Raw genomic sequence first — 54,178 nt, forward strand, 5'->3', positions numbered from 1 at the left:
AATTAGAACTGTTTCAATTTTTAAGCCCCCCTGGAGGAGTGCTGGGGGGAGGCGGGGGGAGCGGGGTTCCTGCGGCGGGGGGACCACCAGCCCCCCACCGAGGGGGCAGCTCTAATTGGAGTTGCTGTGAGGAGCCGCAGAGCGATACAAGCTCGCCGTGGGGCTGGGGACAGCGATGCCGTAGTGCCACGGGGCTGCCAAAATGCTTTGTGCCAGGAGGGGTCATCGCTATTGCAGCTTTTAGGGGATTCTCCCCCCAACCCCCACCCCAATTTAAATTAACGCGTTGGCAGAGGCAGCAGGGGTGTGATACAGGGGCGGGGGAGAATTGCACATCCTATTGTGGCCTTGTATTGGGAGCTTGGATCCTGAGGCTGAAGCCTGGGACATCTAGCCCCTGCTTTGGGAGGCAGGTCTGGTAGCCCAGGGAAGTTGGGGCTGTTAATGCTGGAGTCACGAGCCAGAGCAAATGCTGGAACCCCATCCTCATATTCTCTGGCTTTCCATGCTTTTCCTGCACGCTGTCTGTGTTCTCCAAGTTTGGTGACTGGTAACTGAGGTCCCTGTCATTTCACCCAGTAGCATGTCCTACCCAAGCATCCCTTTGATGTCCCGAGTTACCATTGCAGTAGGTGCCTGGACTGCAGGCGCTTGAGGTGTAGGAGCTTCCAAGAGCTGCTGGTTTACTCGGATCAGGGTGACTCGTAAGCCTCCTTTCATCCATGGACCAAATCCTGGCCCTGCAGAAGTCAATGAAAACCTTTACACTGCCTTTTCAGGCATGGTATTCATAGTCCTCCTAATTTAGATGCATTAAAGCTTCCATGGAACAGCTTGTGGGTTCTCTCTAAAACACCGTCTGGCAGGAACAAGAGGAGCCTGGTAATAGCCCAGGCTTATTTTCTGAATGACTGCAGCGGCATTAAAACCTAATGCCATTAAAACATGCCTGCAATGACGTGTACCATTAAAACCTAAGAAGACACCCTGAGCTGAATGCCCCCCAGCCTGCCTATTGCTCTTGCAGACCCCATGGGCTGGGGATGGAGGAAGCTTGTTCTTCTGGTTGCACTTCAGAGAGCACCAGGCTCAACCTTCCTTAGCTCCTAAGATGGAGCCCAGCTATGTACCCCTGTATGCGAATGCCCTTTCAAAGTCTGTGCAACTTAGATGCTGGAAAGATGCTGGCCATCTCGGTCCAAGTACAGCTTCCCAAGGCCTCTGCCCTAATGCCTGGCCTGTTTATCAAAGGCAGGAGTGAAGGTCAGCTCGACTTCTTGGCTTCCCAGAGAGGTCATCTCTTGACTCGCCAGGAGGCAAGCTGGCACGATACCCGTGAGCAGGCTCTGATAACAAGGCAGGTGAAATCCAGTGTGAAGTGATGGATGCAGACGAGCAAACCTGATTTGGTGGTGTGTCTGATGGGTCCCAAACTGGCTATTACCATGCAGCAGCAAAACTTGAGAGCTGAGCTAAGCCGCTTCTGTGAAACCATTAGCTCTGTGCTCGGCAGAGGTCAGGAAAAGCAAATGGATTGTGAGGAGCTCTTGCGCTGGGAACAGGGAGAGGAGGAGACATCTTGCCCTGTGCAGATCCCTGGTGTGCCTGCCTCTCAAACACGGCACGTCGGGACTGGCCAGCGTGGCAAAAGGCATCTGTGCAACAGGCAGCTCTGTAGATGCTCTGACCTGAAAGGCTCCTAAACGAGGTCTAAATGCGGGGAGAACTGTGGGGAAGGTGATTAGGGAACGGACCTGCGTGGCCTTGTCCAGTGCAAGTACTAAGGGTTGCCCAGAGGAGCCATTGGCTAGCAGATTTGGAGCAAACCAGGGGAAGGACTTCTTCAGCATAGCTGGCAAACCGTTCTACTCCCTGCCACCGGCCACTGTGCCTGTTAAAAACTGACATGGCTTCAAAGAGCAATTAGACAAATTCATGGAAGAAAGCTCTGCTGAGGGCTATTAAATACAAAGAGAAAACCTCTGGTTTGGGCAGCTCTGGAGCCAGGCTGGGAGAACGTACCTAGAAAGTGTGGCTTGTTGCACTCATGCTCTTCTGAAGGCCAAGCCCTTGGGGACTTGGCCCAACATGAGTGTCGCGTCCTGCCCAGCTGACCGGTCATCTTCTCCTTTCCTCTCTTTCCAGGTTCAGCACAATGAGTTGGCATCCTGGGTGCTAGCAGTGTGAGGAGACCAAGACGGGTGCTGCCCTGCTCACCCCTTACCCCCTCGCTCGTTCCCCTTGGGGAGACGGGTGCTGGTGTCCCTGCCCTGCCCTTCCACCCCTTGCCTCCAACTCGCCATAGAGGGGACGGGCCCGTTATGGCTGGAGATAGGCTTCCACGCAAGGTGATGGACCCGAAGAAGCTGGCCAGCCTCCTGAGGAACGGAGCGGAGGGCACCCTGGTCATTGACAGCCGCTCCTTCGTGGAGTACAACTCCTGGCACGTTCTCAGCTCTGTCAACATCTGCTGCTCCAAGCTCGTCAAGAGGAGACTCCAGCAGGACAAGGTCTCAATCACGGAGCTCATCCAGCCCGCCTCCAAGATGAAGGTAGGGGATCTGGCTCTTACCTTTCTTGGACACGCACACCCTCTTCCCCAGTAGAAAGGAGCAGGGTGGGGGTGGGATGCAGGCTGGCCTAAGAGTCGGTCTATGCCTGGTATGTGCATCCTCCTCTTCCATCCCTTGACCCCAGTATCTCCTCGCATCTCTCTGGCACCCTTTGGAGAGCTGGAGCCCTTTGGAGAGCTGGAGCGTGAATTCATGCAGCCAGAGGGCTGTCCTCGAGGACCTGCTCGTTGCCTCCACCTGAGTGATGTGGCTTCCTGCTCCAGGAGCCATCCCCAGGCAAGTCTAACAGGTATATCAGCCTTCAGACTTGTCCTACGCCAGCAAACAACCCCCCAAAGCCTTCCTGGAGCTGTAAGCTTAATCCCCTGCTAAAAACTCTTCCCCTCCCCTCTGTCATCTCTAACTCCATTCAGGGACATGTAATCCTCCTCCCCTGTGACGCCAGAAGCTCTTATCCGGTGTCATGGCATATTATCTCTCCCAGGCTCCTCTCTCTATCGCTCCCGGTTAAATAATAGAGGTGGCTCTGAGCCACGGAGCTGGGCTGGAGCCCCGGCCAGAACAGCGCCGAGTGTCCCCTTGGTGCCACCGGGAGGGGGGGGGGGGGGGAGGGGCCGCGCCGGTGGGTGGCGGGCGGGGGGACGAGCCGGGGGGGTGCTTTGCCGTCGCAGCCCGCCCTCCCGCCGGCTCGCTTTTACCGTTTTTCCCCCTCTCGCCTTGTAATTTTATGGCAAAGCGAGGGTAATTCAGGCGATTAATCAAATGCTGGGCCCAGCTGGAGCCATCTGCGGCGTGTCCCCGTGTCGTCCCCCCCCCCTTCGAAGCCACCGCCGTCCGCATTGGCTGCCGGTGACATCACCCCGCCGGGATCAAGGGGGCTGGCAGCGGGGGGGGGGGGCTTCGCGCCAATCTGCGGCGGGGATGCTGCGGGCTGGGCGATTTGGAAGGGGATTGCAGGGACTGAGCGACTGATTCCTGAACGGCTTTAGCTGCTCTTAAATCCCCGGGAGAATAAAGCAGAATAATCAGTTTTTCGCAGGCAGGGGAGGGGAGGGGAGGGAGAGCGGTGCGGCCGCCCTCCTCCTCCTCCTCCTCCTCCTCCTCCTCCTCCCCCGGCGAGGGTCACCTCTGCAGTGGCCGCCGTCACGTGGAGCGGCAGCAGCGGCGAAAGCGATGCGCAATGGCGGGGGGGGGGGGGGAGGAAGAAGAGGAGGATGACGGGGAAGGGGGGGGGGGGGGAAGCATGGAAGAGTTAACGTCAGCTGATGCCGTCCGCCTCCGAACCTGCAGCTCGGCAGCCGCAGAGGAGCGGTGGCTACCAGAGGGGTGGGCTGGCTCGCCCCGGCGGTGCCTGCTCTGTCCCCGTACGAGGAGCAGCCGCCTCCTCCCCACTCCTGGATCATTGCGTAATGGTCCAGGTACCGGCTGGGGACGTGATTATCACCAAGGGATGCTCGGGGGGGTGGTGGTGGAGGAGAGGCGTTACCACCGTCTTTAATTCACGGATTTTTCCTTTCCTTTTCTTTTTTTTTTTTTTTTTTCTTTTCGGTATGGCTGAAATCTCTCCCGGCGCATCCGCAGGCAGGAGGCTGCGTGTCCCCGCTGCCGCTCTGCGCTGGCCACTTGCACGCTGGCTCTTCTCAGCGCACGCAACTGGGGAATTAATTAAGCTTCAGGGCACCCTTGTGAGGTTAAGCCACTTGCCCCGGGAAGCTGGAGGAAGGGACCGGGGGGGGGTGGTGTGTGTCACAGCCGTATCCTCATCTGGCATAAAGCAGGGGTGGCAGACGTGGTTTCGGGATGTCCAAGCCTTTTCGTGCATGCACCTGCGAGTTGGAATTTTAGAGTGATGAACTCTCCTCTCCCTCCTTCCCCCACGCCTCTTATTTCAGCCGCTGGGATCATAGATGTATTTTGGGACCTCCAGAAATCAACATGGAGCACAGACCCTCGGAGGGGGATGCTGAAAGCTGGTTTAGACCTCTGTTACTGTATGGTTTCCCTGCCTCCACCTGCCATCCCTGGGCAGCCCTCCCCTCCTCCCCCCAGCCCTGCTCTGCCCCTGTCTCCCCACACCGGGGCTGGGGGAGGCGGTGGGGTGAAGCAGGGGAGGGGGGGACGGGGGGCACTGCTGGCGTTGGGAGCAGATGGCAGGAAGGGTGACATCAGTGGTGCGATTGTCCGGCCCCATTATTCCTCCTGACGGGCCTCCCGCCCTCCTCCCGCCCTCCTCCTGTTTCCTGCTCCCGGCCGGCCAGGGCTACCGAGACAAAGGCAGCCGGCAGGGATGCGGGGCTGCCCGGGCAGGGAAAGGGTAGTCCTGGGCCCCCACCTCGTCCCGCTCCTCCTCGCCTGTCCAGTGCAAAGAGACCTCAACCTGCGCATCCTGGCTCGGTCATGGCCCGGGTGGCGATTGCCTTTTGGGGAAGGATGCAGGGGCTGATATAGAGCAAAGCTTTTGGGCAACCCTTCTTTTGGGGTTTTTGGAGAGCTTTTGGGCTCTCCCCTCCACTCCTGCATGCGCGCAGGCAGCAGGGATGAGAGCATTTGTCTAACTTGCTTTTCCCAGTGCTCACACCCCTCTTTTCCATACCACTGTTAAGGAAGGGTACCATTAATGGTCCTTCTGGACGCTGCAGTTTGAAGCAACGGCGTGGGATAACAGCAGTTCCTGGCTTTTTTGGTGCAAGGAAAGGAAAGGACCATTTGGTGGGAAAAAAGAAATGGGGAAAATAAAAATCCCTTTGTTTTTTTTCAATGAAATATGTCTACAATTGTGGGCATAGCTAAGCCACTGCTCCCTGAGCCCCATTGTGCACTGCATCCCGCTGGGCGTGTGCATCTTCCCATGGTGCCCGCCTGGGAAACTGCAGCAGCAATTCATTTCCCAGTTAGCAATAGTATCCCTCTGCACAAAAATGGTACCAATGTAGTGCTCTGGTTTTGGTTTTGAACCCTTCTCCCAATACTAACAATAATAAATTCTCCCCATAATAAATTCCAATAACAACTGGAATAATTCAGCTCCTTGGTGTAGTTTCGGGGGCAGAGGTTATGGGAAATTCCTGCTTGGGTTTTTACTAGCATTTCTTGAGGGAACTGTTGAAAATTTCACTTCTTCAAGATCCCCCTGGAAAGTCGTTCCACCTCTCCACCTCTTCTCACTTCCTGAAATCTAGCTATCTCTGGAGCGGCTATAGCCGCAGTTTGAGGCATGACAAGGGTCTCTTCGGGCAATGGGAATATTTATTTATTTGCGTTAGGAGCATGGCCCTGCAAGCAGCTGTTTTGCTTGAGGGAAAGCCGGGGCTTAGTTTTGAGCCATGTGCCTGGCTGCTCTTTATGTTGATGGAAGCCCTGTTATTTCAGTGGGGTGATTCACAGTGTTTTGAAACAATATGTGACTGAGATGTCGGTAGTAATTGGGATAATAAGAATAGCTCGCTCTTATCTGAGCCCGGATCACCTGTAGAGCATCATCATCCGTGCTTGGCAGCTGGGAAGAGGCGGAGCAGGGACCCAGACTGCGTTGAACCACCCAGTGCCCAGGACCAAATGTCCATAAGGGAGTTACCTTCAACCACAGTAGGGGAGGGTGGTGGGCAGCACCGGGCTTGGCGCAAAGGCGATAGATGGTCTCAGCTGAGGGTTGGTTGGAGCTGTTGGCCGGGTGGTCCCTGCTCCTGGCTGACCATCCTCCCTAGCTGAGATGCTGGCAAGGGGGAAATTTGTCCATGGGGAGGTGCCCTGGGGCCAACAGCATTTCAAGGGCATGCACGGGTTTGCAAACCCCACTCAACATCTCCTTGGAGCCAAAAGACTTGCTGTGCCTTGGCCCCACTGTCCCTTGCTGGCTAGATTTGGGGACCCTTTCTGGAGGGTGATGCCTGGGGATTTGGTTACTTCTTGGGGTGATGGGCAACCCCCATGGGAAAGCTCTCACCGTGGAGGTGCTGCGCCTCAGAGGAACTCCTCTGTTAGCCGTGCCCCTGCCCTATGCCAGCCCCTGGCAGAGGCAGGAATCTCTCCCTGAGCATCTCTTCAGCTTTACCCTCCTCCTCTGTCCTGGTTAGCTTTTAACCTCCATATGTTTAAGGCCAGAGATGGGGCAGTGCCTTCCCCTACGTATGAGGAGTGTGTGAGGTTAATGGGAGACCCACAGACCTGATTAAACATCTCCCTCTCATTTCCCTTTGTGGCGAGGAGCCGGGGTGCCGGTGCCGGCTCCTTGTGTGCTCCACAAGGGCTCCTCGGGGCCATCCTGCAGGCACCCTCGCCCCAGCAAGCACGGTATTTATTTTCTGCAGCCGGGCCATGCGAGGCCAGCGCTTGTTTGGCATTTACATTGAGTGAAACATTATAACTTTAATAAGATGTAAACCGTGTCGCACATCTCTGCCGTCGCTCAGCAACCCTGCAGTAGTGGCCCAAACAAAGCCTTCCCGTGCGGAGGGAACACTAAATCCTATTGTGGGATAATTCTGCTCAGCCAGAGCTGGTATCTCCCCTGCAGCCACCCTGGCCAGGACTGCACAGCCAGGACAAGCCCCTGCCCCACTGCAGCTCAGTCCCTGCCTCACCGTGCTTTTAGGGGAGAGGTTTTTCGGGTTGTGCTAAGGGCGTGCTAGGGGAGCTTGAAGGGACAGTGGCCCTGCTAAGGACTGGTGGGCTCCTGGCTCTGGGCTGGCTCGGCAGCCACCCTGTTTCCCTCCAACTGCACTTGGGATGGCTGAGGAAGAGATGCTGGGGTATGTCCTCAGCTGTCGTATCCGCAGCTGGCTTTGGTCATTTTTCAGTGTCTTATTTTAAAATTCCCGCAGCCTTTTCTCTTCCCTCTCATCCTGCCACTGCCTTTTCATCCCTCCTATCATCCTGCAGACCTGCAGGGCTAGTTTTGCTCTCCGGTGCCGGGCTGGGGACAGTCGGCTTCTTTGAGCTCCCCCATTCCTATTGCAGAGCCATGAGTTGTGGCCGGGCAGGGATTTCTGGGGCTGTCCTTCCACTGCGGCGAGGAATCGTGATGAGCTCAGCTAAATTGGTGCGCCCTGCAGTTTTATTTGGATGGCGCTCACGTTGCCGAGCAGGGAAGCACCTGCAGCAGGGTGTGAAAGCAGCATTAATATCGACAGCAACCCCGAGCGAATCTGCTCTGGTGATAAGATAGCGCATGGCAGTGAGACAGCAAAAGGAGGCGGGTGTCCATGAGTGGTTCCTAGTTCAAGTGGTCTCCTAAAGGGTTTTCGGAGAGGGATGGACAGGGGATGGGAAATGGGCAACTCCAACATAAACTGGAGGAGAGAGCAGCTCAGGGGTGCAGACTCCCTCCCTGCCTGCTGCTGCCTCCTCCTCCTCCTCCCGCAGCGTGATGGATGTGCCTTACCGCGCCGGCTGGGAAGGCAGGCGCTCACAAGGCAAGCGTATGCCATCCATCAGGCTATTCAGTGAACGCGCTGAGCCATGCTTCTGTAAGGATCTTTATCTTCTTTTCATGCACGGACCTTCAGGTAGACGTAGGAACGGCCGGCCAGCTGTGCCTTGAATGGTCTCGCTGCAATCCAGGCACGGGGGGGACTCCTGCCTGCAGACAGCTGCCTGGCTGCAGGGTACCCCACCATTTCACCTGCCCAGAGACCCAGCAGTGGCAGCAGGGCTGGGTGCTCTTTGTGGCATGAAAAGTCACGTGAGAGCAGCCTGGGAGCTGCTTTCCCTCTATCCCAGCACATCTCAGCCGTGTGCAGGCCCCACCATGCATTACAAACAGAAGAAAGAGCACCCCCCTGAACATCCACAGAGCTAAAGAAGAGATTTTCCCTCTCCTTCAGTCTTCAGGGGCGATCTGCAGGTTTGGGTTGAGCTTCCTGAGGGGTAGTGCCTACAAAGGTGTTACTGTGCTGGGCACAGTGTCTCCTGGCTGAGCCCTGAGGAGCTGTCGCTCCAGCCCCACTCGCTCCAGCTGCAGCACAGGGGCTGTGCTGGGAGCACCCCTGCCTGCAGAGCCACCCCCAAATCCCCATGACACAAGCCAGGCTGAAGGCAAAGGTTGGGTGGGGACGAGGTGGTGGAAGAAGTCATGGCGACTTCTGGGATGGGGTTAAGTAATGGCAAGCTGAGGGTGGGCAATGGGGAGGATTCACCCTATTTTGGGTAGGAAGCTCAAAAGCACTCACAGTTGGTGGGGCTGCTCCAATGAGCATCTGTACTGACACACTCGCATGTAACCATGGAGCAGAGTGCCAGCCTTGCTGGACCCTTCATTTGGTGAGTGCAGCCAGCTCATGGGAACAACATGGAGCTGGGGTCTCCCACTTGTGTCACTGCTAAATTCAGCATTGCTTCCCATGGTGGTGTGGGCAGCAGCATCCTCAGTACTCAGCCTATTTCTCTGACACCTGGTTTTCACCGTTCCCCTGCAGGTGGAGGCGGAGGAGCACCAGGACGTGGTCGTCTATGACCAGAGCACGCGGGACGTGACCGGCTTGGCTGCAGACAGCTTCCTCTCCATCCTCCTGGGCAAGCTGGATAGCTGTTTCCACAGTGTTTCCATCCTCACAGGTAGGAGCCCTGGGTTACCACTTCACCTGGCGCTCGTGCCCTTAGTCTGGAGTTATGGAGCTGTGGCCACACGCGTCCATCTGCACCGGCTTTCTCAGCCACTGGTGGCTGTGGTGGCAGCGGAGAGCCCCACATGCGGACCAAGGAGGCTCGACCCACACTGGCATCGCAGGGTCATCCCCATGCATTCATTTCTTGCACCGTCCAGCTTCCCGCTGCTGCACCCACCAGCCAGGGTGAATGAGAGAGGAGGGTATGGAGGGGTCGCAGTGGCATGGATCCAGCTACCCAAAAGGTGCCCTTCGTTCTCCCATCCCTGCGCTGCTTCATCCTCGGTGAACGTGCCAAGAGCCGGACCCAGTTCGGGCGCTCTGCTCCTTCTCGCTGCTGTTAAAGGGAGGGCAGAAGAGGAAATCCATGGATGTGCTGGGAAGGAGAAGGGGAAGGAGGGCAGGGGCAGAGGGTCATCACTGGGTGAGTCAGGGTCTGCTGGAGATGATGTTCTCTGCACACAGGCGTGCAGGCAGGAGGAGGCACACGCTGCCCTAATGACAGGTCTTCTGCAGAGCAAAATGGGAGACAGTCAACCGATGAATAAAAGGCTCCAACCCAGCAGAGAGGAGGAGAAGGAGGCAGCGAGCTGCTGAAGGGAGAGTTTAAGCTGCCTTTAATTCCTTATGGCTGAGACGGCCGGGCATCTTCCTGCCTGGCCACCCACCTCTGAGTTTTCTGCCCGTGGAGGGGTGGGCAGGCGCTGCCCCACGCAGCCCCTCGGTCCTGTTTAGCTCAGCCAGGCTCCTAGATAGTGTCGAAAGCACAGAGATTGGGTTCATCTCTGTTCCCCAAGCCTGTCCTCATCCTGTGGCGATTGCGTACTGCTTTGGGGCTGAGGCGTAGGGTACCGACCTCTGTATCCCAGAGGCATCGCAGGAATGGAGGGAGCAGCCATCCCCCTGCAAACCCAGCAGCGTGACAGACCCTAAGAAGGGTTAGTTGTGAAGGGGAAGGTGGCGCGAGCAAGTGGCATTCAGGGAGCCTTGCCCGTGCCAAGGCATGGGTGAGTGCTGTTGAATTAGAGCATCTGCATCGTGATGGGGAGAACGGAGCAGAGAAATAGCGGGAATAAACTCCCCGGTTCGAGGGCTTCAAAAGCAAGCAGTGACTACACGAAATCACATTAAAGCTGATTAACGTGGCCCAGGTTGCAGGAGCTCTGCTGAGTCCAGAGCTGGAGGATGCAGCCATGAGCTTGCTACAGCCACCGCCGGCCTGCCCCAGCAGCCGTGCCTGCGGCTCCAAGGTCATCGCGGCATAAACAAGGGCACAGCTTGGCGCATGGTGCAGGAGAAGGCGGATTCAGTCGCATCTGGGAAGGAACCTGCTTAGTCACCGGGAAGGGTCAGGAAACAGCCTTCGCAGCATGACCTTGGCACCCCCCAACCCGCCCCGTTGCTTTCCCAGGGCTGTGCGCTGGCTGCAAACCGCCACACTCCCCCCAGGTCCTCCTGGAGCAGGGATGGGGCTGGGTGAGGTGATCCCTAAAGCCTCAGAGTCTTCTTCTCCCTGGGAAAGTGAGGGAAGGCTTGGGGGGACCCCCATAGTGCTGGTGCACCCCAGCCACATGCCCAGCACACCCCACGCTGGGTGAGCGATGGCATCATGCCACCCCCCCAGCCGTCAGCATCGCCACTGCCGAGCCCGCCACGAGCAAACCTGCACCTCACTTGGGCGCACGCATCTGCCATCTTCAGGGCGGCCATTTCCGTCTCCCTGGGCTGCAGGGAGCCCAGACCCCCAAGCAGGGGTGCGGCAGTGCTAGGCGCCAAGCAAAGCTTAAATCTCCCCAATTAAAAGCTGTGCGGGGCCGCAGCCTGATGGGGAACATGGGCTGCCAGTGGGTGGAAAAAACGGGAACTGAAATGTAGAACACTGGGTCATGGCGGCGGCATTTTACATGGAAATCGTGACTGGAAGCGGCTGCGGAGAGCATCCGGGGGAGGCTGGGCACACTCGCCAACACGCGCAGCTTCCTCCTGCCTGCGGTGTCGGCAGCGGCCGGGTTGTTTTAGAGGCAGTTCTTAGGAGGTCTGAGAGGGGATGTGCGTGCTGGGCCTGATTCTGACCCCTCGCCCTGGTTGGGTTTAACCCCTCAGACTGTCTTCTCCAGGCTTAGGCACCTCGTCCTGCCCCAGCCCATTCTGTGTCCCAGAAGAGGTGCCAGGGTCCTCGCTGGAGATGACTTGTGACCCCAGTGGGGAGTTAGGCTGGCAAGGGCTGCCAAAATCACAGGGTCCTGCCCTGAAATCTCAGCCTGTCCCTAAGTGGATGCCAGCGCCCCAGGGAACCCCGTCCAGAGGGTCCCCAAACCCATATGCCAGCCTTACACAGCCCCAAAACCTCCTGAGCCCCCCTGTGCACCCCAGCTCTCCTCAGCCCCAACAGATGTTTCTCCAGGGTTGATAAACATCCGTGCCTCAATGTCCCCATCTTGTCCAAGGGCCATGCTTGGCCATTCTTGCTCACCTCCAACCCATTGTCCTTCAGACCCTTGAAGCAGCTGGTGGAGGCTGATGAGCTGGGGGTGGCAAGAGCAGCGGCAAGGACCTTTCAAGGGTTAACAGCCCAGAAGCAGCGATTCCAGTGGGGCTGGGAAGGAGGAATCTGAGTCAATTATTCCCAGTCTTGGAAATCATCAGCTTGTCTTCTTTTTTCCCTTTTTTTTTTTTTTTTTTTTTTTTAATTGTGTAAGTATAAATAGTGCTGCTTGCTGCCCTCCATCCGTGGGAGCAGAAAGCCTGTTGATTTATATGGTTTTCCTGACATCACATGAAGTGGTGGAAAACTGAATGGAGCCAACATTTTTCCTGCATTACGTAATGCCCCCTCCCTCCCTCCCGGCCCAGCTCTGCTATTCCTGCAGGAGCCTGACTGTTCTTTAACCTTTGTTTACTCCAGCACAAACCCTTGCTTTTTTGCTCCCCCCCCCCAGCTTTTTTTTTTTTTTTTCCCTTTTTTTTCACTTTGGGTTTTTTCTTCCCCCCTTCTTCTTCCCTTTTGCAAACTCCCACTTAGTTTTTATTAACAGCCATTATCTGTTTATGAAACAGCAGCAGTGGTCTGGCTCCATCGTTCCCTGATGGTTCCTGCATGCCAGCTCTTGTATTGTAGCCTGGCCAGAGCTGTAGCGTGGTGCTGAGCTGCTGGGTGCTGAGCTTCACCAGCTCCTCTTCATTTGTCCAGCTGAAGCAAAGGGTGGGGATATCTTCCTTTCCTCCCGTTCAGCAGCTAAAAGCGACAGCCGAGGGCTTGGGATGCTCGTCCGAATGATGCTCAGGCATCCATCCCATCCCTACTCCTGGTCCTTGAGCTGAGCGCTGGGCTCCTCTCTCCTGTGGCTGAAGCCGTACTCCAGCCAAAGATGAAACTGGGGTGGCAGTGTGGCCAGCAGGAGTGGTCTCCGCAGCCCTGACCGCTGGGGTTGGGACCCCCGCCCCGTGCATGGCAGAGGCTCTTTTCATCACGGTTTCATGCTCTGGGGGAGCTTTATTGTTGCGATATCGTGCTCCGACCTGAAACAGGCCCCTCGCTTGCTTTCTGAACTCAAGTCATGAGCTTTTCATCTGGCTCGGGAGCGCGTGTGAGATCATCTTCAGCCTCCCCCCCCCCCCGCTTTTGTACCAATTCTTCAAGGAATGTTTAAATTTTCCAGTCCTGTTCTTTCTAAATTTGGAGCGTCTGTTTACTCCCAGGATTCGGAAAGAATGTAACAATATCATCAGTGAGAAATCCCTCCCAGCCCTCCCCTCTTCATCCTCCTCCTTGGCGAGCGGGCTGGACTCAGCAGCGCTGGCCGTGACCCAGGTCCTCTCCAGCCCGGTGGTGCCACGACCAACCAGTGCGGCCGGGGAGAGTTGTAATTGCGTGTCGGCAGTGATCTGGAGAAGGCTTAGATTTGGGGGATTTTGGAGGAATCTACCAAAGGCAGGTGACTTCAGAGCAGACAAAATGAAGTACTGGAAAAGGAGAGGGGACTTCCGTTGCAGGAGCTGACTTGAGCTGCCCAGGCGGGAGTGGGTTCAGCACTGGCTGGAATTATTTCTGAAACAAGGATTCAGGGACAGGTTATTTTAATAAAAAAGAAAAAGGACTTACTTTTTTTTTTTTTTTTTTTTGCTGCATAGAGACCTAAAAGGAGGTTAACCATCATGGCAACTGAATGTGACTTTGTGCATCCTTTGCTGAAAATAGTGATGCTTTTGCGTGTTGTGTCGATCTGAAGGCACAAGCCCGCATCATATCTCCCTTGCTGCCTGCTCCTCTTGAAACACATCGGGCTGGGGCTGTTTCAGAGGAAAAGACAAGATAAATGAAAAAAGCCAAGCTAGGCAGGTGCAAAAGCAGTGCATAAGCAGGGCAGAGCAGAGGAGGCTTGCTTTTAGTCAGAGTCCCAGGTGCTGGAGACAGTGTATGCGTCTGAAAGGCAGTAGAAATACAAATGAATCTGCAAAACTTGTCACAGTTGATGCTGAAGCTGAAAGCTTAGCAGGATCCAGAACCAGGTTCTTACAAACCCAATGTAAGAAAAAAAATCATCTAAAACCTAAGAAAGAAAATATCCTGAATGTCCACACTTTGGTCATCAGTCAGAAGCTGTCTGATGGTAGTGGGGAAGCAGGACCCCCCTGCAGCTGGTTATTTATTGGTCACCTTCCTCATTGCCCACTGTGGACAGGATCATGATTTCATCTGATGACTTTGGCATGTGAGTGCGTCTCCTGGGGATGCAGCATGTGCAGGATGCACTAGGTGGTGAGCTTTGTCCTCTGGCTCCAGCAGAGCCTCTGCTTGGTGCAGGTGCCTGAAGATGCATGTGTAGGTCAAACATTAGGGCTATTTCAGGTACCCCCAGACTACGAGGTCTCAGAGCACTTGTGGACTTACTGGCATGAATCCATAAGATACACCCACAACCTTTTCTTCTAAAGTCTAATTATTGCCTCTGAACTTCCCAGAAGCACCTCTGCCCACCCATGGACGTCTCCATCCCATAGCATACTGTGATGAACCAAAAAGCAGATCCTCAGCTGGCAGGAATATGGGTATGAATAAGGAGGGTGCAGGGGTGGGATGAGATGGGAAAGCATGCTCTCGTGGGACTCTCAATGTCTTGCTTCTCCCTGATTTGGGAGTTTTGAAGATCAGCACGGCAAATAATGTGAATGGGGATCCTGGTTGTTCTTCATCTACAGGCTGCCTGCGTGATGGTTGGGAAGGGAAGAAGGGTAAAAAGTGCCATGGAGGGGGTTACACCTGGCTTTTCTCAGGGCGTTGGTGGTGGGGTGCAGAGGGATTATCTGCGGTGATGCTTTTCTTTTGACTGTCCAGAGGGATGGAGTTAGGGAGCTATTGCCAGCCTAGTGGGAGAGGCGCTTTTTTAAAATTCATAGCTTTGGCTTTAGTCACTTGAAGTTGGACTTCAAATGGTAACACCAAGGTTTGAGATTTTTACAGTCCTGGAGATTTAAGTAACTCTCCAAACCTCCCTCCCCTGCGCCCACTTCCCACCCTGGGTCTGTGGCACTGAATGAGTTGCTTTCCTTCCTGCAGCAAGGCCATCTGGGACCACTTTGGCCAGGGCAGGACCGTGTTTTCTTGCCCTCCAGCCCCCATCCAGTGGGTGCTGGCATCCAGCCCTGCCACCCAGCCCAGCGGTGGCCCTAGGGACTGCTACCAGTTTCTGCAGCCCGAGGCATGGTGGCAGGGTAAGGTACCCTCTTCCCATCCTCCACCAAGACCGGGAGATGCCTGGGAGGGTTTCAGCCCCAGAGGGACTGGCGGCTGCATCCCTGGGAGAGGTTAAGCCAGGTCATGTATGTGCGAGCTGATTGTATTCCAGACCTATGCTCTAAACCTCCCTGTTTAGCAATGCTGTCGTCAGACAACTTGTTTTCCCGATTCTATAATTACCTCGAGGAGCTTCCCCTCCCCCTCTGGCCACGTTTTTAACCATCGGACCCAGAAAAGGCGAGTGAAAGGGCCAAAGGCAGAGAGGGACGGAGGAGAAGGGACTTACAGAAGAGCAACCCTCCGGTTGCCAAGACTTACAAAAACGCCATGTAATTTCATTTCTCTTTTCTGGAAAGCCGATGGGAGGAAGGCAACTTCCTCAGTAAGAGATCGCGATGGGCAGGAGCCGCTGCCCAGTTATGGTTTCCTTCCTTTTGAGAAACCTGCCTCCCCTTGTCTGCCACCCCCTTTTCCCGGGCCAATGCCGCACGCTTGTGAAAGGTCAGCGCTGGCAATTATTATAAGGTCCTGGTGCTGGGTGGAGAGAGGAACCGCTGGCCGTTGCCCAGCTGGGCTTGCGCCAGGCTATAGGTACCGTTGCGATGTAGGTGCTCAACAGGGGCTTTCTGCTCCCTGCTCTTGCAGGCGGGTTGCGTGACTCCCTCCAACCCTTTGCAGTAGGTTTTTTGCTGCTGAGCACTGTGGCGATGAGAGTGAAGCAGGGCCAGCAAGGCTGGGCATCTCTCCCCAGATGATGTACCTCGGTCTCCTAGAGTGGGTGACATCCTGGCCAGGAGGAGCACCTGAGAAAAGAGACTGAGGGGCAGCAGGTGATACACAGGATGTGTCTCCATGCTATGGATGTTGCCTTTCATCTCTCTACTTGCTAGCACTCCCCTGCCCCAGCACCAGCTCCTGACCCCTACCCTGGTCCTGGCAAAGGGATGAAGAGGATGGGGAAGAGGACGCTGCTTGGGGAATGGTGGCTGCGGGTAGCATCTCCATGTGGCTGGACCTCACACTGATGGAGGAAGGGGGTTGCTCGCTTGTCTTTTGCTGAGGGTCAGAGGGACACAGGACACCAGTGAGCCTTCTGCATCAGGGACTACTTGGTGGTGCCGTGCCCAGCTTCCTAGCTGCAGCCCTGAGTGAAAAACTAGGTCCGAATGCATCCTGAAGGAACCTGCCAGTATCAAAATAACTTGTGCCGAGGGCTCTCACAAGCCTGAGGGAGTCAGGCAACGAAAGGGCAGCGAGGGGAGGCAAATTCATGTTTGTGAACTGCTGGGTGAGAGACAGGTCAATGATCGCACCCCCTAATTCACCACATGATTCCTGCAGCATCCCCTTTGGCTGGCACAGAGCAGCCAGCCGGCCACTGCCCCTGCATGACCTGGTGATGGTTTCCACCCCAGTGGAGCCCCAAGCACAGCTGACAGAGCGAGTCGCAGCAGAATTGCCCGCCAGCATGGGTAGAGCACCACTGGCCCAGCAGCAGCGGGAGACAGAGGCATCTCCCTTGCTGGGAGCCATTGTCGCTGGCTGCCAGCATTATGCACCCTCCCTTATAGGGACGGAGGTGGCAAAAGTGGGGGACCACGGACCTCCTGGGGAGCTGCTGCAGGAGCCGCTTCCCAAGAGTGGCTCTTAGTGGAAGGCTGCTTCTCTCTCTTCCAGCCTAGTTGGAGCACGCTTTGAATTTTATCCAACCTCTGACCCACATCTGATAATAATCAAACCATATTTGTTACAACAACAAGGCTTGTTAGGAGACTGGCTCCGCTCAGGGAAGGGGGGGGAGGGGAGAACACTTAGTTAATGCCAGTGACCTCATCTCATGTGATGTCATTCAAAGGAAAAACACTGAAGTCACTCACATATGGCTCAGCCTGGGGTTTTTCAGCCTGTAAAGCTTCAGATTTTCAAAGGCACAATACATGCCCCCCCCCCCGCCTCCCCGCCTCACTCCTCCGCTTGCTATAATCCTGAATGATTTTCTGGAGGCCTGGGCTCAGACCAATAAACTCGTAAGGAGCTGTGTGGAGACGTATTAAGGAGTCCCGCGGGTGGGAAGGGGGGGGGACAAGTAATTCTCTCCCCAGGACAAATACAAGGAAGAAAACGTATCAACCCCCAACCTGCTTCAGAAGCCACCGCTGATGGATAGACCCCAGCGGGGCTGGGAAAGCCCATTCCTGCATATTCCCTCTTGCTGGACTTTTGCACGTGAAAAGGCTTTGGCGGAGGATGCATCTCCTCCAGACCACTGTCCTTCTCCACCGGGACTGGGCAGATAACTCCATCGACGTGGCTGCGCACAGGTGTGAGCAGCCCAGCGCCAGCCCCTTTCCCCGCCAGCTGTTGGGGCCCATTTGCCTCCAGCTGTTTGAAACCACTCCAGGATGAGCATCCCTTCTGGGTGATGCTCTCGGTGGAGACATCAAGAGGAAAGATGAGCTGGTGGTTAGGGACCTGCTGTCTGGTCCCCAGCTTTTCCTGCAGCAGAGAACCCCAGAGAAGTTGTTTAATCTTTTGTGCCTCAGTTTCCCCCTTGGGAAATGGAGATCATGGCATTCCCCTTCCTGGTGCTGGGGTTCAGAGTTAGACATCCCCCAGGGGATGCACGTTTGTCCGGCCAGGAGCAGCTGTGGGGAGGGGGCAGGATAGGGTGCAACCGTGGGGTGCCCATCGCCGGGTGGGGGGCAGCAGGGAGCAGGGATGGAGAACGGTGCCGCATATCCCCCCTTGGGAGCGGGGGTTTGATTGCACACCGTCCTGGCTGGTGCTGAAATGAGGTGTGGCCATTAGCTTCCTCCAAGTCCCTGTCCCCAAATTAACTCTGCGGGGCCAAATCCAGCGTGGTGCAGCCATCCATCTCTCACCGCGGCCACTGGCTTGCGAGGGGCTTTGGGCGGGCGAGAAAATCGCAGTTGCGCCTTTAAGCGGGGAGCGAAGCATATGTCAGGCCCGGCGTTCTCCTGCGTGTCTGTGTGCTGAGTAAGGAATGCGGTCGCATGCCTGACCCGTTAGCTATGAGCGCGCTATGAGCGCGCTATGAGCGCGGCGGTGGATGGATCAGCAGAGCTGTTGCTCATGGGCTGAGCTCATTCAGGCTGGAGCGGGAGCCGCGCACGCAGGGAGCGAGAGGGAGGACGGGGAAAGGGGGCTACGCCGGGCCCCCCGACCTCGCTCAATTTTTTTAATGCCTTTGATTTTTTCAGCCTGAAGGCTGGAGCCAGGGGCAGCTGGCGGTGCCCTGCCGCGGGGGGGCTTTTTTTGGTTTTTTTAGCGTTTTGTTTGCCCGCCAGCTGTTGTTTTGCTAAGGCGAGAGGTGCCCCGGCGAGCCGCAGCCCAGCTGCCTGGATGCCCGTGGATGTAATGATTGCTCCCTCCGAGGACCAGTTCTGGACAGACATGCGCGAGGGGCAGATGAAGCTGAAAATAAGGGTGCGGAGGATGAAGGAGAGCAGGGACATGAGAGGTTTGTCAGCCGGCCGGCTCCTTTCCTTCCGATGGGGACGGAGGGGGAAGAGGGGGTTGCTCAGAGCCCTGCTTTGCCTGGGGGACGGAGATCGCCTTTTCCGAGCGGCCGACGGGGAGCGGAGGGCGATGGCTGGCGATACAAAGAGCGCAGGCAGCTGGCGAGCGGGGAGATGGAGGCGAGCGGAGAGCGTGCGGAGGGGGAGCGATCACCAGTTCCCAGCCACGGGCAATGTGCGGAAGCGCTTGCGGAGGCAGCTAGCCCGGTCCTGCAGGCAGCAGCAGGCAAGGAGCTGCACAGAGGGGGCAGCTCCTTCAGGCAGGTGAGAGGCTGCCTGCAGTGGGCAGGGGCATCTGCAGCGGTCCCGGCATTGGGCAGCTTTCCAACCTGGTGTGGGGTCCAGCGAGGCTGCCTGGCCACGGGGGACCACTCCGGGGTCTCCTGAACCCTTCTTCGTTCAGGCAAGCTTGGTGAGTGCATGGACGGAGCAGAGGAGGAGGAGGGATGGAGAAAGGCTGCGGGAACCAGGGCAGGCTCTGCCGCTGGCATCTCTGCTCCCTCTGGAACTGGTTTGGAGGGGTCACCACGGCTGCGGGTGTCCGTGCCCCGGGGAAAGGGGGGTGTGCAGTGGGAAAAGGACGAGCAAGTGTGGCGAGGTGTGCAAGGAGGAATCGGCTGAAAGAGCCCTGCGCTGCTGCCCGCACCCGGGCAGCTGCCCGACGGAGCCATTTCGCTTCGCTAGCATGGTTGCTGCCTGCCCGTTTTCAGGGATACTTCTTTCAGAAGGGGGGTTTGCAGTGTTGCCACCCCCCGGGCCAGGGTGAAGGGCAAGCAGAGGAAGGGGATATTAACTGGAGCAGCTTAAAAATATGCCGAGCCTGGAATGACCTAGATTACCGAAGGGTTGAATCAAGAAACTTCCCCTCCATCACCACTTAAAATGGGAGCCTGCTAAAAGTGCTTGACAGGTTTTTGTGGCATGAAATACATAACCCAGTGGTGGTGTCATCAGTAATAAGTCACTCCTGGAAATGACACATTTTTCTTTACTTAGAATGAGTAAGGCTGGTCCAAAGCAGGCACAGTCACCAGAGGAAAATCAAGCCCAGCAGCTCCGAGAGCGTGTCTGTGGTTGTGTGGGTGGAGGGCTTCCTTTCTGACCCTTTTCCATTTTTTAAGGATGTTTTCTGCCTGTTCAGGAGAACGGGAGGGGAGGTCTGTGACCAGCCTGCGAGGCCAGGGGGGGCTGGTGTGGGTTGGGAGGCAGCAGGGCGATGGAGCAGCAGATGGGCAGAGGCTGTTTGGGGTGACCGTTAGGGAAACAGGGAATTCACATGAATCCATAATAGAGCTGATTCATCGGCTTTCTCATCCCCACTGCTTGGAAAATAAAAAAAAAAAAAGGGAGCCAGCAGTGGGGTGATGAAATTCGGTGCCAAGTGAAGGTGAGGTGAAACCTGGGTTGGGGAAGAGCACAGGTGCTGGGTGGGGGGATGCGGGATGGGGACAGGAGACTAGGCGAGCACCAGACATCTCTCTCAGATGGGTGGAAGTAAAAGAGCATCAGCCAGGAAGAGGGCGAGTTGGCCAGGCTGCAGAGCACCGGGATTTCACCCAGGCAGGTTGGAAGGGCATGCAAGCAAGCAGGCTGCCCGCATCCAGCATCGCTGGCAGGGCTGCGAGCACCAGGCATTGCCAGCAGAGCTGAGGAAAAGCAAAGAGGGCGGCAGCGCTGAGAGGGGTACAGCGAGGATGGAGGCAGGGAGAAAACTCAGAAACGTCCCAGGCAGCGGGAAGTGCTGACAAAGCCCTGGAGCTTCCCAGAGCACAGTGAGTAAGGGTGGCAGTAAGCAGTGTTTCATCACGCCGCCCGGCTTAGCTGCCGGCACCAACAGGCTCCCACCCAGCACGAGAGCCAGGGAGACGGCGGTTTGCAAAGAGGGATTTTCCCAGTGGCTTTGGGGATTCACGTGCGGCGTGCCTGGCCCCTCCGCTTTCCTTCCTTCAGTTCAACCCGCTACAGAGATGCTCAGCTGAATGCTCGGGCTCACTACCCTGCCAAGGCTGGGCACGATGCAGAGGAGGGGTGGGATTTTGCAGGTCCCCCTGGCTCTCATCATCTGCCATGACTCAATTCAGCAAGGTGGTTTAACACCTGGGGATGTATAAGTCAGGGCACTGGGAGCAGCGTGTCCCCAGAGGCTGGGGTGATAGAGAGGGGGCATCCAGGCACCGTCCCGGCCACTGAGCCGGCACAGCAGTGGGGGAACCGTGCTGGTGTGGTGGCTGCTCCAGCAGCAGCCGAGGCGCGTGCTCACTTGCATGCCCCGCTGCCCCTCGCCACGTGCCGCCCTGGCAGCAGCTCTCAGCCACCGCAGGCATTTTAATGAGAGCTGAGCAGAGCCAGGCCTCTCTCAGCCCCTCCGGCCGCTGGGAGCTTTAGGGGGACAGAAGGTCTCCAGAACAAGCACAGGTGCAAAACCCACTGGTGGGGCTGTGGGCTGCCACAAAAGCCCCAGCACCTGCACAGGGAACGGGTCTCTGAGCAGCTCCAGCTGCTACTTCTTAACATTCATTACAGGAGCAATGAGGGTGGGCTATAAACCACCTCTTTAATACCCCCTGTAGGTCTCCTGCCAGCTCCTGGGGGGGAGCCGGGGGTGAGGAGGTGGGACAGCTGCTGGCCCAAGGAGGGTTTGCAGCTCTTGCTGTGCCTGTTTCCCTCATCCTTGCACAGCAGGGTGACATGTCGCCTCTTCTATCCCTGTTTCCTGCTGGGGGACTTTGGGTTCGGTGTGCTCCACCATGCACATGGGAGACTTGTGAACAGGGCATGTCCCCGCTGCTTGGTGTGTCAGGGGGGGCATTTAGGAGACTCATGGGGCTGGGGGTGTTCAAGAGACACGTGGCTCTCCCAAGGAGTGGGTTTGGGGTGAGGCAGGTACCCTGGGCAACCCTTTTGTGACAGCTTGCAGTCGTCGGGGTGCAGCATTGAGGCCAGAGCTGTTGGGTTGTTTCAAGGGACTGAAGGATGTGAGTCCCTGGGGCTGGAGATGAATGGGCAGTCTGCAGCTGTCAGAGCAAGACATGAGAGGGTTTTCAAGCCCCATCATTTCCCTGTTTCCACTTTACACCTCCAACCTAGGAAGATGGCCTCGGTGCAGGGAGTGACACAGGGAGCTGGGATAGCCCTGCTTAGTGTGCACCACACCTCCCTTTTATCCCCAGCAACTTTTCCCTTAACATTCAGTGCAGCTCAACAGATTGTAAATCCCCAAAGCTGGGGCTTACCACCAGGAGGAAAATGATGCCACGCTGTATCCCTGTCCCTAGCCTGGACTTTGTCACCTTCTGTGTCACCCTCCCTGCACCACTGCTGCTGCCCTGCCTTGGCAGAGAGCGGAGCAGAGCAACTTGCAGGTGATGGGTGATGCCTGAGGTGTTATCAGTGTCCCAACTATGAGCTGAATGTCCCCAGAGACCACCTGAAGGTGACAGCCAAGGCAGTGGAGGGGTCCCCAGGTGCGGCAAGGTCCCAGCTTGGCAGTCCAACACCTCTGTTCTTCCACCTTCTGATCTCCTTCCATGCCCGTCAGCTCAGCGCCAGCGTTGGGGCTTTTTGTTCATTTTTGTTATAGCCATCTCATGGTCTGGCGCAGCCACTGGTGCAAAGAGAGACTGACAAATGGGGTCCTCACTGTGCAGTTTGCTGCTGAAGGGGAAAAGTCGCAGGGCTCCCCAACAGTTGCAGCGGTACTGGTACCACAGGGGCTTATTCAAAGATGCTACTGGCATCTCCCCCAGGGCTGATGGATAGGCTTGGGAAGGATTCCCGGGCTGGCTGCCTTCCTTCTGTGGCATCTGTTCTCCCGATAAATCCAGTTTCACTGGGAGGTTGTCATAGACGTTCAGCTGGAAAACGTGCAGAGGGGAGGGCCTGGCAAAGATGGGGATGAAGGAGAAGTTGTGGAGTTTTTCCCCCTCCTCTGTTTGCCGCCAGAGCTGCGCAGAGCAGGGCTGGGGCCTGGCCCACAGGGGTCTCTGCAGGGCAGAACCATGGGTGGAAGGGAGGGTCAGCACCCCCTGAGTGAAGCCTGGTATGGGAGAAGAAACAAGGTTTCGGTTGTCGCACTCTTCCTCTGGGGGAAGGTGACAGCACTCCCCTCCCTCCCAAAAGCTGCATTTGTCTTCAGCCCCACCTTGAGCTGGACACCACTAAGGGTTTTTATGTCTTTGGGGTTATTGCTGAATGAACCCCCCAAAGCCCTCCCAGAGGAAGAACCTGATGCTGGTTCTTGGCTCCTGCTTCCTCCATTTTCAGCAGGAGCAGTGAAGGCATCCCTACTTCTGGCCTGGTTACCTGTGCCCAAACATCCCACCTCTCCTCCTGGGCCCCAGCTCTGCCTCATGCAAGAGGCAGGAAGACACTGGGTTTTCCAGGGAACGGTTTTGAGAGCCCTCAGGAGTGCAGGAGCCGTAAGCAGTGCACAGAGCTGTGCTGCTCAGGGACCAGCTCCTCCTCAGCAAGCCCTCGCCAGGCTCGAGGGGAGCATCAAGGAGAAACCAGAGATCCCCAAGCACCCACTCCACGTCATACACAAATCCTTCCTGAGCTTAATTCCCCACGTGCCAAGAGAAGCAGTGCTCCTGGCACCAGCACTGCGAATAAAAGAGGAAAGACTAGAAAGACCCAGTGCTGCTCTGGCTCTTCACCCCGTGGGGCTCTGCCGCGCTCTCCCAGCCAAAGCTGAGATTCATGGCCTGGGGTATAGAGGGGAGAATGCCCAGGTATCGGTTGGAGCCCAGCCAGGGACATTTACTGCCTTTGGGACTGTTTTTGAAGAGCTGCTTTGCTTTCTAAAAATGAAAGGCATGTTAGAGCAGCCGGCATGGGGTGGGGTGGGCTGAGTGTCACTTCAAGGTTGGGATGGTGTCTTGTACCCGGCCCCTTCTCTAGGGTTTCCCCCAAGCCCGGGCTGTCCTCAGCAGCTGCAAGCATGGGGGAAATGAGGACAGGTGGGATGGGAGCATGCCTGGGCTCCCAGACACGGGGTTGAAGCTTTGCTTGGGACAAGCAGGGCAAGCTACAGGCATCATTTTGGGTGCCGGCATCCTCCAGTTGCTGGCAGCGTGCCAGGGTAGGCACCACAGCTGAGGGTGCTGCTGCTGCTCTCTGCAGACATCCCCACCTGCTTCACAGACCCCTCTGCCTGGACTTCCCCGGGCAGGGCTGGAAGAGGATCTGCTGCCGTGCAAGTGCCGGCGGCGGCGGGCAAGGGGGAGAGAGCGGCGTGCCCTGACCTGCTTTAGCTATGAGATCACCCCGCGCTCCCGGCTTTTAAAGAGCGATATGAAACCGTACATGGCCCCGGGTGCCTCTTGACGGGTACAAGTGAGCGCAAGAGGCTGGGGACCTGGGACAAGAGCAGGCACCGATCCCTGGGGCTGTGCTTGCGTGCACCCTCCTCCTCAAAAATGTGCTGAGTTCCTTCAGAAAAATTCCCATGTTGTTTTGCCTGAGTCTAGGGGTCAAATCTGCGCCCCACTCAACCCCATGTGCTGCAGGCTTCCCTGGGGGGAGCTGAAGGAAACATGTCCTGCTGGGTTTCTGCTTGAGCATCCCCCAGGCATCAGCAGTGTCTACTTAAGCGCGGGACTAAGCAGGGAGGTTGCACGTGTCAACACAGGGCTCTGGCTGGTGATTTACACCCCTTGGCAATGGGGACACAGCACAGGGATGAGCAGTAACTGGAGCTGTGCTGCACCTGCACTGGGCCTCCTGCTTTCGCTCTGATTTAATGTCCCAGTTGAGAGGTGATGTCATTTCGGAGGGAGCCAGAGAAAAGGAAGTCTAGAGAAGATAAGGTGCTTTAACTCTACCCTTCCCGGCTTGGCCAGATTTTGAAGCTGGCAGCTCTGTTAACTGCCAGCCAGGAAAACATAAGAGAGGGGAGAAAAGAGGTTGGTTGGAGAACACCTTCCTCTTGGGGCAGTGAGAGCTGACACCAGGAGCTGCTGAGATGGAGGTTGATGGAGGACCTTGGACGTTCTCAGGTGGTGTGAACATAATTTTGTGCACTGCTCTGGCTTCTCCATCACCTTCACCTCCCAAACACGTGAGGTGGGTTGTCTGCAGTACCAGTCATTCACCACCAGAGCCTGGGTGCCACACCAGCAACCAGGGAGGTGCTCCAGAAGGGTCAGCAGAAATGCTGGAAAGGTGCTGCAGAAAGTAAACTGAGAATGTGCCAAGGCTGCCCTTCTTCCAAAGGGGAGAGAGACTGAATGGAAAGATCATTACCAAAGGCTCATTAACAGGTCTTGTTTAGCTGTGGAGATGGGCCAGGGATTCCCATGGTGCTAAATCCAGATACTTGGACTTTCTGAATGATCTCGTGGGGGCATCCTGGTCCCTCTGGCCGTCAAAGGTGGTCAAGCCCCAAAGTCATCTCTGCCCTTTGGGTGATGTCAAGTTGCATCTGCTCATTCGCATGACTGGGAAAACCTCAAGGGAGACTGGTTGGGCTAATACAACCCAAGGTCCTCTTCGTTGCACCAAGCTGCCACCCAAATGTCCTCAGCTGGAGGGGAGGGAGGTTGGGCCACCACTATCCAGACCCAGCTCTACCTCACAGAACGGGATCAGTGAGTGAGAGCAAATCAGGATCACCAGTGGCCTTATGCAACCACGCAGGATGTGCGACAGCACTGGGGGTTTTCCAGCTTCCCGAGCTGTCCACCATGCAGGTAGAGCAATGCTTGCTGCCCTGCTCAAGTCAGTGCTCTTGCCGCTTGGGCGGGAGACTGGCTTTCAGGCAGGCTCAATCACATTTAATCTGTACTTTTGACCATGCCAGACACCATGGTAATGGCTCTGGCTGTCAGATGCCACCTACCACGGCCCCAGCTTGGGGTTTTCTTTCAATATTGGGCTTCAAGATGCACAAGCTGGGTATGACTGCCCAGCAGCTTGGTGAAGTAAATTGGGTGCTGCTCGCTGTCACATTCAGTAAGGTCAGAGCATGAAAAACAGCAATGGCCTGCAGGTACCGATGTCCCAGTCTGGTCCGATGTGGTGGAAAACATGGGCTAGGTGGGGTTGGGCAGAGGGGGCAACTCTCAGAAACTGCAATGTGTAAGTGTAGCCATTGTAGCAAGGTTTGCACTGACCTCCCCACCCTGGGGAACTTTGCATCTCAGTGGACTTCCTTGTCATCATCCTGCCCTGGCAGGTTTTGCTATCAAAAACTGATCCTGGTTGTCCTCAGAGTAGTAGGCAGCCAAGAAAAGGACTTTCTCTTCCTGTTGTTTGTCTGAATGAAGTTGCAAAGAACAGGAGGGAGTGCGGGATGCCTCACGTGCATTAATATACAGTTGCGGCAGGAAAAATCAAAGCTGGGTTTCTGTTCCTTTCTCCATGTGTGTGGCACAGTCATCACAACATGTCTGCACTGGTTTGATGGCTGTTGGGTTTTTGCTCTTGAAGGCTCTGTTCTCAGTGTTGCAGGGTTATCACCGCTTTGGCCCCAGCCAGGACCTAAGGGTGCCAGGTACTGATGGTCTCAGCCTCACTGCTACAAGCTCAATGTCCCCATTTTCTCCACAGGAGGCTTTGCCACCTTCTCATCCTGCTTCCCGGGGCTCTGCGAGGGGAAGCCAGCTGCCATCCTGCCGATGAGCATCTCCCAGCCATGCTTGCCCGTGGCCAACGTTGGCCCCACACGCATCCTGCCACATCTCTACCTGGGTTCCCAGAAAGACGTCCTAAACAAGGTATGACCCTGTCGAGGGGACATGTCCGTCCCATCTGGGACCCCCACTATGCAGAAGGGTGAGGGCATTAAGGACTCTTCCCCTGTCCGGTGGGAGGACCACAGGTGGTTGGTCTGACGCTACCAGGAGGCTGAAGGCAGGGAGTGCATAGGCAGAGCCTGGCAGAACTGGGGAAGGTGGTCGCAGGATGAGTTATCTTATATCGATGAGCTTTGAGGTGGTCAGACTCTTCCCAAGTGCCCATCACAAACTCAGGGGCAGGAGAGTACAGCCGGGAAAACCTGGGCTTGGAAGGGGAGTTACTACAGCTAGACGGAGATGTGGAACAGGAGTGAACTTTGCACCCACCCTCTTAGCCAGCCAGGCTGCCAGATAGCACCAGTTTCAGCAACCCTGTGATCCCCTTGGGAGCCAGAGAGAGTGGGAACAAGCTGGGTTATTCAGCCACGGCACCATGGGGACAGGCAGCTCTGGCCAGGGGCTTATTTAGGAGCCCCAAAAATGAGCAAAGTTTTGCTGTGGAAGAGAGAGGAGAAAAGAGGGACAGTGCCCTTTTAAAGGTGCTGGAAGGGCTGTGCTGTGATGTCATGCCAGGGAAGGAATTTTGTTTAAAGGAAAAATAACTGTGAGAAGAAAGAAAGAGGAATTGCAGTTAAAATGCCGCCGGGCGCCTGCCTACCGCGGGCAGGAGGGAGCCAGCCAGGCGTCCTCACCCGGGGCAGGCGAGGGGGGAGAGGGACCACGATGCCGATGCCGGAGGGGGGTTGGAGACAGAAAGGAGGGAGAGAGAAATTATATACAGGGAGTAGAAGGAAATGAAAGAGAAAAATGCCAAGAATGTGAGCCCGGGAGCTGGGCTGGCTCCGCCGAGCCGAGGCTGGGCTCTGCAGAGCCTGCTGGGGTGGGCAGGAACTGGCCACTGGAGAGCCAGGGCCAAAATCCTGGTGCGATCTCCTGAGGAGCCAATGTCAGGCAGGGAAACTGATGGTTTCCTTTCCTCCTTGCCTCCTCGGAGGGTTTTGTTCATCTTTTGGAGCTGTGTTTTCTGCCATCCCCACGATGTGGCCAGAAGATGCTCATAGGCAACAGAGCAGGGTCAAGTGCAGAGGCTGTGCATGGACGATGCTTCTCTTCTCCAGCACGTTGCAAAGGAGAGATCCCTCATGGCAGCTCCACGATGTGTGGAAGGACTCTTTTATCTCCATGTTTTCTCCTTACGTTTAACTCTGGGTCTTCCCTGGAATACTGCAGACCAGGCACTGACGCCCAGCAGCTGGCACAGATGTTCCCTCATTTTTTATAAGCAGCCTCCCCCCAGTTGTACAGGTGATACCTAAGCTGATGGGATGGGAAAAGAGACAGGGGTCAGATGAGCCATAAATTTGGTGTCAGCACTGCATACAGGTGAAGCTGGACATAGCCCTGGGATGGAAGGAATGGCAGTTGATGTGAACACAGCGGTACGTACCCAGCAAGCCAGTTCCCTGATGGATGGCCTGTGGGTCGAAACTCACCCACTCATTGCAATTTTTCATCTGACCCTATTTACCTAGGGTCTTCTTTGTGCCATTGCATTTTATTGATTCCGAAATATGGGCACTGATGGTGGCCATTGAGTGCCCAAAGCAGAAAAGTCACACAAAACAAGTCCAAGTTCACTCCAGTGTCAGAAAGAGGGAAGAGATGATTCCCCTCACCACCTGCCTGTGTCCCAACATGAGAGCATGTGTCCACAGTGAAGAACTATGAACACCTAGCAAATCTGTGAGAACTCCCGATGCATTTCTGAGGGGTGTGGGAGCAAAGACATGGGTTAACATAGGGTGCTATCAGTGACTGGCCTCACTCTGTTGGTGAGATACCTCCTCTCTCCCTCAGTTGATACTTTCAAAACTTTCAGCCAGAGTTTTCACTGATTTTCTGTCTTGTATTTTTCTATTCCTCTCATAGGGGTTCTTGGGTTTTCCCCTCTGGGACTCCCTTCCAGGTGCCTTTGGTCTTGTTTACTTTTACTTGGACCAAAGTAAACCTGCTGAGGTTCAAACCTGTGTCATGTAAATTGACACAACCTTCTCAGCTGGTCTCTGCTGTGCTACCATCAACTAGGCCAAGGCAGCAGTGGGAGACCCACAGGAGAAGACATTGGGATGGGAAAAGGCAGGTGGTGCATGGCAAGGTGTATCTTCAGCACTCGGTGCTGGCCTAACTCAGCCAATCATTCGATCACTTCTTTCCCATCAGGACTTGATGACGCAGAATGGGATAAGCTATGTCCTCAATGCCAGCAACTCCTGTCCCAAGCCAGACTTCATCTGTGACAGTCACTTCATGCGCATTCCTGTCAATGACAACTACTGTGAGAAGCTGCTTCCATGGCTGGACAAGTCCATTGAATTCATTGGTGAGCTTTAGTTACAAATGGTTGCAGACCCTCTGGTTCTCAGCCTTCAAAACCTGTCCTCCATGGTCTTACTCCCAGCAACTCTTGTTCTTTCACACAAAGGGGTTGAGGGTTAGGGAGGGAGGCTAGAGTCATTTTGCTCACCATTGCTGACCACATTGATGCTTTTGTCTCTGTTTCCTCTACTGTGCTCCAGACAAGGCCAAGGTGTCCAGCTGCCAGGTGATTGTGCACTGCTTGGCTGGGATCTCCCGGTCAGCCACCATCGCCATTGCCTACATCATGAAGACCATGGGTATGTCGTCAGATGATGCTTACAGGTGAGTTTTCCCTGGAGGGCATGAAGGGCTTATGCCATTATGCTTCACACCAGGGAAGGACAGCAGGCTGAGCCCAGAAGGAGAGGGTGGGAGCTCGAACCTCTGTCTTGCCTTGGCTGAGTCCTAGTGAAACCAAACCAAACCTCCCTTCATAAAGTGCATGCAATGAGGAATGGTTGGGTGCAGTAAAGTGGAGGGGGAGGCAGTCCCAGCTCTACCCCTGGAGCATCCTGAGGCCACATGGTTCCCCAAGACCCCTTTCTTCAGAGGGTCTGTTCAGAAGGTCCTGAACAATGCCTCTTCTCTCCAGAGAGGCCGAGAGAGTAGGGGTAACCCACTGAAGGACCAAATACCAACTGGGGCTGTCTGTGCCTCTTGGCAGGTTCGTTAAGGACCGTCGCCCGTCCATCTCACCCAACTTCAACTTCCTGGGCCAGCTCCTGGAGTACGAAAGGAGCCTGAAGCTCCTCAAGGCCCTGAAGTCAAAGGGTGACCGGGGCGAGGGGGACACCCAGCAGGACCCAGCAGAGGCGGCTGAGGGCAGCCGGCACCCCCCACCACCTACCTCAGAGAAGGCCGAGGAGGTGCCAAGAGGCTCCAGCCCGGCATCCCCCCACAGCGACCCTGAGCGGCAAGGCGGGACCACGAAGGTCCTGTCGCCCACCGCCCTGCAGCAGGGGCTCAACGGCTTGCACCTCTCCTCTGAACGCATCCAGGACACCAACCGCCTGAAACGCTCCTTCTCCCTGGACATCAAGTCCGCCTACTCCCCCGGCCTGCGGCAGGAGCCCCCTGGACCCCCTGGCCCCGGGGATGCCCCCAAACTCTGCAAGCTAGACAGCCCCTCAGGCCCTGGTGGTCTCAGCCCCTTCTCCCCAGGGGCGGACAGCCCCGACCGGCCGAGCGGGCCTGACCTCCTGCTGGAGGCCAAGGTGAGGCAGCGACGGAAGCACCGGCACCCGGCGGGTTCGCCGGCCCACGGGCTCAGCCTCAACGTTGGCGGGCCCTGCACTGCACGCAAGAGCCCTGGCGCCGAGGACGGGCTGCCCCCGCGGCTCGGCCAGCCGGCTGCCGCTGCTGGTGCCACCACCACCACCACCACCACCTGGAGTGGGGTGCACCTGGAGTCCCCCAGCACCCCCTCCGGCGAGGCCAGCTGGTACTTCGGCATGGACTCCAGTGGCGCCGGCGGTAGCGGTGGGAGCCTGTTCGCTGGCGCCAGCCCGTATCCACCGCCGTTCGGCTGCGGCGGGGTGGCGGGCGGCTGCGAGATCAGACTGAGGGACAAGGCACGGGCCGAGCCGCGGGACGGGCGGCACAGCTGGCACGAGGAGGCCAGCGCCGAGAAGCAGTTCAAGCGGAGGAGCTGCCAGATGGAGTTCGAGGAGACCATGTCGGAGGGCAGGGCCCGGGAAGAGCTGGGCAAAATCGGCAAACAGTCCAGCTTTTCGGGCAGCATGGAGATCATCGAGGTGTCCTGACACCCACCCAGGGCACCTGGAGAGCGGGGACAGGGATGGGGTGGGGGGATATTTAAACTTGGGGGGGGGGGGAGGGAGGGGGAGGGGAGGAGGGTGGTGGGGTAAGGGTGGAGTATTTATACCCGCGTGTGCATTTTCGGGAGCGCACGTGCTGAAACCGAAGCAAAGGCGGATGAGTCTTTCCAGAGTCGGGAAACATAACGGCGGATGCTTAGTGTCCCTCCTGCACCCACCCTGGTCCTTCCCCCCCTCCCCATCCCCAGGGGTCCCAGCACTCGGAGACCCGTGCTTGAAATTTGGGCATAAAATTCACGCGGGAAGGGGCAGGGTTCGCAATTTTGGCTGCAGGGATGGGGCACAGCGCCTGTGGGGGGACCATGGCTGCCCCTTCCCTGCACCCTGGTGCACTAAGCATGCTCCCTCGTGTTTCTCTGACTAAGTATGCTAAAAATGCTGCCCTGGAGCAGCCCTATACATATATAAATATATATTATATATAATATAAAGAAAAAAAACCGAAAACACACACACAAAGGAAAAGGTAAATGGTTTTACTGCAATTTTTATTGAGACGTAAATAATATTTCAATTTTTTTGTTTTGTTTTTAATTTATTGAAGCTGTTCATTCTGGCAATGATTTGCAGACAATGTGGGGCGGTACTTTCAGCTCTATTTTTACTGTGTATGGTATTTAAATCTGAAATACGAGTTTCTAAGCAATATCTGAGGCCTGTGGCTCCTTCTATAGCTCATGTCGACGACAAAGATTTTCCCCCCCTTCCCTCTGGGCACAGCGACAAGGGGACAGGAGACTCTTCTGGGCACTTTTTCTAGAAATGAACAAGCGAACGAGCAAACCATAAAACCTTCTTACAACACAAACTGAGCCAGAAAACTCTCTTCTGGAAGCTGCTGCTGCTTCTTCACCCCTTGGTCTCTGTTTGCTTCTCCTCATCCCATCCCAGCCATTGTCCCCCATCCTGGCCATCACCCCATCCCAACCGTGTCCTCCTCCCCTCCCCTGGGCTGGCCATCCTCACAAGAGGGCAAGGAGGGAGTTACCCAAAATGGAGGGAAGGGTGCCGGATGTCTCCTCCAGCTGCGCGGAGAAGGGGAAGGCATCGGAGGCTGCCGCAGCAGAGGCAGGGAGGGGAGGCTGGTGGTAGTTGGGATTTCTTGTCGGGGGGTGTCTTGCCTGCCCGCCCCAGCCCCTCAGCTCCCCCTCGCCTCAGCCACCTTGCTTGGGCAGTATGGGCACCATTTTCCACTTGGGGGCGGTGGTTTTTCAGGCTTCCCCCATCTGTCACTTCAAATCTGAGAAACTCGTGCAGTGTTTGCAGGTGCCAGGACTCTCCTAGCCCTCTTCCACTCTGGGCCAGCTCCCCTCCTTGCAGCAGGTGATAAGCCGGCCAGAAACGAAGCTCTGCAAGCACACAGGGGCACAACTGCCTTTTTTGTCAGAGGTGTTTGGCTGCTTCCCCCTGTCCTGGTGGGGAGCCAAGCTCTTGCCCTCAAACCCCAACATCAAGCTTGCTGAGAAGCTGCTTTCTGGAGCTGTAGGCACTAAACTGCTGCCGCTGCAAAGCACATCTCTGCCTGCGGCTGTCTTTGCTTTCTCCCTTTTCTTGCGCTAGTTTGCAAAGCTAATACCTCAGGGGTCTCTGTTCGTGCATGTCTGTGTCCTGTGTCATCCTTGGAGTGATGTTTTTTTCTTTTCTGGGTCCACATGGTTTCTCTCCCTTTCCCTTGTTCCTCTTCTCGTCGTTCGTTTCTATCTTTAAATCGAAATACACGTGACAAAACCAAATGATCTCAGGTTTAAAACTGAACACAAAGTAGAAGCATGAGGAGCTGCAATCATGTGAGGAGGGGCTGCTCACTTCAGCTGGTTGCTTCCCCAGCCACCTCTGTGTCCGCAGTCGAGGCGAGTCTCCCCGGAGGCTCCTCACTCTCTTCAGGCCGGCTTTAGTTTTTCTGGTTTTCCACGGGGCCATTTGGTGAGATGCTGGGGGACCTCCACATGCTCCTGCCTGGTTCTTCAAGATGTGGCAGGGAGGGACAGGGGTGGCTAGAGAGCCAGGGACCACCTGCCTCTCTCCCCATATCACTTTTGATGAGGGCGAGAGATCTCATAGTCACCCCTCAAAAGCCCACTGCCACCCATCATTGCCTCCAGCAACCACCTCAAACCAGCTCACTGTTGCCAACCTGAACATTTCTCCCTTCTGGCCATGAAAGGATGATGACACTATTTTCTAAGCTCCCTTTTTAGATTCCAATAAGCATTTGGGTCCATCCCATGAGCTGGGCAGCTATTCAGGAACTGCACTTGCAACTAGGGCTCCTAAGTGGGCATTGATGTAAAATCTAAGGAGGGAGGGAAAAAGGCTTCGTCCTCCCTCTGGTAAGCCCCACAAGCCCAAGATTAGTGTTGCCTGCCTCCTGCCCAAGCAGCGCTGCTGGTACCCCTTCCCCTCCTGCTGCCCTTGGCAGTGACATCTCTTCCCAGGCACTCTAGGGGTCATCGCCTGCTGATCTCTGCTCCATATCGCTCAGTTCTTGCCCATCCCGTAGTCCTCCAGGGTTAGTGTCAGCAGAGAGCAACTGAGCTTAACTCAGGCAAGTTGCTGGCAGGAGCTGGTTAGGTGTAGCTTTGGGCAATGGTTAGGTGTAGCTTTGGGCAATGGAGAGGGGGCTAGATGACTTCCCAAGGGACTTAATAAAAAGAGGGCGACAAGTCAGCACAGCCAGGTGAGATAAGGTGCTAGCGAGGTCTCATGTAACTCATCCCGTTAGCTGACATGGTGTGGTAAGGGCGCAAAAAAACCAGCTGGAGTAAGTCAGGGAGGAGAGGGTGCATGTTGTAAATGAGACTCTAAATGTCTGCAACGGGCAGGTACATGGTTTGCTTTCTGTGATCTCCACTCTGCCATCCCCTGGACACTCCTCAGCCATGCTTGTGGCTTTAACACTATGGACTCCTCTCTCCTCTGAGACCAGAGCAAAGAGAAGTAGATTTTAAGGTTAGTACATCATAACTGCCAAGAGACATTCATGAACCAGCTCTGCAGCCTTATTTTGGTGTACTTTGCATTCATCCTTCCTCTTTACATTGTGCATGTGCACTAGAAGTTCTTTCATGCAGTATTTTAAGGCTACATCCAGAAAATATGCCTTGATGGAGCAGCCCTGCCTGAGTGTCTTCTGCCAGTGCTGACCCAAAGCCGTCAGGGTCACCAAGTGGCTTGCAATTAACTTAAATGATTTTTTTAAGTCGGACTCTGTCTAATAAACCACTTTGTCCATGAATCAGAGAGATGTGAGTTATCACAAGGATGAATGTGCAGGCTTGTAGCCCTCCTCATCATCTGTCAGCCGAGTCTTTTTATGAGCTCTCACAGCCAGACAACCCAACCCAAAGCCTCACTGAAACCAAAAATCATATTTCCATGCCAATCTGATGAGGGTACATTTATTATTAGGGACCCACAGTAGCAGAAGTGTAAGCAGAGGAGATTAAAGGTCTCTCCTTTCAAGGGAGGAACCAACAAAGCTGTTCAGTGCCCGATGGTTACAGCAGCGGCAATGGCTGAGCTTCCCACCACACGAAGGACAGAACAAACCACAGTTTTCCTTCAGGCTAGAAGGGACATTGCACCCTTCCCTCCAGCCCCTGCCTGTCCCCAGGGCTGAGCCCCCCAACCGCCTCCTTCCCAGCCGTCTTTCAGGGGGCTGAGCAAGGCCGGCAGGAGGGCAGCGATCAGGTTGGCAACATGGAGCCAGAGGCTTGGGTCGGAGCAGGCTTGTCCCCAGCCTTGGCAGCAGCATCCCCAGCCCCTGCTGCCTTCCCGGTCCTTCTCTTTGTCTGCTTGTTTCTTTGGACATCCATCCCCATTACATTTGCCCCTTAGGAGACAATGCCCCCCAGAACCCCCTCCTGCTGTCCCCTTCCCCCTCCCATCCTTAATACTAATGATAATAAGCTATCAGTGTTGTCATTGCAATCTATGAATAATAGATTTGAGTATTTATGATTATTATTATGATTATTATGGTTATGATTCTGTACTTTTTTGCTTCTTACTCTTTGTATGTTGCTCTTTGTTTCTCTGTTGTGAATAAACGCAAGGCCCCATCATACCTTCTCTCTGCTCCCCGCAGCCCGGCTGGGGCTGCGCTAGGCACAGCTCCTGGCTCTCCTGAGCCCCAGGAGGCAAACCCTTGTCAGAGGAGCTGGAGGGTGGTGCTTCCTAAGGGTATAAAGACACCCAAACCCCGGTCAGATCCATTCTCTTAATTCTTCCCTTCCCTTTCTGCTGCTCCTCTCCCCTGTACAGGTACCTGCTCATGTTTGCAAGAGGCAGGATTAAATTGCAAAAGCTTAAAGCTTTTGTAATAGCTTTAAGGAGCGTTAGCCAGGCATCCAGCTCGAGGAATCAGCTCCCTCCAGGTTGGGAACCTCTCACCTTCTTCTTCTGGCTGCACCTATAGGCTGCATCTTCACCTGCAGGGGCTTCTTGCTCTCCCATCGCAGCTGGTTTGCAAAGCTCCCCTGTTCAGCTGAACCTGTGCACTGGTGCCCAGTTTTAGCCAGGTGCCCTGGGCTTTCTTGGCTTGACTGTCCTCCTCGTGCCAGTGAGCTCCCTCTGCCCAGGGGCAGCACAGCCTGGGGAGGACACCTGGCCTGTGTTAGAGCAAGCTCAGTGGCAGAGCAGCAAGGAGAGATGGGAGAGGCCTCCAGTACCTGGAGGAATTCAGAAAGGGGCTAGGAATGGCTCCTGATGTGGGACTGGATATGGCTTTTACCCAACACTGACAAACAGAGGTTTCGTAAGCGGGCAGAATTTGGTGCTGCTTTTTTGCCCCCATCACCTGGGCTTCTTGTACAACCTGGAGGTTTCCAGATGACTGTAAGGTAAAGGAGGAGACATTGGGGAAAGGGAAGAGAAACCTCATCTACACCGTGGTACAAAACACTCTCCGTACTGTGCCAGCCCCATGAAGAGTCATTTTAATTTGTGGGGTTTAACACCGCCCTTCTCCAAGCAGCCTGGGCATGGTTTCTTGTCTCTGTCGTGACTTTGCTTCGCTGTGGGTTGGGGTCCTTCTCATCATGCTGTGCTGAACTCATTTCCGAGGTTGCTCTGAGACCGCATCAGAAAGCAGAGAGCTCAGGTCTCGCCCCTCTCTTGGGGGACCCTGGGCAGGCCCCTGTTGGGGTCCCGGTCCAGTGTCACCCTTCCTACCTCACCTGCCTTTGGGGCAGCCGTGGACAGGGAGGGAGCAAGCAGGTCCCAACAGTGCTGGGGCTGAGCCTCCTCAGCTCCTGCCCCCGTCCCTGCAGGATCAGACCCTTCCTCAGCAAGCACAACATGAGGAGGGGGTCTGCACCCACCCTGGCATACCTGGGGACTACCAAGCAGGGAAAAGAGGCTCTGGCCACAAGCCCCATCATGCTCCCTTCCTCGCTGCCAATTCGGCCGGCACTGGCGTCGGACCCGGGGAGACACCCTGCCCCTGCCTCGTCTTTATTTATTTATTACTGGAGGCTGTAAACACCAGTGCTTTTCTACCCTCTACTTTCTTTTCCTTTCTTTTGTATTTTGGAACAACGTGTTGTAATAAATACCCAAATAGGTGTTTTAACAGCTGGTGTCAGCCTTGGTTTTTGAGGGTCAGACCTTCTCAGGGTGGGGCTGGAGGGCCCTCTTTGAGGGTTTGGGGAGGGCAATGGATCTTCGGCTGCATCGATGGGGGCTAGAGCCCATGGAGACCTGGACATACAGCCAGACCTGGACACACAGCCAGACCGACATCTATGCATATGGCCCTGCAGCTGAAAGCTGCAGCTGCGCTAATTCAAAGGCTGAGGGATTAGGGGCTAAAAATTAATTGGGGCATTCATGGGCCCACAGACAGCAAACAACCACTCTAGGGGTTTCTGATGGTCTGGTGTGTGATTCATGACTCTGAAGCTGTAGGCAGGCACCTGAGCAGCCTCTTTCTAGTGGAAAGGACAGGCCAGGTCCTGCTTCAGATGGGTATATACAAGTGTAGGGGATGGTACAGATTGTTGAGCTAAAGAGCACAAAGACACGGAGTGTTTGCACTGAAATACATTCTGTTATTAATAATTATTATTATTAATTTTTTTTTTGCCTCCCAGCTATGCTCTGCTCCTACCACCTTCCTCGTGGCATGGTGGCAGCGTGTAGCTGCACGTGAGCTGTGCACTACAGCTAAACTCTACAAACATTCCCCCAGTCCCCCCATGGCTGACTGAGCTGTCACTTCTTCTCCAAGGCAGCAGCTATGCTGTGCTGGGGGACAGCCGGTGGGCACTGACCAGCAGCCCCATTTCAGCTGGGCTGCGCTCAAGCAAAGGCTGGTGGAAGCATTTCCCCGCTGACCCCGTGCAGCAGGTTTGCTTTGGAGGGAGGAGAAGGCGTGAGCAAGCTCCCTGCAGCTCTGGCTCCAGAAAGCCGCAGCTCTTATTGACTTAAACACAGAAGGGACATCCCTCCCCATGGCTGTTTTCCACAGGCCGGGCTAAATCCCCCGGTGTCTTATAAATCCACTCCCCTCATCCAACTGCAATTGCTGAGTCTTTTGTAAAGCCTCTTGAAACTACTGCCATCGTCTGCTGCTGGGCTAGAAATTACACTGCCCAGTGTGAAGCTTCAGCCTCGTGCTCGGCTGACCCTGCTAGTGGCTTCAGAGAAGCTATTTGCATGCCCTCCTCTCTCAACCACTCGTTGCCATGTGTGACATGGAAAGAGAAAATTATTTAATACAGAAAAATGAGTATTGCTCCCATCTCCCTCCCCATTTACCTGCTCCTGGGCTTTGTTTTTCCAAATTCGCTGCCCTAGGGAAGACGCTGCAGCGGAGTCCCCAGGGCTGACATCTCATGTCGCTGCTTCCATGGGCACAGCTAAATCCCCTTGTGTTTTAGGGAGAAATTCCCTCTGGGCCAGGGGACTGCTGGGCCATTGGTTCACCGGCAGTGGGACAGGACAGAGGCAATGCTGTGGGGTACCTGCTCTTAGCTGGGGCTGCAAGTATGCGGAGGTTCTGTTCCCTGGCAGATGCATCCATGGGTGCGCACCCAGCACAGCTTCCTCCCTCTGCCCCCGTGCCGAGGCTGCCTCTCTTCCCGCTCCTTGTGGTTTGCAGGGCAGAAACCATTAATGCAACAAGAAACCCAGGAACGTCCTTTTTCCAGCTCTCGGGCTTTTATTGACTCAGAATGGCTGCCAAGCCTATAAATAAATGTTCCTTGAGCTAAATATAGCAGCCACTGAAATAGGCTGCCGGCTATTTATTTAGCTTGTGGCCTCTTTGAAAGCTTGCCAGTCCGTACTGCCTCTACCTTTGCGCTGTCCCACCCCAGGCTGCGGCCACCCACTGCGGGGGCATGGTTGAGTCAGTGTGGGGAGAAGGGGTCACAAAAAGTCAGCCCTTTCTCTGCAGGGCTGGAGAGCCAGAGTGGCAGGGTCTGGCAGCCAGAGGAGCTTTGGCCCCCTGTACCCCGGCCCAGAGAGCTGGGGGTTCCCAAGGAGGGACCTGCTGGTGCGGTTGGGCAGGGGCTGAGCCAGCCACAAGCCGGTTTCCTCTCCTGGGAGGACTCGGGACTTTTTTCCAGCACTGGAGCCTGGAAAAGAGAATTTATCATCTTTCATAAGCTTTCCAGTATTAGGTGTTGTGCATTGCTTTTTCACACTTTGCAGGAGAGTAAATACTCCCAGTGCACAGAGATGCTGTGTGTCAGGACCCTGAGGGCACCCAGGGGCATGAATTGACCCCCACCCATGCACCCCTGCTTGAGTCAGGACACAAACCAGTACCCCAAGCTGTGCTGCAGCTGTATCCTTGTTCTCTGCCCCCAGCTGTTCTCTGGACCTCAGACAATGCCGCAGCCGTGTCCCCTGCTGCTCCTGGTGGGACCCCGCTTCATCGAGTGTCTGGGAGATGCTATTTGCTGCATTGGTGAGATGAGCCCTTACTAGTGCACCACACTCTGAGATCCTCCGTGGGATGCGTGTTGCTCCAGAGCCCTGTTGGTTGTGCAATGATGCAAGAAGGGATGGGCTTCATCCCTCCAACACTGATGGAAAGCAAAGCGTGCTGCAAACACTGCCCTACCCCCTGAGCCTAACAGAAATAGGATGCTGCTTACCTTGGGTTGTGACGACTTCATTGCAGCTCCATGCCAGCGAAGGGAAAAACCCCGTCACTCCCTGGAAAGCCACATTCACTCCTGAAGCAATCCAAGACATTAATAACACTTAGCACTTACAGGGAGTTTTGCTAAACATGAGCTAATCCTTACAACACCCATGGGAAGGAGAAAAGTAATTATTGTTATTGGGCTTGATTTTTCCTTTCCCATGTACCCTGCAGATGGGGATCAGCTCTACCAAATCCAGAGAGCTCTGAAAATCAGAGGAGAATCCCACTCACCACAGCTTGTACAAATAGCAAACTCGGAGTGAAGATGACAGGTTATTTGCCAAAGGCCACCAGGAAGGCAGAGCTGGAGCCGAACTCATGGACGGGGGAAATCCTGGCCCACAATCCTGCTCCTATGCCACCGGGCTATAATTCCCCAATTGATAGGTTAATCCTGGTCCCCTTGCAGGTCCTCAACTGCGGAATGCCAGAGGGATGCAGATGCTTCGTTTGGCTGCTTACTTTCCTCTCCACAACGTCACTTCACAAGGTGGTGAGATACACTGCTCTCAGATGCAGAAAAGGCTTGTGAGTATATTGGTTTGGAGTATGGAGTACTGCTGTGGTGAGTCCCAAAATTCCCACTCATGACCCCCCTTTTGGAATCACAGCCCCGGACCCTCAGCTATGTGTGGTTGACCCCACCAGCCCTCAGCCACTGGGCAAGCAGCCCCCATTGCTGTGACCAGCGCAGTGCTGGCACCACAGGGGGAAAGGAGCCGATGGGCTGGTCCTTGGGCTTGTCCCACCTACAGTGCATTGGAGTGAGACTGGCGTAGAGAGCTGAGATGCTGCTGAGGTCCCTCCTGGGGCACAGGGTTCCTCTTGGGGCACTGAGGGGCTGGGTTGGGATGCCCTAGGTGAGAGTGGAGACCAAAATGCCAGGGTCAACTGCCTGCCTGGGTCCTTAGCAGGGAGAAAAGGTGGGTTTAGGGGATTCCCTAAAATCAGCAATGTTCCCCGACCATAATTTTCTCTTCAGCTGAAACCCGTGCACTTTGTGTCTGAGTGGAAACATCGTCTGCTGGCAGTACCCAGATGATGTCATTTAGTTTTCCAGGTTTCTGGGCTGAGCCAGCAGCTTGAGCCACTATGACTGGAGAAGCTTTATTTAGAAGGAGCCCAAGTGCAACCGAGCCCAGACCTTCGCGGCACCCCTCTGCCACCTCCCTTCCCTGCTGATGCAATCCTGGTCACAGCAGGGACATCAGGCTGCCTCGGAGGAGGTCACTCTTCGGAAGCTCAAAACGGGACCCTGTGGGGTGGGTGGCAAGGGGAGATGCTTCAGGGGGCAGGTGAGGGGATGATCCTCGGTCTGTGCTGCCCACTGGCCCTGGGACCGGGGAACCTCCACGTCCCTCTGGGCAATGTCCATGGCCAAGGAGAACCTGTCTCCCCAGGTGCCTTTCCCCTCCTTCCATCTCCCTAAGAAACTCAGCCCGAGCCTTCCAACATGGCAGCAGCCACCCTCCTCATCCTCACACTTGCCATCTCCAGGCTAGGTTACTGCAACTGACCCTCAGGTTGGCTCTGGGGGCTTTTTAGTTGGAAAGTAAATGTTTTTGCCTGATGACACCCCTTAACCTGCCTCCTCTCCCTCAGCAGCATCTCCTGAAGGGTGAGCGGCTAAGAATAGCCCTGCTGCTGGCTCCAGGCTGGTGCTGTTTGCTCAGTGACTCAGAGCTGGCCGGACAGGCACTTACTCAAAGGGCCCCATTACTCATCCGTCTGCATTGCCCCAAGGATGGGGTTTGTGTCTCTCACTCGCCTCTCCTTTAAAGATGTTTTATTTATTTCTTTTTAATAAAGCCTCCATCCACAAAAAGAGGTAATTATCCTGCTCTGGATTTACCACTAAATATGTGTGCCCTGACCCAAAATGCTGCAACCTCCATCAATCACGCTGGCAATCTCTCTGTATTGCTCCTGCTCACTGCCCTGCCAGGAGGGAGATGTGTGGGTAGGAGCAGGGCAACAGAAAATGCCTCTAAAATTCGCATTTCATGGCACCAGGGTAAGCATGTAAACAAAAATCCTCTCCTCCAGAAACCATCCATGTTGAATGCCAGCATGGATCTGGCTGGGCCCAAATCCAACTGGCCCCTTGGATGCCCACAGCATGACCCATCTCGCCCACGGCCCACACTAATTGCAACCCTCCTTCTTCTCCTCAGAGTGTCTCATCATGCAGTGGGTGCTGCGGTGTCTGCAAAACACCTTGGCGAATTAAAACAGGCCTCCATGTTAAAAAGCGGTTCCATTTCCAAACAACAAAAAGGCACCATCTTCCCCATCTGGTTTTCTCCCCTGAGGCACTCTCTGAGTCACAGCCAGTCGTGCTGGGAGCAGAGCTGCATCCTGACGGGTGCACATCTGTGTCTGCAAGGCGCTGCCGTGCCAGCACTGCCACTGCCAGGGGAGGACATGGCTCCTCTGTCTGCCCCACCGCAGTGGGGGCAGTCACTCAGGATGCAGCAAGCGCGGCACTGGCAGCAGAGCTGGAGGAGGTGTGTTAGGATGGCATTTACTTCTCTTCCTGCTGCTTCAGCCTGCTAGTCCCCCTCTTTTGCTGTTCTTCAGGCTCTTCTTCCAGCCCTTCCAACCCCGCAGCTTCATGGCAAGACTCTTCAACCCTCCCATCATCAGGGGGCCCGTTACTCCAGCCCAAGATGCTTCATGAAGCCTCAGCAGCACTAAGAGGGCTACCTGAGAGCAGACACAGCCCCTGTGGTGGGGCACGCCTGTGGAACTCCAAGGCAGGTCTGGTGTGTCTTGCAGAGATGCATGTTGGGTACAAATAGGTCCACCCTGCACGGGTGTGGGTAGCTGGTTTGGATTTGGGCTGTGGTTGGGGTACTTCTCCTCACCACCCTGCCCTGGGTCTCTACATAAGAGGTGCTAAGGGCCTGATCCTGCACTGCGATCACAGGGGGAGCCCTTCCATCCATCCAGGATGAGCAGGCCCGCAGTGCTTCTCTGCAAAGCCCTGTACATGAGAGACAGGGGCTCACGCCTTGGTGTCCCCAGCTCCACAGCACCGAGCTCAGCCAAGGCTGACAGCAGCCAGGGATGCAGGACAGAGGGAAGCAGGAACCTGGACACCCACCTGCAGGCTGGAAATGAAGACCCTGCATACCCTGGTAAACACATATTTGTGTGTTACCTCCGTTCCCTCCAACCAGCCAGGCTTGCTCCTGTCTCACAGACCCCACTGCCACCCCATAGCATCCATCACACTGCCAAGGGCTGCCCAGTGGCTGGTGGCAACCCTGGGAACCGAGGAGACAGCAAAGCCAGGCTGTGCCAGAAGAGGCAACGGGCCCTCGGGACACCTTTCCCTGGCACCTGCCTCAAAGCCCGGCTCTGAGCGGGGCTGGAGGGAAATCCTTGAGCTGTGTCTTGGGCAAAAGCCGTGCCCTGGTCCTGCAGCGCCCCGCAGCCCCCGCAGCCCCCGGCCTGCAGCGAGGCATGCGAGCAACCTCTAGTGGCAGCTCCCGACGGCTCGGGAGTTCTTTAAACCACCAAAATTTTGCCTGCGCAACACCAGGCAATGGGAAAGGAAGTTTACCCTCCTTTCATGTCCTCCAGGAGCGCTCGGAGCGATGCTCAGTACCGAACAAATGCCATTTTGCAAGCGTGCTGAAGCACCACTGCAAGCATTCAGCACGAAGAGGTGGAGGAGGAGGGAGGGATGAAGGCCAACAGCTGCTTACACACCTTGTTGGACAGATGCAGGACAGAAGTCCGGAGAGCAAAGCTGTCTGCAAGGCGATAGCCCACGGTGTGACAGGAGCCCTTGGCCTGGCTCTGGCTGTACCAGGCTGTGTGACATGGGGAAGGGCAGGTGCCCACCTCTGTGCTTCAGCTTTGAAATCTTTGGCACCCTACAGGTGCAAATCACTGCATAAGAGCATGCTGCTCTGTGTCTCTGCAAGCAACCTGCCCTCCTGCAGCCTATCTGCGAGGGACACATCAGCTCTGAACACATCTACAGTGTCCGGCTCCCATCTTATCTTCAGCACACCAGCCACACACGGTACTGGGGAGGGGAAGGGTTCCATGTGCCCCGAAGAGCCACACCTGTCCTGCTTCATTCACCTGAACCCTGTGGTTCAAGTTTTTCGCATCTGTAAAGCCACTGAGTACTGGGTTTGGGTTGAGGCGTCGGCAAACTCAAGGCACCACATGGTGGGCTGCTGACAGAGGGCTGTACAAGATACTACAGTCCTCTACACTTCTAGGAGACCCTGCTCTGCACCCCAATACTCCTTTACTGACACCCCAGACCGTCCTCTTCATCAGCAAGAGAGGTCAGCAACAGGTCCCCACTGCCTTCCAGACTGTGTATCCCATCTGTGACCCATGTGCGTGGTCCCCAACATCGGGAGCTGAAAGAAACTCCGCAGAAACTCTCTGGCTCAGGCCGTCATTTCACAGTGTGCAGGAATGCTGCTTCCTTCAGCCTGGCTTCAAGGCTTGGCTTCGGCTTTGCCCTGGCATCCCCCAGGCACAACACAGTGACGAAGCGTCTGCATTCGGCCGAGGGAGCCTCCACACAGCCGCCGCTCAGCAGACTTGGTGGTGCCCCAAGCAAGGACCAGACGGCCTCGTCTCCAGCCAGGGAGCATTAACCTTCCCCCACCAGAGACACTCCTCAGACCTTGCTGATGCCAAGCAAAAGTACATCATAAAATCAAAGTGCTGCCAGGGCTGCCTCTCCCTGCCCTGCTTTCCCCGTTAATTGCTGCACAGGCCATCCATTAGGGACAAGGGCCAGGACATGCAGGAGATGATCCCCGCAAGCACCTGGCACGCCTGCCTCTCACTCACTACAAACCTCTGGGACAGCCTGTCACAGATGACCAGGGTATTTTGATCATGCAGCCCCTGAGAAAATGCCCAGGTACCCAGGGCTTTGTGCCGGTTATCCCTGCTGCAGGGTGAGCCCAGAGAGCCATGGGTTCAGCCCCGGACGTTGTGCTGAGAGGGGGGCGTAGGGGGTATGGACAAGTCAGAGATGGGAGAAGAGCAATTTCCTTCAAGGTGAAGGCACTGGCTGATTACATGGTGCCCATGGGGGCTGTAGCTGAGGCCATAATGTCACTGGGCCAGCACAGTGGGATCAATTCAGAGGACCGTGAACTTTCTGCCCTCCCCTCTCCCCTCTTGGCCCCAGTCCTCTGGGTCACACAGGGTTCCTGAAGTGCTTTCAGCTCTGAAGTTTGCTTAGTTGTGGGAACCTGAGGAAAAAAAAAGAAAATTCAGTATTCCTCTACAAATTCTGTTCACCATGCTCCCCCCGCTCCCCATGGTGCAGCACTGGGCACAAGGCTGGTGCAGGGGAGGCAAAACCTGCCAGACAAAGCAGGAGCAGGCAGCAAACAGGAATAGCTGAGGCTCAGGTGCCTGATGGACTCCTGATAGTAACATACTTCACCCCAGTCCCACCAGCGTGACCCTTGCACCCCTCCAAAGCCAGGCAATCAGGTGCCCAGCAGGGCAGCAGTGGGAGTACAGAGATCTCTTAGGAAGCAGAATAACCTCCTCGGGCAGGGAAAACCTTCTTTTGGGTATTTTTATATCAGAGTGGATTAACGGGGATGCAGCCAGCAAGATAACCTGGATCACTGCAAGGAGTCCTCTAGCTCAGATAACCTCTGTGGTTTTGCCAGCTCCACTGCATATTTGATAGTACTCAGCCAAAGACCAAGCCTTGATCCCCCTCCTCACCAAAAAAAAAATAGAAGACTAATGAAAAAGGATCGTCCTGCTGCTGCCTGCACCAGGCAGCACTGCCAACAGAGCCACAGAGACAATATCAAGCCTTTCTCTGCCGCGGACTGGCTGCCCTTGGCTATCGCACCCACCAAAGCTATTAGCAATGAGCTCACCCCTCTATTATCGCTGATCCAGGGAGTCTGGAGGCTCTCGGAAGTGCAGCTATCGATTCACGCCTCTTATGCATCCCCTTCAGGGCTTTGGTTTCAGGAAACCTCTTTGCCTCTCCTCTCCTCTCCTCTCCTCTCCTCTCCTCTCCTCTCCTCTCCTCTCCTCTCCTCTCCTCTCCTCTCCTCTCCTCTCCTCTCCTCTCCTCTCCTCTCCTCTCCTCTCCTTGTCTCTCCTCCACAGCCTCCAGGAATGCTTGTCTGAGGGACCTTGGAGCTGGGAGTTAAGGGAAAAGCAAGCGAGTGAGAGGGATGGGGGTTTAGCCTGGCCAGCACCTCCTGTTTGCTGTGCCTTACTACGTGCTTTATTCATCTTCTCCAGCTTCCTCAGTGGAGGAAGGGGAGGACTTTTCCCCCAGGTTAAGGTTGCACGTTAAGGGAGGGAAAACCTGGTGCCTTACATGGGAACCAGACCTACATCGTCTCTGCTCGTCCATAGCATGGACTTTCTGAAGGCCCTGTGCCCACGGCAGTGTGCTTTTCTCCCTCTCCCATGCTTGCAGAGCTGTCAGCATGACTTGTACCAACCAGTAAACAGGAGACTGTGTCTCTGTGCAAACCCACCCCAGCGGCACAAGCAGATAAGCCTGTTAGTCTGCTGGGGAGCACTTCAGTTATGGTAATGATCAACTCAGCAGCATCCTGCTATCCCTCGAAGAACAATCCTGCACCCCTTGGGCCACTTCTCCCACCCATTCAGGTACACCTTGCCCAAGCAACCAAAGTGGCAGGGTGAGGAACCACGCTGGGCAGCTGGGGAGTCAAAAAAGACTGGTGGAGCTACAGCCAGAAACCATGTCACCTGCTCTGGGCTCCTTTCCTAGGTATGAAGCAAACAACTTGTTGCCTGGCTCCTTATAAAATGGGCTCCCTCACTCCCCCCACATTCCCAGGAAGACTTTCAGGTGTCTGGGTGCATTTCATAAATGTCTTCTGAGCCATTGTAAACATTAGCACTAGTGCTGGTTGCCAGAAGCAGCCCAGGATCAAGCCCTCCCTTGCATCTATCAACTCCACCCAGGAAGCAGACTTGCATTTGACAACAGCCAGATTAAGAAACAGGCGGACAAACAATCACCCGGTGCCCTGACCAGGCAAGCTCTGAGGCTGGCAGCCCATGGGAAGGAGTGACCATCGGAACAGAGAGAAAAACTCACATCTTGCTACAGCAGCCTTCACAGAGCTTCTCCAGAGAAGGGGTTTGGGTGGTGGCTGTGTTTTTCCCTGGAGGCGGGTTAGGTTTAGCAGGGAAAAGTCTCTCATTTTTCAGTGGGTTTGTGGACAACAGAGCCTTGGAGGAAACCTCCATGTTCATCCAGAGTCCCAGTGTGCTGAGCACAGAGGTTTTCAATTCTTCCTTTAAAAACTGTTCAGGCAGCCCCAGTTTGCAGATGGGACACACACCTTGGAGCAGAGGCCTGATCTCATGAAAGGAACAATGGGTGCACCTCCATACCCCTATGAAGATAAACTCCAAGGAGTTGTTTCAGCCAGTTTCATGTGCACAAATGATGGTCCAGCAGTAACAACCAGTGGCATTTTTTAGGTGATGATTCAGTCATGGCACTATTTGATCCCCACACATCTGAGGAAATTGCTCTGGGCAAAGCTTTCTGACCCTCACCCTACCCTCCTGGATTTCATGTAGTAGCATGTTACCATTCGCAGAAGCCAGAATTTAGCTGACTCCTTGCACTTACTGCCCTTGCGGTAATGAGAGTCAGACAAGAAAGAGGGCAGGTTGCCTCACATTGCTAACACTGCAAAGTAGACATGGAATAAACCTGACCTTCGTTTACAGTGATTGCTAGAGAAATCAACACTACCTATACATAGAAAAAATCAATGAAATGCCACTTACCTAAAGAATCCCCATTGGTCTGAACCACCTGCATCAACGGAGCCTCACGTGGCCACCCATACATTCTTCAGCAGCCCCAGCAGAAGCTCAGCCTTCCCTTCTCCAGGCTGTTTTGGCACGGTTGGGTTTTTTTTTTTTTGTTTCTACCAGAACACCAGTTCTGGCACTGTGCACTATGCCCTGAGCTGGTTTTGGGGAGCCTCAGCAGCACACTACATTTTTTCCCAGTTGCACCCTGCAAGTTGGCTGTTGCTCACCCGCCTTTCCCATGTACCTGTTCCAGAGGTGCTCCAGGAGCCAAGTGAGGAAGGGAAGAGGGTTCTCACCACGCAGGTCACACCAGCCCACCTCTCAGCACTCCTCACCCCCTCCCAAAGCCTCTCCAGCAAGACCACTACCCCACCTACACCTAACTAGAAACCGAGTTACTGGTTGGGAATATCTTTCACATGAATCTTTGCCCCCCAACTCCATCTCCAGGAGAAAACAGCTTTTACTGCTTGCTTTTCTTATGGCCATCAGATGGTGCCATTGAGTCTTCTTGGGATGTGAAGCCCCGAGGACAGCAGGCTGGCACCAGGGATCGCACTGGCATCTTGCTCCACCTCACAGGCAAGGAACAGTGCATTATTGCCCAGCTCCAAATACGGCAAAATAGAAGAGATTTTTCTAGAACAGGTGTTGGCAAAGTGAAAAAAATCTGGGGTTTCTGTTGTTCCAAAATACAAGCACCCATGTCACCATTTTTCCTGTTTTTTGCACAAGACTTGCAAGACTGGCTATCTTCTTGCAGCTGCCTCCAGTGATATCAGTGTAAGAGCAAGTGACAGCAGCACAGGAGCATTTCAGCCTCAATTCCCATCCCCCATTAAAAAAAAGGTTAAAAAAAAAAAAAGGTGTTTTCACTGCTGGAAAGATTTGGAGATGGACTGTGTTCACACAGCAGGGACAGAAATAAATGAGAGCAGCAGTGTTAGTGAAAGCTCCCTTTCCCTCCATGCCAGCGACGTGGGACACAGGATTTGACCTCCTTGGACAGTCCCAGAGAGCAGGCAGTAGGCTGCCTGATGCTCAGGGGTGATCGTGTCCCCTCCATATCACCCTGCCTCTTCGTCCTTTTTTTTTTAGCACAAAGAGAAGAGGCTTGTGCACCAAGGCACGCTGCTTGCAATGTGCTCATCACAGTTGACATCTCCCCTCCAGATGTGGGACCAGGACTTCCAGGGATTTGGTATTAATAACTCTGTGGTTTGGTTTGTGTTTTTTTTTTTGCAACGACCAGAACCTGGCACAGGCAGCCCTCCTGTCCAGCCGAGGCCTCTACCTGACATTGCAAGTATGCATGAATAATAACTGATTAGTGCTTTTCATGGGCTGGTTTTAGGTTTTAATTGTGCAAGATGAAAGAGGAGAAAAATGCTAGCAAGGTGAGGAAGGAGGGAGAGGAGAAATAATTACAATTGCATTTAGTCAGTGATAAGAATGGCTGCTGAGCTGGGCTGGGTAGTTTCCAAGCATGGTGGGAGCCAGCTTCAATTTCATAGCATAATCTTTCCTGCACCCTTAAAATAACTTCTCCCTGCCCCCAGGGTGTCACAGGAGCTGAAGAGCAATGTGTGCCCCTTCTCTGCGCAGCCCCACGCTGTTCAGTGCTCACTTATCATCCGCAGGCTGTTTTGTGAGTGCTGTCGTCATACGTGTTGCGCCAAGGCACTGAGTCCCAGCCGAGAGGGCTGGAGCAGAAAGGAGGGGATGCTTTGCAGACCCAGACCTGTTGTCTCCCTGGGAAGGAAGCAGGCTGGGGAGAGCTAGCTATTTGAGCTCATCCTTGGTGCCTGGTGAAAGAGCAGCTTCCCCGAATCACTCGGCAGAAATGGGACCTCTTTATTGTCGGGGCTAATTGCTCATGTGAGATGTATTTACAGATGCAACTGTTTGTGCAGAGCGCTGCAGACAAACAGACTCCTGTTCTGTAGCCACCCTTTGTAATCAGTGGGGGCTGGGAACACTTCAATGCAGCCATAAGAGGCCACATTTGTACTGCAGGCACCAACCCTGCACTGGGCTGGACGGTGCCAGCACGATGCTGAGCTAGTCCCGCTCCCCGACCTCAGTGGGAGTGGAGGCGCAGAGTGACTGCCCAGGTCCAGCCCACTGCTTGCTTTCACCCTCGTTATGTGAGCAGGCTGAGGGCACACAGCTTGCTCTGAGCTGGGCACACAGGACCTGCAAAGCAAACCCTTGGGTGTGATCCCAGCACATGAGTCTCACTGTTATCCCATGGCTTGCAAATCCAGGGCCGCTGCTGTTTGGGTATACGGCTGTTGGGGGCAAACTCTGCACTGTACGAGAAGCACCCCATGCGCATGCAGATGGGCTACCCATCTCCTTGCTTTGCAGGAGATGTGACACAGGCTCTGAGGTCAGTTCGGGTGTTACATGGTGAACTGCTTTACGTGTAGTTGTCCCAGAGGGAAAAACATGCCAGAAAGTTGTTCTTTGCCTTTGCAAATAACATCAAGCACTGGTTAAAAGCACCCAGGACTCTGAAAAACAGACTTACAGGCTCTGGGCTGCCTGTTGGTTTTTTTCAAGGTGGAGGCTTAGGGGGAGTTTTGCCATTAGGAAAATAATGCAACCAATTTCCGGCACTGTCTCCATCTTCCTGCAAAACCAGTGGGGATGGGCAAGCCCTGGCTTACGTTCAACATCTTTTGTTTGCAGGTAGCCTACAAGCCAACCACACTGAGTGAATATCCCTCTCCACACTTAAAAGTACATCTCCTTTTTCTCACCCTATATCCTTTTCTCTGCCTTGACACAGACAGTAGGATAAGATACACCTGGGGAAGAGCTTATAGGTAAGAAAAAGTAGCACCAACTACAGCAAGCTACAAGGCAGCTGGTGCGTGGCTCCTGCTTCCTCTTTCCAAGGGGCCATTCAAATTGGCTAGTACTGGTCAGGCAAAATGAGAGTGTGGGTTTGGTTACAGCCCGTCCACAACATGGTGTCACCAGCACTGGGACAAAAGGAAACCCACACTCATCCGGCTTAGACAGCTCTCCAACACACGTAGGTCAGCCTAGGCATACTGACCCCACGGGTGGCCAACGGCGTTTCCTAAGCTTCCTAGCCGAAACTAAAACTCTCTTGGCTACTATTCAATTAACTGTAGCATAATATTTGTATTCCCTCCTTGGAAGAACAGAGAAATCCACCTAATTTTGAGCACTCCTAAGCAATGAAGGTTTCCGAACATTTACACATCAGCTCTCACAAGACTTTTGATGCAGAGGGAAGTATTTCTTTCATTTTCCAGATATGGAAGCTGAGGCATGAGGCAGGCATTGCTCAGCAATACCTAATTAGTGGGGGGGTCGAAATAAAACCCAGTCACCACCAGTCTCGTGCTTTAACATCCACTCATAAGTTGTTGTCTGAAAGAGGAAATGCCTAATACTTCTTATTCTTCTGTGACTGGGAGAGAGAGACTGAAGAGACTGAACTTTGTTCAGCATCCCTGGAAATGCAGACCCCCCAAGGACAGATTTTTCAGCCCTCCTCCCTGAAGCTTCAGTCCTCTCTCAGACATCTGAGCACAAGCCATATTTCCTAGCTAGTTCAGGACCCAAAATGCCTTTTTTTTTTCCAGTCTGGTCCTCGGCAGGATTGAGTGTCTCATTGCAAGACTATATCTAAAATGTCTTACTATTACTGGCAGCAATCAATATTTATAACCACTCACAGTGTTTATTTATAAAAAAATCAAATGTTCCAACCAAGAAGAGATGCTGTTATTAATATCCAGCATGATTAATAATCACATTCAGAGTTGCAGGGAGGCCCACGCTGTCAGACTCATGCACTTTGCTTTTTCTAATGGCTCTGCAGGAATTTGAACCGTAATATGTTTCATGCACAGGGACAAAGACGTTTTGTCTCAGGGAAGGAGTATGTGGATGTTTTTGACTTAAAGAGCCAGTGCCGCATTCAGAGCTTCACAAACACACCATTTTGATTCCAAGCCCATCAGTCTGCCATGTCTTCCCAGTGAGGGTGTATCTCCTCCTGTTGCTGAAGACCCAGTTCTGAGCAGCAGATTTGCAGCTTGCTGAAAAATGTTACACCCCCTCTATGTCAGGGCAGCCATCACCTGCTCTGCTTCTCTGCCACCCACTGGAAGTATCTCAGCCCGGCAAAAGGATTCACATCTCTCTGCCTGCTGAGGCTTCTCAGCTGCCAAGAGTAAGATGAGCTCCATGGGAATGATGTTGCCCAAATCAAAAGAAGGAAAACCCATACAGCCCAGAGCAATGCTTTCTTTCCTCCTTCGCCTGTTCCTTCAGTGCTACCACAGCCACTTAGGGAGAGAAGAGGGAACATGCAAAGCTGTTGTCAAGGTATCAGATATGAGGCCGCTCGGCCCCACACCAAATATCAGGTGGTGAAGGAGGGACAGGTGTTTCTGATGCAATAAGCCCGTAAGGGAGCAAAGTTCACTCCCACTCCTTAGTGCTCGGCTGTGCAAATCAGTGTTTGCCCACCTGTGCGTTGCACTTTTCCTGCTGCAGGAGGTAATGACAATAAAACCAGAGGCAGTAAAGGGACAGAGTTTCAGAGAGACCAGAGCCTTGATTACTTCCTCATAGCTGCTTGTCCTCTGCGGCGCCACTTTATTACCAGAGCAGCAAAGCAAGCCGACTGAAAAGCCAATACGAAAATCAGCTATATATGACAGACGCTGTCTGCACTACTATCAAACGCCCTGTTTTGCGCAAATCTGATCATGAGAACTGCAGGAGGGAAAAATAAGGAAAGAAACCTTCAGGCTTGCCATTCCATGGTAGCTCTCAGCCAGCGCTGAGTCAGTTTCAGTACTGCAGTGTCTCTCTTCAGGGGTTATGGGACCAAGCAGAGCTCTCTGATAGACTAGGAGAGCCCTCAGGTCCATGCTGTCTTGTACCTTGGCTTTTATACTGAGCTCTGCAGAGCTCTACATGACTGCCAGATCCTCATGCGAGAGGATTATCTGCCCCAACTCCTTTGGTCTGGTCTGTATGGGATCCACCTCAGCTTCCCATCAGTTCCCGAAAAGCTCTGGTGCTGCTGAGGAACACCTGGGAACAAAGCACCCTATGCCTGGAGGCCAGGAGGAGCAGGGCATGAACTTTTTTGGAATCCTCTCTTGCCAGCCAGGCAAAGGTGGATACAGTTGGCAGAACAAGGAGGACAGGAGTGAATGAATGCAGTATTCCTTGCAGTGCATCCCAGGACAAAAGCCTTACAGTCCAGATCCCACAAGCCCATGGGGTGCACCACAGCCTTTCTGTCCAGACTGTCTGGCAATAATCTTGCAATTTAAATCCTGTTAGACACAAATAAACTGCAGGACAGTAATCCAGGGAAGAGTCAGTGCACAACCATCCAACATCAAGCACTATAAACCTCCCCGATGCTCTGCACTTCCTACCACATCTATATGCCAAGAAGTGTCCCTTGTTAAGCACCTTATATTCATGTCCTTCAGGATCTAGCAAGCTTGTTGCCCTGAACAAGGAGCACCCTTTCTTTATGCATGTGCATAGGGCTTAGCACAAAAGAGCCCCACAGCCTGCCAGGCTTGCTATTGTCAAACAAATAATGGCTGCCATGCATATTTTAGAGGGTTTAGAAACAGAAGGGGAGTTCCAGGACAACCACTGGAGACTGCTCTTGGATTGGCACAGCCTTTGCTCTTCAGACCTGCTCACGGAGGCACCTGACTGGATGGGGATGAATGTGAAATACTTGGTTTGCCAGAGGGACTTCTGGGGTTTCCAGCAGCTGAGGGGAGAAGGAAAAAAGCAATAGGTTTAACGTCAATTTGTCAATGGAAAAAAAAAAAAAGATAAAATAATCACCTTAGGTGAGATATAGATAAATGCCTTGTGCCATTAGAAGGTACGATATAAAAGATTAATAAATTAGATGTTAGTTGTCTGAGTTTCTTTTGCACCAGTAATTCTCCTAGTGTCAGTTGCCATATATTTTCCTTGATACAATCAGGAGGAAAACAGCTAATCTGACATGACAAACTCATTGTATCAGAAGTCATTTCTGCTTTAAAACGTGTGTCATATGACTAAACACCCTACTCCTCGTACAATGCACCCCACAGTAAAATTGGATGAAGCTCATCCTCAAATGCCCTGCCAAAAATACTCCTAACAAAGGGCAACAAGAAAACATAATTCAAATGAGGGACATCTGTTCTCAAATGTTTACAGATGATGACTGGATCAAGTGTCTGCATAAAGGATAATTATTTTCCACAGATGGTTTGATCTGGTATTTTAAACATTGTAAAAAATCCTCATCCCAGCAGCTCAGTAAAGTATGTGGGGTTTTGCTGCAAGAGACCTCTTTCCTATCCTCTCTACGTTTTCTAAATACAAAGATAACTAAAACTATAAGCAATTAAAAGATAAAATGTAGGTGTTAAAGAAAAATATTCAATTTGAACACAGACAACATACATTTTCAAGTTCTGGTCTTCCATTTCTTACATTACACTGCTGGATACCCAAATAATTCTGAGGGTGAAGTTTTGTTACAGGAGAATGGCAAATTAAAGCAGTTATGTGTCATGCAAAGAGAACCCTGGCAGATTTCAGAGGGCAGGTCAGTTCCAAAAATGACAGTGCAATATGGTTTTTAATACAAAACGTCTACTGCCTTCCCTTAAGACAGAAGGATACAAACCAGCCGTGACCAAGACTCATTCTTATTAAATCACCCCTGTGACACCCCTATGCAATGCATTACTAGCCCCAGGATAACGCTGCTTTGTTGAAACTGTCATCGGAATCAGCGTGATGGCTGGAGACCGACTCATCCTCCCTGAACAAGCGGGGCCACAGGCAGGTGCCTGTGGGATGAGGGGCCCTGGGGACCCCACACCTGCAGCACCACGGGGCTGGGAGGGCCCTACAGGGCCCCCAGCAGCGCAGGGTGGAGGGAGCAGGGCAGGGGAAGAGGATGGTAGCTCAAACAGCCTCCTTCCTTCAGAAAGCTGGTGACCGCTGGGAGTCCAACGAAGTGATGATCACTCTCCCATAACACAAATAGTTTTTAATTAATACACGTGTCCAAAGCATGTCATCACCCCCAGCAAATCTGCTTCTGTAAACATCTCCACCGAAGCAAGTGCTGCTGATCGGGGGATATCGGTGAAGAGGACATCCCCCCAGCTCAAAGAGCCTTTGGAAATGCTGCTCTTCCTGGAAAGGATTTCTCCTCTTTGAAACAGTTAGGATGGTTTACATCTCAAAGAGGTGTGGTGTAGGCCTTTCTGTGGGTGTGGGCAGGTATCGTCCTCTCTGTTTTTGTGGAGCTAGCAGTTGGTCAGGTATTTTTGCAATTAGAGGAACTGAGAAAGTCAAAGAGGAGATTCTGGAGCACAAGGTGCAACCAGTAGCAGAAAGGACACCGCAGGTGAGAGAGGCAGCCAGCCTGTGTCCCACACCCAAGGCTCCACGACTCTCACAGGGTGCTGCAAGGGGTGAGAAGCACAGTCTCCATGCAGGAGTGGCTTGGGTCGATGCCTGGTGGCCCTGTGGGAGCTCCAGGCTTTCATCACCCTCAGGAATTAACGCATTTTGCCACCCCGGCGCCACCTCAGGGGCCCTGACATGGATCTCCCCTCAGGGAGCCTGTGGCATAGCAAGAACTGAAGTACTGAGCCCCAGTCCTGGACAGTGAAATCCCCCCAGAGGGGGATGAGCAACGCTG

General features: G+C 54.4%; 1 protein-coding gene across 2 annotated transcripts; it reads left to right on the top strand.

Annotated features, from left to right (window-relative positions):
- The first annotated feature begins 2,281 nt into the window (after nucleotides 1-2,281).
- Nucleotides 2,282-31,089, top strand: DUSP8 (dual specificity phosphatase 8). Of its 2 annotated transcripts, XM_082484825.1 has the most exons (6): nucleotides 2,282-2,552; nucleotides 8,987-9,125; nucleotides 26,000-26,166; nucleotides 28,408-28,567; nucleotides 28,764-28,887; nucleotides 29,270-31,089. In XM_082484825.1, exons 1-6 carry the CDS (start codon nucleotides 2,322-2,324, stop codon nucleotides 30,366-30,368), a joined length of 1,920 nt encoding a protein of 639 aa, XP_082340951.1. In that variant the 5' UTR covers nucleotides 2,282-2,321; the 3' UTR covers nucleotides 30,369-31,089. The 2 variants fall into 2 exon arrangements, with proteins under 2 accessions (XP_082340951.1, XP_082340950.1); XM_082484824.1 differs by lacking the exons at nucleotides 2,282-2,552; nucleotides 8,987-9,125 and adding an exon at nucleotides 18,083-18,393.
- Nucleotides 31,090-54,178: the final 23,089 nt, after the last annotated feature.

This window comes from Vanellus vanellus, assembly GCF_965231255.1.
Source record: "Vanellus vanellus genome assembly, chromosome: 6".
Taxonomy (NCBI): Eukaryota; Metazoa; Chordata; class Aves; order Charadriiformes; family Charadriidae; genus Vanellus; species Vanellus vanellus.

Bases quoted from the DNA above. Each gene is read 5' to 3' on its own strand.
- DUSP8 (XM_082484825.1), top strand. From the start codon at position 2,322: ATGGCTGGAGATAGGCTTCCACGCAAGGTGATGGACCCGAAGAAGCTG. The intron at 26,167-28,407 runs GTATGACCCTGT...CTTTCCCATCAG, and splicing joins AGAAAGACGTCCTAAACAAG to GACTTGATGACGCAGAATGG. The intron at 28,888-29,269 runs GTGAGTTTTCCC...GCCTCTTGGCAG, and splicing joins TCGTCAGATGATGCTTACAG to GTTCGTTAAGGACCGTCGCC.